Here is a 72089-nt window from a genome sequence, read left to right as displayed (position 1 = left end):
AGTTTACTGTAACGGAAGTCCTAGTTAGGAATAAAATGTGCCTAGAACCCAGTTACTTAGCTCAGGAAATTACACAACTCAGGGAAGTAGATGGTGTGTAAGTCCAGGGGGAACAAAAGGACACTAACATGGCTTTGGTGGAGCTGTGTTAGCCATGGGTGGCATTATGTTTTAGATATGAAATATGCCCTTCTATCATAAAAAAAGGTTCATGTGTTGAAGACTTGGTCCCCAGATGCAGACTGAAGAGTGGATCACAAGGGCACTAAGTTCACCAGTGTAGTCCAGTGATGGATGGACCGTTAGACGGTAGGGTCTAGTTTCAGGAAATATCACTGGGGTGAGGTGTGAAGTTTATCTTTTCCCAGGACCCTTCTCGCATTGTCCGCTTTTTGGCCACCATAAAATAAGCCATCTTCTTTCACCATTCCCCACCATCACGATTATTTTGCCTAGCCACAGGTCTTGTCAGGTGACCATGCCTTTTTCTTCCTTTTAGCTGTTTTCTTGGGAATTTTGGTCACTGTGATGAAAAGCGGTTAACTCACAGCCATCAGGTGAAACTTGAGCCATTGAATTTTTAAAAGATGACCATAGAACTCCTGTGTTCATTACAGTTTGAAAAAGTATGTCTAGAGAGCCCTCCGGATACTGTCAAGGATGCTGTAAAGTAGACTTACAGCCAGACCAGAGCTATGTTTGCTATCTTTCAAGACTTTCTGATAACAGAGAGAACCCAGCCTTGTTTTCTGTAAGTATCTACTGTTCATGGATTCTTTTTTCTAGGTAGTTCTTGACTATTCTTTTTAAACAGTCTGATTGGAATATAACTCATCTTATCTACTATAAAAACATATAGTTCAATGATCTTTAGTATAGTCACAGATGTGTGTAGTGACTGACCATCAGTCAGTTTTAGAATACTTGTATCATTTTAAGAAGGTATCATTTAGCTATCAGTCCTTAACTGTCCATTTCCCATAGCCCTACCCTTAAGAAGGTCTTTATTTCCGTGGATACTCAATCCTAGACTTTCATATGAATAAAACCACATGGCACGTGATTCTGAGACACTGGGGTGGGGTATGGACATCTGTTGCGACTGATGGAACCTGGGACTAGATATGTTTTCTTTTTTCACCCAGATGTTTGTAAAGTTTCATGTGTTCTCTGAAACCTTGTTCTGGGAGCTGATGTTAATAACCATGCTCTGTGGTTAGTCAAAATGGACGTTTACTGCTTTCTCATAGGCATCCCTGTGGTCGTTTGAATGAGAATGGCCCTATAGACCATGTTTGAAAGCTTGGTTGATAGTTTGTGGAATTGTTTTGGGGAAAGCTAGGAGGTGTGGCCTTATTGGAGGAAGTGTGTCACTGGGGATGAACTCTGTGGTTTCAAAAGCTCCCTCCAGATCCAGTTTTTCTCTCTGTCTCCAACTTACAGATAAGATGTAAGTTCTCAGCTGCTGCTCCGGTACCATGCTGATCCGCCTGCTGCCATGCTCCCTGCCATGATGGTCACGGACTCACCCCCTAAAACTGTAATCAAGTCCCCAACTGAATACTTTTTTAAATAATTTGCCTAGGTTATGGTGTCTCTTCACAGCAATAGAAAAGCAACTAAGACAAACCCCAAGAGGAAGAGACTGTAGAGGGACAGGTCACTCAAGCTCTTGACTCCCCTAAGATGGCAAGTAGTAACAGCAACAAGTAAAGGGCAGGTACCAGGTGTTTACAAAGCCAAAGAAACTGTTTATAACACACAGTTTGCCAAGGAGGGGGCGATGGGAACAGAGGTGTCATTTGCAATTATTCTTAAAGATGTTAATTATGCAAATGAATTCCTGATTAGGGCGCTAAAAAAAGAACCCTATATATTATGGGGAGTTGGATGTGTACAATCAGGCATGCGTCTGACTGTTCCTCCAGGTAATCACCGTGGTGCCAGACTGCTCACCTGTAGCTCTTGTTTTCTCCGTGTGCCACTTGGAGGGTAGAAGGAGTTCTATGGGACATCTGTGAAGCTGGAAGCGGTGTTTGAGACCACGGAGTAATGGACTTGTCCTCGAACGGGGCAGGAAAAGGAGACTGCATGAAACGACGTGATTTGTCGCTTACAGAGCAAGGAGCCCAGGTCGTCTATATTACCGGTTCACTTTCCCTTGTCTTATAGAACCAAACAGGATGCGTACGTCATCTATCAACTCTCCAGTCAGGATCTACCTTACATTCACGTGCAGTGAGGTCCAAGCAGATGATGGAACTAAACATATGGTTGACATAGTCAGAGGTTACACATGAGTACATATGTGCAGCTGGGTGGACATGAGCACAGCAAACTGGAACAGTGGTTCTCAACCCGTGGGTCACGATCCCTTTGGGGATAACATATCAGTCATCCTGCATATCAGATATGTACATTACGATTCATAACAGCAGCAAAATTACCATTATGAAGTGACTGGGGGTCAGCACAACACGGGGAACTTCGTGAAGGGGGCGCAGCATTAGGAAGGCTGAGAAAAGAGAACTAGACGAATACAGGGGTTGCATTTCAGATAGTTCTGTTTAGCAGAGTAGCTTCTTGTCATCTGTGGCTTTAAATTAAAAGTAGAAAAAAGTAAAATTTTGGTTCCTTGTTTGCAACAGTCGTATTTCAGATGCTCAGCAGCCTCTTGTAGCTGATAACTGCCATATTGGACAAGCAGAACAGTTCATCAGTGTAGAAAGTCCTTCTGGTCAGGGATTCTTCCTGAGTCTGAATCCCAGTCCCACTGCTTCCACCGGAGCTTACCGGAGTTACGTAAGGATCTCAGACCTCCTCCCTCATTGGTGAAATGGACAGAAATCACACTATCTCATTCACTGGCTGCTTGGAGATTGCAGATGCAAGAGAGGAACCCTGCAGCAAGTGTGTAGAAGAGGAAATACTAAGCACTAAATAAATGCCTCCCTCAGTAGCCGGCATCCCAGCATCCTGCTTTAGAAGGCAATCTCTTTTAAGTGGAATAGCGCAACTCGTTCCTCAGAAGAGCAAGGCGTTATCAAGGACCTGGGACTCCGAGAACCTGACATCTTGATTGGGTTGTAACAGAAGGAAATAGGGAATGTGGAGATAGAGTTTGGGGGACTTGGGGAGAAGTCCTGGGGGACAAAACTGTGTGAGGAGGTGTGAGATGAGGTAGAAGGCCCTGAAGATGCCAGTTCACACGTTTGTCAAGAACTGACTCAATATCCACTCTACGTGCTGAAGACATCTGGTATCAGTCTGTGGGCTATGGAGGTCTAATCCCCTCCTCATGCCCACTGTCAAAACTGCTTGCCTGCTTGTCCACAAGAGGGAGGCAGGGGAAAGGCGAGAGAAAGGGAATCTTCAAAGTCTATCTGGTTTTTTGCAGGCGACTCCGGCCAAAGGCTGGTTATGAAGCGAGGTGACATTCTGCACAGCCCCAGGCCTCAGGTGTGCTTTTCTTGAACCCATTACCTCAGGATCCTTCCCCAAAGCTGTGTCTGTCAGGAAATTACAGTTTATAGCCTTTGGGGGGGGGTGATGATAATTTTTACAGCTGCAACAACAGCAACAACCCAAACAAACAACAAAAAGCCACACCAGGCTCTCAGGCCCAGAGCACAGAAGGTGTGAGCAGAGATTGGTGGCTGGTGTCCAGGTAATTTAGCCACATGGCCAGTCCCTCTCTCTACATCGATTGCATTGCCAGGGCCCGTAAAGCATTGGAAAAAGATATTAAAAAATAATTCTTTTGCCTTTGGGGGAATCTTGAGTAATTTGGGAGCTAGTGAGCCAAGGGACAAAAAGGACTTTAAGGTGACAGTGTGGGGGGCTGGGGAGGGGGAAATCACTGCAAGAGGACTCTGGAGATGTATTTTATTCCACTGTCTTCTGTTAACCAGCAACGTGACTTTGGGCCCGTTCTTGCAATTCTTTGGATCTCCTCACTCTTCTCATAGATTAATCTAATTTGACGGACTGAATGATTTGAGAGTTCTTCTCCATGTCTCGAATTCTGAGTTCCTCAGTCAGATGTGAGTTCATGCCTCGTAGAATGAGGGTTGTCAGAAAGTACAAAGTGTCCAGTTTTATTTAGTTTGGGACCAAGAGCTCCGCTATTCTAAGAGTACCCCGTGCAATGTTGGGGATGTACCGCTATTCTAAGAGTACCCCGTGCAATGTTGGGGATGTACCGCTATTCTAAGAGTACCCCGTGCAATGTTGGGGATGTACCGCTATTCTAAGAGTATCCCGTGCAATGTTGGGGATGTACCGCTATTCTAAGAGTACCCCGTGCAATGTTGGGGATGTACCGCTATTCTAAGAGTACCCCGTGCAATGTTGGGGATGTACCGCTATTCTAAGAGTACCCCGTGCAATGTTGGGGATGTACCTGTACAGCAAGAGTGTTGGCTGTCTATCTAAAATCTAAGTTTTTCTGGATAAGACCCATTTTATTTGACATTTTACATCTTCTACTTAGCTATCTCTGATCTCTTGTTCAGTGAAGGCAGGTGTTTGAAGGGACAGGGGAGGGTATGTCTGCCTTTCCCTCATCCTGACACATGACAGGAAAAAACTAATGGCTATGACTCTTCAGAATTGATGAGATTCCATGGTCACATTTGACCGGCAGGGACAACAGTGTCTAAGTCAAGGCCTTCAGCTTCTTTGACCTTTATTGCATAAAAATGGAAACCATTGGTTCTTCTCTCTTTCATCTCTCATGGGAGACTCCCCCCAACCACGGCTGAGAAGAGCTACTCATGGGAGGGAGAGGGGAGAGTTTCTCCCTGTTCCACTCTCCCTGCAGGAAAGAGTTGACCAGTTCAGCCTTGGAAACATCTCTTTGGTGCCTCCTGCCTGTTCTTTCTGTATATGGTTCCTGGAATTCAATAAGTGACTGTATTACAAAGGAGGACCAACACACTCTGGCCCAGATGTCTAATGGCTAAGTTGTTTTGTTTACATGGTATGTGCGGGTTGTCAGACAAAATAAATCTTCAGGACAGAAATGATTAAATTGAAATATGAGTGTGGAACATACTGCCGCCTATAAAAACTGAATAGATACTGTAATTTGTGAGTGATATGAAATCTGTATCTCAAGGCACAAATCAGAATAGAGGCACAGCATGCCACGCTGGTAATAGGCTAACATAAGCACTGGCATTAGCATCTGCTAATCCTTTCTTCTTTGGGGTAGAGAATGACTATTTTGGTATCAAACAACATGTCATCTACATATACATTACAATTTAAGAATGGGACTTTTGTCTTGGTCGTATAAGAGTCAACAAATAGCCAGCAAGTACTTCACAAGAGCATCAAACTGATCCCCAGGATGAACGGTATTATCTGATACTTTGCCTAAATAAAATCTAGAGTGGCACTTCCCACATTTTATTTTCTTTGATATTTATTGGACATAAATTTAGCTCTCAAAGTCGTAGGCTCTTGGGGAAAGCACAGGGTTAGAAGCGTTCTGGAAAAGGTATTTGAGAGAACCTACTCTCAGCTCCCAAGGAAGCTATTGGCTGTTGTCTCCCAAGGAAGTCACACAACCTCAGCTTCCCCAGCTTTGCAAGAGAAAGGCCGTACGACATGGTCTCCGAAGGTTATTTCTTCGTTCTGTCATTTTGATTCAATGAACTCTTTTGTGAGGACTGACTGAACAATTAGTGAAGATTATACTTCAAAGTTCCTCACATACGAAGAGCCCTGACGAGGTCTTATGGATGACTTGGGCATGGGTGGGAGCTGTAGTTCAATTGATAGAATGCTTACCTAGCACACACAAATCCTTGAGGTGGATCCCTGACACTGCATAAACCAGATTACAGGCTCAGGCCTGAAATCCCAGCACTTGGTAGGCTGAGGCAGGAAGTTCAGGAGTTCAAGGTCATCTTCGGCTTTGGAATGAGCTTGAGGCCATCTGGGACTCCATGAGGCTATGTCATAAAGAAAAGTAAACAGAAAACAAAAGACAAATCCCAGAAAAAAACCCATTTCTTGCTCCTCTCCTTCTTCATCATCACAATCCTCCAGGGATAGAGTGGCCCAGAAAAGACTTCAGCATTTTGGGGATCTGTATTTAATGATGCTGAGTTGGAGATATCATGATTTGGGGTTTCTTGTGATATCTTTATGTAACTCATGCCACTTCATGTATAATGACATTATTGCTAGCCATTCTAGTATGGCTGTGTCTTCCTGGAATGTATATTACCCTTCCAGCCCTGTGCTGACTTACCTAGTATTATGGCATGAAGACACTTGGTGTTGTAATGTAAACTGACAATGCTTGGCACTAGAAACCTACAGAGAGTGGAAGAGAAACAAAATTTGAAATGTTAGCTAGTCTCCGAGAAACTTCCAATCATGAGACATATAAAATTATAAATGGATAATTTAGCTCACAATGATGTTCAAACAATATGGCAATGTTCTGTTAGGAATATGCTCATGGTATAGCTTGCACAATTATGCACACACTATCACAGTTTTGATGGTAATTGCTCAACACAGAATCGACCGGAGTTCCTGTGTTTGCAGAGATTAAGACACCTTTAATAGCTGCATGAACACTAAATCTTCCTGCAATTTTGCTGGTTTTGTGCATTTCCAACTAAATCTCAATATACCTGATTCATCTTGTCTTGATGAATTCTGGCCGTTGCAGATGAAATAGCATGCAGTATTGACATAATTCATTAGAAAGTTCTGCAGAAGAAATAGTTCTGGTTACAGAATGCCTATATTCATCAGTAAGGAAAAGTTATAGCATAAGAATAATTTAAATGTATCATTATGTAGCTCAATATATTATGGTCACAAATTTAAAATGTATTTGACTTGTTCTTGGATATGCTTAGATTTCAGAATAATTTTGATCATACTGAAATTCAAATGCAAGAAAAATATTTATTACTGGAAACTGAAAACCTAAGCTAAAAGGAAAATGACTAGTAGAAACATCAAAATGTTAAAAAAAAAAAAACCTTTTTTATCACAGCAGAAATAAAGAAATGTTGCAGCTAGAGACACAAGGACAAAGGTCAGGGGGTATAACTTAGTGTTAGAGTGCTTTTATAACAAACATGGCACCCCGGGTTTTATCCCCAGTAACATGCACAACACACACAAACACACACACACACACATACACACACACACACAGAGAAAGAGAGACAGACAGCAGCAGACACACCAACAGCAGACACATAGAGACAGAGACAGACATCCACCCCCACAAATCCGTATTTTATTACCTTATTGTAAATAAACTTTCAATTGTGTTCACTGTGGCTTGGGATTCAGTATCTTTTCCCCTTTTGGTCAAAGGGACTTCCTTCTGCATCCCAGAAGGCTCTGTGCTCCTCTGTTGTATCATCTGATGCAGAGCAGCATTTCTCACACTTGAGTGTGGGTCTGAATCCTTTGAGGATGCTGTTACAATGTATCTTCTGAAGATGCTGTGGCAATGTACCCTCCGGACTGTGGCTTTGGGTGCAACTTTGGTTGTTTTGAGATGTGATCTCATGTACCAGGACTGACCTTGGAATCTGGATCCTTCTGCCTCCATTTCGCACGAGATAGGATTACTGGACATGCACCAATATGCTTGGTTTTTAAATTTTGTATTATTTTTTTTAAACAACCCCCTGGGTAATGCTAACATTGTCAATCTAGGGTGTACACTTTTGAGAATAAAAGATATGAAAGAAGGATTCTTACTTGGCATGCTTCATTCAAATTATTGGTGGTGGGTCCAGGCCTTAGGAATTTGGACCCTTTCTCACGATGTCTTAATGGGTCTTGTTAGCTATGTTTTTCTCTTTTCTTGACACAGTTAGGGAAAGAATTCTCGTGTTACTGTTGGTGGGAGTGCAAAATTATTTTGCCATTTGGGAGCTTGATTTGGTGATATCATCCCAGAAACAGAGAGAAAAAAAGTCAATTGACTTGCCAGTATGGCAAATGCAGGTCCAGGGACACAGAGCAAGGTATAGGGGAGTGGGCTTGGGCTGGGAGATGCTAGGTAGATGATTGGCACAAGATACATTCTCTGTGGTCCAGTGGCCCCACTCCTGGGACCAACTTTTTTCTCTCTCTCCTTCTCTTCTTCTCTCTCTCCCTCCCTTCCTTCCATCCCTTTTTCTTTTTTGTGTATATGATGTGTGTGTGCGGTAGTGGGGTGTCTGTGTGTGTGGTAGTGGGGTGTCTGTGTGTGTGGTAGTGGGATATCTGTGTTTGTGCAGTAGTGGGGTGTCTGTGCATGTGGTAGTGGGGTATCTGTGTGTGTGGTAGTGGGGTGTCTGTGTGTGTGCGGTAGTGGGGTGTCTGTGTGTGTGGTAGTGGGGTGTCTGTGTGTGTGCGGTAGTGGGGTGTCTGTGTGTGCGATAGTGGGGTGTCTGTGTGTGCGGTAGTGGGGTGTCTGTGTGTGCGGTAGTAGGGTGTCTGTGTGTGCGGTAGTGGGGTGTCTGTGTGTGCGGTAGTGGGGTGTCTGTGTGTGTGGTAGTGGGGTGTCTGTGTGTGCGGTAGTGGGGTGTCTGTGTGTGCGGTAGTGGGGTGTCTGTGTGTGTGGCATGTCAGTTCAAGTGTTTTTTTGCTGTGACGCACCTAGGAGGGTAACCTTGGCCGTTAGTCCTCTTCTGCCTTGTTTGAAGCAGGGTCTCGTGTTCACTGCTGCATGTAGCTGACTAGCTACCCATGAGCTTCCTGGGGCTCTCCTGTCTCTTGCCGTAGTATTTGGGATTCCAGGTGTGTGCTACCATGGTTAGCTTTACACGGATCCTCAGGATCCAGATGCAAGTCTTCACATCTGTGTGGTAAGCCCTTTACCCACTATGCCAACTTCCCAGTCTCACTCCAGTGAATTTGTCCTAGAAACATGACATGAATCAAGAGTATATGTAAGGTGGCTTCATTTTCTTATTATTTATAGTAGGGAAACTGAAGCAGCCTACACGTCTAGGAATTGATTATACAGATTATGAAACATTTTCCCAAAGGAATAACAATAGCTAATCTAAATTAAGTAATTACTATATGCTAAGCATTGTCCTGTATTATTTATAAAGGTTGCATAATTCAGTCTTTACACTAACATTTCCCTCTTATAGATAGTATAACTTATATATCAACATGGGGAAATATCCAAGGATATGATAAGCTTAAGTCAAGTAGCATTATACTACATGTGATATGGTAAGCACTGCCGTGCAATGTATTAGCCGAGGAGCAGAGAATTTTATTCCAAGGTGCACTTCTGTTAGACGACAGTGGATCCAGATCCGAAGAGACGCGACATCCAGAAAAGCTCTTCTCACACAACTTGGTCAACTGCTAACAGTTCAGAAGAAGACAGAAAAACGCTGGGGTCGATCGGTGTCTTGGAGTATACTATCCATCAACCGGCAAGGAGAGTCATCATTCTGAGTGATCTCTCACACTGAAGATGATGTGCAGAGCTGACCCATAAATCTTCATTGTCACATGTTTCCTAGGACACCCATTGGGGAAAATGCCCTGGAGCAATTTTTTCCAGGTTTCTTGGTTCATCAGGTACTGTTTGCTGTTTTTATCTCAGTGGCTCCAAACTGCAGGTCGGCAGCAAGAGATTTTGATTTTAATATACACATACATTTCCCAACACTTTATTATGGGGATTATCAGGTATACAGAAAGATTACCAAAAAATTACACAGAACTCCCAACAGCTGTCATCTGTATTCTATGCTTAAAATTTCTCCAGCCACCCATTGATCCGCCTCAAGGTAAAATGCATTTTAGAACAAATTGCTGACACAGCAAGTCCCCTCTGAATAGGTCAATATGCACATAAATAGCCTATTGTCTAATGTTTCTCATTTTTTCCCTCTTTTTTTGTGGTAATTTTTTTTCTTTTGCTCACATAGAAATATGCAAATCTTCAGCATGAGATTTGATAAGATTTAATTAGTGCCTGTACCTGTGTGACTCGAACTTCTGTCAAGAGAGACTGTTACTATGCCTGGGAGGCCCCTCTTGTCTCTGACCCCGTAGTCTCTCATGTGCATATCACTCTTTTGTTGTCCCTACTACCTAACCCAACCATAGCTACCCAATGGTGAATGTCACATCTGTGGAATGAGTCATAGTGTCCACTGCACAGTGCTTTCTTCACGCAGCGTGTTCTTGCAATTCCCTCTTTGCTACTGTTTATAAAGTCTTTGCTCTTATCTGGTGGCATTGCATTGTGTAACTCTTGTTTAGTTTATTTCTGATGGAAGGCCTGTTTCTGATCTTTGGCTTCTGTTGGTAAAGTGTCTCTGATAACACTTCTATTTGTGAATATACAATTTAAATTTTCTTGGGAAAATAACGTTGGAGTGGAATTCCTGAGTCATAGGGTCATGTTTAGCTTTATGACACTGCCAGCTCTGTCCCCCATGAACAGGCTCTCTCCTTCCACATCCCTTTGCGTGTTAACTTTAGCTGTGTTTGTGGATATCTTAGAGAATCGCCTATAGTTTTAATTTGCATCTCCCTGGATGTGTGTCAGAATATATGCATAGATGAATATATATTTTATGTAATAGATCTCCTTTAATTCATCTTGAAATCATTTAGAAGCTTCTGGAATGTAAGCACTTCCTCATCTCTCCACCAGATTCATCAATCACTAATATTTTGTGTGTCTTCTGTTGCCTGCCCATTGTCTCCCTATTTATGGCTGCAAATGGCGTTCTTTTCTGATCTGTTTGGGTGGGAACGGGAAGCATGACGGCACCTCCCCCTACCACATTCTATGCTGCTTTCCTCAGACGAGTGCTCTTTCCTTCAGCACCAACATGTGGCTCTCCAAACCTGATATCCTGATGTGGTGTGGGCAGCCCTGCTCAGTTCACTGGCTGAATTGGTTTCTCACCAAGAGTCGTCCAAATTCCTTTCTCCTTGTGTCAGGCCTCAGTCCAAGAACATACAGTGCTTTGATTGTTGTTTTTCCTCAAATTTCATCTCGTGGCCATAGCTACTCTATCTATCCCTCTTTGGCCTGTGCTTGACAGTTAGTTGCATATTTTGTACAGTGACCTCTGATCCAGGCTTATTTTCCTTTCCTTTTCTTTCTTCCTTTTATCTTTTTTGAGGCAGGATTTCTCTGTGGTAGTCCTGGCTGTCCTGGAACTTGCTCTGTAGACCAGACTGGCCTGGAACTCAGAGATCTGCCTGCCTCTGCCTCCCAACGGCTGGAATAAAAGGTGTGTACCACCACCGCCCCAGCTTATTTTTTTTATGATCAGACTAAGACTTTGCATTCTTGGTTGTAAGTCTACAGACATGCTCTCTCCATAGAGTCTCACATCTGGAGGCTCAGGCTGATGCTTTTAGGAATTCTCTGCCTAAAATGCCACATTCTCTGCTGCGGTTGACCCGTGTTTTGTGGGGGCATAGTCTGAGAGAAATCCCCTGTGTCTTATCAAATTTCCAAGTATTTGCTTCAGCCTCCACTCTCAGATTCATCCACTATGGTGGTTTGAAAGAAAATGGCTCCCAAAGGAAGCGGCACTATTAGAAGGTGTGGCTTTGTTAAAGTGGGTGTGGCCTTGATGCAGGAAGTGTGTCACTGTGGGGGAGGGCTTTGAGATTTCTTTTGTTCAAGCTTTGCTCAGTATGACTTTCAGTCGACTTCCTGTTGCCTGCAAGATGTACAATTCTCAGCTGCTCCTACAGCACCATGTCTGCCTGCACACTGCCGTGTCCCACCATGATGATACCAGGCTGAACCTCTGAACTATAAGCCAGTCCCAATTTAATGTTTTCCTTTATAAGAGTTTCTATGGCCATGGTGTTTCTTCACAGCATTAGGAACCCTAACTGAAGCATCCACATTTATGCTGTTTGCTAAATGAGGTGTGTCTATTCCCACTGTGTCTTCTGTTTTTATTAGTTGGTATTGAACCATAAATGAGAGCTTTTTTTTTCATTCACTTATTTGTATTAATGTAAATAGACATATGGAGTCTGACTTTAGTCAAAGGTTGTGACCCATCACTACCATTATTTTTGATGCCTTTTGCTGCACCCGTGAGTGCTTCCTTCCTAGCAATCATAACATATTCCCAGGTTCAATTTGTACATTTCCTGTTTCAGCTCCAGAGTAAGTCATTTGCCCCAAGGGTTTCTGCTTCCTTTTAATAAAGGCTAACATCTGCAAATCAAAATCTGGATTCTCATTATGCTGTTATTAGGTCCAAGTAGTTTTATCTCATTTATATATACATACAGATGCATGAACACCCACCTATAACTAGTAATCTACAATATATATACACATATATATAATAAATATAGGAGTCCATGCCTACCTTAATTCCAATTCAATTCCTCAGTGGTTCTTTCTTTTTCTTTTCTTAGATTTTCCTCCAGTGTTTCTAAACGCCTCCCCTGAGAATGAGGATTTTGGTTCCTTTTTTTATTTCCGTATATTTACTTATTTTCTCCATTTCAGCCACACCCCTCTCTTTGTCCCTCCTACCACTTCTCATCCCATCAGTTTCCTGTTGTTTCACCTGCTTTTGGCCCAGCACTCCTGGTCTCTGAGGTGCCTTGGTGGCCTGGCCCCAGACCCTCAGCAGCTTGAGATTTCTATTGTCATCCTGCCTTCTCATGGTTGGGAAGGGGAGTGAAGGGATAATGTGGCAGGTTTTAGAAGAAAAACAAAAACCAAACAAAGTTAGCCCTCCAAACTAATCTGCAGACCATCTATTTCCTAGCTCCCAGTTTTGAATGTCTACACAAAACCATAAACAAGCAAAAAAAAAAAAAAAAAACCCAAACAAAAAAAGACAAAACAAAACAAAAAACCCCCCAAAGCCCCCAACAACAAAAATCCATTTGCTAGGTCTTTAAAAGATAAGGAATATCTTATCAGTGGTGGCACACGCCCTTAATCCCAGCATGATGGAGGCAGAGGCAGGTGGATCTCTGTGAGTTTGAGGCCAACCTGGTCTACAGAGTGAATTCTAGGACAGCCAGGGCTACACAGAGAAAACCCGTCTTTAAAATCCAAATCCAGGCTCGAAAGCTACAGAGAAACCCTGTCTCAAAAAACCAACAGACCAAACAAACCAAAACCAAAACCAAATCCAACCAACCAAATAAAAAACAAACAAACAAAGAAACCAGCAAACAAACCAAAACCAAAACCAAATCCAACCAACCAAATAAAAAACAAACAAAGAAATAAAAAGAAATAAAGCCGACATAGAGTACCAGGACTGACGCCATGCTGCTTTCTGCCATCTCTTGCCAAGAGCAAGTCAAATAGTATTCTGGTGAGACTGGTGAGCCTGGTGAGCCAAGCTGGGGCAGGTTTCTCCTTCAACACGAGAGAAGCTGACTCCGAGAAAAGCTGACTTTTCTGCATTGTGATCCAATTGTGAACAAAAAAAGTTCTCTTCATAGAACAGAAAAAAAATGCGCTCCCACTAAGCAGTGGATTGAAAATGAATTTGATTCATCAAGGAGAAGACTGAGGGCGAGGGACTGGCTCAGAAACCTGCAGTGTTTGCTGAAGAAGAGGAGACACATAGCATGGTCACCGGTGTGGTGAAGGCTGCTGGGAAGGAACCATGCCAGGAAAGAGTTCTTCACAGAGACCAAACGTTTATCTCGCTGTATTTTTTAATAGGCATTACTAAAAAAGATGTTGAAAAAAAAGAAAGAAAGAAAGAAAGAAAGAAAGAAAGAAAGAAAGAAAGAAAGATGAGTATGATGTTACAGTTTTCAGGATCCAGATAAAAAAATCTTTTCACCTTAGGGCCTCCAGCAGGATATCCCACTCCTGATGTTAGCGGCTCAGCATTACCAGGGCTTGGCCAGCAGAGGCGCTACTCTGTAAAGAGTGAGCATGCTTGCGGCCCTTCAAGGGTGTGATCAATAATAAGGAGTTAGAGCAGATGCCTCTACCAGTAGAAGTACTTGATGCGGCCAGCACAGTAAGTGAAGGCCCCAGGCATCTTTGGCGTTCATGAGGTCTCAGCTGTGACAAACACACAGGCACTGATGTCAGTTTGCAGTCACCGGCTGGCTTGAGCTTCGTGGGGCTTGCTCATTGGATCCTGCCCATCACCTTAGATGCGTAAAGCCGGGGCAGTCAGCACTATGTTTCTGAAGTCAGAGAAATAATCTCGTCCTTTCTGGAAACCATGGGTGGTAGCCCTGGCGCTTTCAGTTCAGCCCTGGCGTTTACTCACCCTTAGCTGTCCTTCCACTCATTAGAAAGCACAAATTCTTCTCTGAGGACAGATCAGATTTCACAGAACTGTGGCACTCTCGGGGTCTGCTTTCATCTTTGGTTAATCACTCTCCGTCTACTCTGAATTTAGCCTCATTTGCAGCCTTGAGGTTGCCCTTGATCTATGATAAGGATGGGTAATTTTTTAAATGTATGCCATGGATGATTATTAGTGGAGTCTGCGGAGTAAAGGACTTTTGAGTCATCATATAAGATCAATAGGAAAGAGTGTTGTATTTGATTAGTGATGTCTGCCCTGAGCATGGGAAGGAGGAATTGGGTACCTATATAACAAAATTTCCCCCCTTATTCTAGGATTTAAGCCTATGTTATAGCTGAAAATAAGGTGAAACAGTTTTGGAGGTGATAGTTAGTAATACTTTAATTTCAAAGATGACAGACATGGTACCTTTTATCCATCATCCTTACTTATATTGTCAATATTTTAGCACATGTGTGTTTGACTAATGATAAGAAAAGAAATGAGCGGAGTGCAGGAAGTGAATATTTGTTGAGCAGTTACTAGTTGTCAGCTATTATTTTAGGAGCCTTGCAAACATATCTTAGCAAATATTCTAAACAATCTATTAAACCAGAATATTGTTCCTCTTTATAGTAATAAATCAAGACCCAGAGAAGTAAGCTATTTGCCTAAACTGTAATATAAAACTCAAGTCCAAAGATGATACTTATCTTGATGTATTTGGGCAGCAGCTATTAATCTGGGTCAGATTGAAAATAAAGCAACAAAATATTTAGATTAGGATGACTGAGTCTCATCCTAGATGATTACATCCCAGTCTCCAGGAAAGGGAAGTTAGCTCTGTTGAGAAGGCATAATAAATGCCCTGGGTGATTCTAATCTGTAACTGGGCAAGAGAAGCAAGGAATCCTCCATGGAGGGAGCCAGATAACTCACAGTTACACTGAACACTCTTTTGCTTTCCTCTCCATATCTTGTCCAGTGTAATTCTCATGTAACTATTCACAGGACAGTCAAGGCTCAGAAAGCAGAAGGCTTTACATTGGGACAGCTCTTGTAGCCCACCTGGGGTTTGAATGCAAATCTCCGCATCCAAAGGGCACCCTGTTTGCACACCACGAGGCTCTTCCTTTAGGATTCTGTCTTTGTGCTTGGCATGAAACAGTCCTAGAATCTCAGTCCCCAACTCTGGCCCTAGCCTGTTAACCTCTAACTGGTGGGGAGTTTCACACTTACACTGCTTTCATGGGAACCTACTGCAAGAGATGCTTCCAGAAGCTCGTATTTGCTATTCTGGGACTTCATGCGGCTCAGAGAAAGGCTGTTTCTGAGGCTGGGATCCCAGAGCAGAGGGTTCTTGCCTCTGAATGTTGTCTGTGTCTAGGCCAGGTAACTCTTGAGTCTCCTCCTTGGTGTCCTGATGCTATAAAGATGTGAAAAGCGTGCGACCAGTCTCCAAGACATATTGAGGGCAACTGAGTGTTGGTTTTTGTGCTTCCGCACTGACTTCAGCTCCTGTGGCCAGAATTGTGAATGTTCATGAGATGAATTTGAAGTTTATTAAGGATGAAATCTTGTAGGCTTTGACACAAAGGAAGGTACTAAACATGGATATTAGTCATGAGGCAGTTTGGGGGAGGATGGAGAGTGAGGGAATGCTTTCTCGGGGCCTCCGACACCCCCGGGGTGGGGACAAGGAATACATCAACTGAGCCTTGTCCATTCCCTCAGCTGTAGGGTCCTGCTGGGTCTGAGCTTCTTCCATACTGGCAGAACTCCATTTGTCTTTCAGGAACATGTAGGAGGATGGGAGATGGGAGACTTGACCTGTTTGGGGTTCAGTGAAACAAGCCAGGTATGGAAAATAATACATATTCTCACTTAGTGAGACCTGAGAGTTGATTCCACAGAAGAAAAGAGCTGAGTAGTGGCCACTAGACAAGAGAGAGTTAATGATAGGCTCCCAAACACAGTGGAGTGACTATCATTCACAATAATGTTTTGTTGTTGCTGTTTTAAGAGCTGGAAGTGTTTGAAGCTGCCCGACACAAAGGACTGGTACCTAAAGAAGGTGCGGGAAGGCTGACAACTATTCTGGTTTGATCATCATATATTTTTACATTGTCAAACAGAACTTCCTCAATATATCCAGTAGAAAATACCAGTGGAAAGAAGAAAGTGATCCAGCTCCTAAAATTGAAACCCTGGAGGATTTCCAAGGCCACCCTCGGGTTTGAGCGATGGTCTGCTTTAATTTCCCTCTCAATGATGGCAGCTCCAACAGAGACTTCCTCATGGAGTGGTTCCCACTGCCACGCCAAGAGGGAGCATCATTCATCTGGAGCAAAGTTTTCCTTAGAACAGAAGGCTGTGTGTCTTGATACACGGCATAGACATTTCTTGAAAGGCTTTTTGTTCAAAGCAGACAAGGTCCCAGCCTTACTTTCCTTTAAGAAAGATGAAAACATCACAGCCTGCGGTAGTGGAGGGCACCGGGCAAACTAAACTGACTTGCCCTGAGGTGCAAGCATGAATGTGTGTGTTTTATTTATTATTCAGAGCACAACCTGTCCAGACACTGTGCGTTAGGAGCTGGAAGACAGCACTGACGGAAGCCCGAGCACTGGGGTCGAGCAAGGCCCTTTGAAACTCCAGCAGATTTTCATCAGGGCCTTCCCGGCCCCCATGGGTGAAGCTGTTTGCTCAAACTCCCTCTGCTCACTTCCTCACAAATCAACTCCTCAACTTGATTTAGGCTCCGGGAAGTTGAGAGATTGGCGATTTCCAATGAGCCTTTCAGTCCAGATGTGTCCATAATAGAAACCGCTGGGCAGTGGAGCATAATTAACCACCTCTCCTTCGCTGAGATGGCAGAATGGCATTAATTCTGCCAACTGGGCTCGACGTGAATTGGCTGGAATGTTCTGAGTCGATTTCCAGCTGCTGCTTATGCTGCTTTGGCTTCCAACAGGATTTGCATTCCAAATAAAATGAAGCCCGAAATAGATGCCCAATACACGTTCAATGCTATTTTTAATCAGTGATCACTTGGTTAGCTGTTAGCCGGTCTCAATGCATTTCAGATTTCCCAGGGTCGTGCACACCAGATCTAAGCACACACTGACTTAGTTTCTCCTGGAGCCTTTTCCCTTCTCAGACTCTTTACACAGAGGGTAGGATGAGAGTGGAGTGGGTCGTGGCAGCACAGATGTGACACAGTTACAAGCTCCAGAGCTGGAGGACCATTTATTTTGGCTAAGGATGTGTTTAAGTAGGCTCGGGTTCCACTAGAGAATCTTCGTGAAAGTCAGAAGTCTGAGGCTTCTACCCTACAAAAAAATTACCCTGACACTCACTTGGAACTCTCAAGCCAATCTCTGATTTTTTAAAAGTTGCTTTTTATTTTTAAATGTGTGTATGCTTCTGTGTCTGGGGTGTATGTGAGTGTGAGTGCAGTTGCCCATGGAGGCCAGAAGAGGGCGTATGATTCCCCGGAGCTGGAATTACAGGTGGTCATGAGCCATCTGACACAGATACTAGGACCTGAACTCTGGTCCTCTGTAAGAACAGTGTGAACTCCTGTGAGCCAACTCTCCAGCATCATCAATCCCTTTAAATTCACAGAAGAGTATGGGGAGAAAGGTTGATTTTACTTTTATTGCTCACTCCCACCTGTGGGAACCCACTAGGCACTGCATATTTCTTAATAGACCATAGTTTCCTAGAAACTTGAGATGTCTGTGGAAATTGCTGACAACGTGATGCTCTAGTTATTTTTTAAAAAGTACTATGTCATGTTTGTTTAGCATGCTTACCATGTTACCATTTGCAAGCAAATCTATACTCTCATTTGCAAAGGACATTTAATAGCATGAATACTCAAATGCAATTATTAACTGTTTTACAGGATATGTTACTATTACCCCTCCTTTCTCTTTCTCTATAATGTGTGGTTTTTTTTTTTTTTTCTTGTCAGTTCAGTTCTCTGGTCATTTTCACCCCCATATCAATTGACAACTGTATTTCAGCTACTCTGCAGTTCTAATCCCCAAGGCCACTACAGATACTATTATATACTTGATTCTTCAAAAAATATCACACAACTTGCCTGTCCTTTCTGCCCATTTATTGATTTGATTCATTATTTCCCATCATTCTCAAATATTAATTTTAATTTAGGATTTTCCACAGCTTCTTGCTCTGGCTTATTTAGGATTTAAATGTGGTACAGTTTTTTTTTTCTCAAAAAAGTTTTCTGCTCTCTAATTTTACAGGCTTGATCTACCCATTTCAGCAGGAATACTTGACCATCAATACCTGGAGGAAGGAAGTAGGAGTCTAGCGATAACCTGGTCCTCAACAGAGCTGGCTAACTCAGTTTCTCAGATGCCCGGGTCTATCCAAATTGCAGTACCAAAAGTCCTGTGTCCTAGGAAATGAAGCACTGGACACCTGGTAATCAAGTACCCCAGCCGGAGAGCGACCTTTCTAAGGAAGGGAGAAAATCTGATAACTGAGGAGGTGGACTCCTTGTTGGTTATGTCCCAAGGGTACCCACGGCCTCCCTGTGTGTAGAGATTTATAACCATCGCTTCTCTTGCTTTTCTTGACTTCGCTCTTCTTCTGCCTTCGTGCCTTCTCCCTATCTTTCAGAAATCTTGCCCTGGTATTTTGGCCATGGCAGCCATGACAGACTCCAGGCTATAAGCCAAGAGGAATCAAGAGAAACATTTGAATTCGGGTTACAGGCTGAGCCACTGGGGCCGGGGAGGTGGGATGCACTGTTGACTACGTGGGCCCATAACTCTGCTGATTTTAGTTAATAACTTGTTAAATAACCCTTTCCATATTTTACAGACTTCTAAAGTACTTGATACTTTATAATACTAGCCTTTGGAAATGGAGACAAAGTCTGCTCAATTATTTCTTTGTGTGTAGTTTTGCTGAGTTTCTCTTTTGAGATAACCAGTATGCCTTTCCCATGATATCCTACAAATACCATCTCTGCTTTAAAGCAGAGGGTTGAGGTATACTTCAGTTGATAAAGTGCTTGTGCTTGTCTTGCAAGCATGAGGACCTGAGTTCAAACCCTAGAACACATTTTTTTGGGGGAGGTAGCATATGCTGTAACCCCAGGGCTGGGGAGCCGGAGGTAGGTGGGTCTCTTGGGTTTTATTTCTAGCCAGTATAGTCTATGCAGCTCCTGGTCAATGAGAAAAGAAAAAGAATCTATGTTAAAAGAAAAAGGATCAATGGTGCCCTAGGAATGACACCTGTGCTGGCCTCTGGCCTCCTGTGTGTGCGCGTTTGCTTGCGCACACCCCCACCCACCCACGCACACATAGGCATTCTTATTCATTCATTCCCTCTCTCTTAAACAAAGCTTGCATTTCTTACCAATGTTTTAATTTTGCAGCTATAATTCTGTAGTTTTCTTCATTACTGCTATCTTATGCCTTATCAACACGCAAACTGAGAATTAAACCCACACACCTACATCTCTAGCTCCTGAAGTCATCCTCCATTTTTCTTGCCTCATTCACTTCTCTTTCCTTCACTTGAATTAACGGTACCAAAGGTTTATCCTCAGGTGTGCCTGTGTCTATGAGACAGCAAGCTCCCTGGACCCGCACACAGCCCCTGCTCCTGGTATCGGGCCTTTGTGCACCCTTCCCCGCTTTAAGTAGGGCTGATGCAGTCATCGAGCTGTTGCAGAAAGAATGGTGAGTGACTTCTGAGACTAGGTCCGGTTTCGCTCGGTCCTCCCTGAGGAAAGCCACTTATCATGTCTGGAAGAACTGAAACAGTCCGTGCGGAGGCCACATGTGAGGCCTGGAGGCCAATAGTCAGTAGCAGTTGAGCACCGTGGAAGCAGAAGGCAGACCCTCAGCCCGACAACTGCAGATACTGCAGCCCTGGCTGGCACCTGGACCACAGCCAAGCTGTGCCTATGTTTTTGACCCACAGAAGCTGTGTGAGAAATAGTAAATATTTATCACTATTCCAAGCCACTAACCTACTTTGCAATAGACAATAAGTGCAGTCCTAAGGCCTTCAGGGAACTTCCTTTTTGACACAAGGATTTCACCCCATCCTTGTTGGAAAATAGACTGCACACCAGACATATCAGTCAACCTCACCAGCTTTCTGTTTTGGGTCAGTGGTGGTGCACTGAACCTTACTGATGGTTTCCTTAAGTCCCTTGTGTACTTCTGGAGGTCTGGGACAGGAACTGAGAAGGGAGATGTTCAGTGTTAGGGACTGACCTGGAACTGGGACTCCTCAGCAGCTGAGGGTCTCCTTCTTCCTGCCATTCTTGTAGTGGTCACAGTGGCCCAGGGAATTTTACTCCTCGGAAGCCATGTGGTCCATGAGACATATCATTCTGTGGTAGCCAAATTTGTTGTCAATGAACTTGACAAGGTGGTCATTGAGAACAATGCCAGTCCTGGTATCAAAGATAGAAGAGTGGGTGCCATTGTTTAAAGTTACAGGATGCAGCCTGGTCCTCAATGTAGCCCAGGATGTCATTTAGTAAATCCCTCCCCAACAAATGCCTGTTTCACCACTTTCTTGATATTGCCATTCTTGGCAGCTTTCTCCACGATGGACACATTAGGGATAGGAACATAGAAGGCCAGGCCAATGAGCTTCTTGTTCAGATTTGGTGTAATCTTGTCCGCAGCCTTGGTAGCTCTGGTAGATGGACACAGAGATGATATTCTGGACAGCCTCATGGCCATCACACCACTGTTGTCCAGAGAGGCTGTTCACAGCCTTCTGGGTGTCAGTGGTAGCATAGACTGTGGTCGTAAGTCCCTTGATGATGATGAAATTGTCATGGATGACCTTGGCAGGGGGCTAAGCAGCTGGTAGTACAGAAGGCAGTGCTGACAATCTTGACTGAGCTGTCATGTTTTTGGTGGTCCATAGCCATTAAAAACACCAACAGAAGGGGAGAGATAAAGGCCCTTTTGGCTCTACCCTTCCGAGAGGGCCTTGACATTCTCTATGGTGGTGAAGATACCAGCACATTCCACAACATATTTAGCACCAGCATCACCCCATTTTATGTTGGGGGGAACTTCACTACTAGAAGATGGAGATGACTTTTATGTTGATGACAAGTTTCCTATTCTTAGCTGTGACTGTACTGTGGGTCTTGCTGGAACCTGTAGACTACATAGTTGAGGTCAGTGGAGGGTCACTGATGGGAACACCATCCACTTTGCCAGAGTTGAAAGCAGCCCTGGTAACCAGGCACACAACATGGGCAAATCTGTTCACTCTGACTTTCACCATCACGTCTCAGTGGCGAGGTTGGCACTACATGAGAAGAACCAGCTGTCTCTGGAATGGGGAGTATCAAAAGACACTTTAACTATTTTCTAATGAAAACATACAAAATTTATTTTCTTTCTGTTTACTTTTTCTGACTTTTATCCCCTCCATAGCATCCCAAATACATTTTTATCCTCACTCATACTCTAACGTATTTAATATCATTATATTTTACTTTCCCTTTCAGTTTAAACCTGAACAAGTCTCTGGATTTGAAACTCATTTGTTCCTTCTACTGTTGCAGCAACATATGCCTGCTGTTGACATTTAGATGATATTAAAAAAAAAGTAGAAGAAAACTAATCTTCTGTACTCCCTTACCTGTCACTTATGAGACAATGGCTGAGCATCTGTACTGCTCTGGATGCTGTGCATCCAGGTTCCTACACATCTGCACATGTATACACACATACATATATACACATATGCATGCACACACATACACACATATATAAACATCACAATATACACACCTACACATGCACACATATATGCACACATACACATATACACACATACATATGTACACACATACACATACATGTATACACATAAACACATACACCTATAAACACATACATATACACATACATGTCTATATACACACATATTCATACATATATGTGTAAACATGTACTTATTCACATATACACACATATACACGTGCACCTATACACACATATACATGAACTAAAACATATACACATATATACATATGTATATACATAAACACACATACATATGTGCACTATAAACATACACATATACATACACATGCAGATACACTAAAAACACTGTATACACATATGCATATGCATACACACACTCATACACATGTATATGCAATCATATGCAAGGTAAACACCTAATCTCAAACAGCTTCTAGTCTAGAAAGGGGTATGGAAAAGTAAGCAGCAAACTAAACAACATAATTTATAGAAGAACAAAGGGAGGGTAGGTTTGCTTTGGCGTGTACAGACCCTATACAGTGTGTAGGGTCCCTTTAGAGCCCTTAGTGGGAGGGTCTCTGGACCCCCCTTCACTGAGAAACTGTAGCATCATTCTGGACACTTTCATCGTTGTAGCACAAAGCTATAGATATATCAGCCATGTCCCTTCCTTCTGTTCCAACGCTATGGCATGATTTCATACCCCAGTATGGAAACAGGGGACTTGATTTCCTTGATGATTCCACTTTGTTTTGTCTCGTTGTATTTTGTTTTTGAGAGAGAGTCTCTTTGCACATATTGTTCTGGCTGGCCTCTAGGAATTCTAATTCATTTTGTAGACCAAGCTGGCCTCGAACTAGCAGAGATCCATCTGCCTCTGCCTCCCCAGGGCTTTGAAAGCATGTACCACCACACCTGTCTGATGATCCCTTCCAATATGTTGTTCTGAACAGCATACCAACATTCTCTAGAATATTCTCTTGATGTCTCTCTGTCCCTGCCCCCCGTCTGTCTGTCTGTCTCATCTCATGTAGGTTGGTCTGGCCTGGACCTTGCTATGTAGCTGAGAATGACTTTGAACTTTTCATTGTCCAGTTTCCACCTTCCAAATGCTGAGATTATAAGTGTGCACCACCATGCCTGATTTATGTGGTGCTGGGGATTGAACCCAACACTCTGTGCGTGTTGGATAGGTGCTCTACCAACTGAACCATACCCCCAGCCCTAAGACAGCTCAGCTCAAAAGCACCATTCTTGACTCTACCTGCTTCTTGCTAAGGCTTCATTTTTTTCTGCCTTGCTTTGCACTGAACTGCATGGGAAGCCATCTTTATTGCTTTGTAATTTCTGACCTTTAATGTCCCTTCAGTTAATTCTGACACTTCACTAAGGCTTTTGCTATCCAGGGCACTGATGACATAGGGGTGGTTTTCCCAGTACTGAGCCCATGCAAGCTGATTTTCCAGGAAAGGACTTGGTCTCCTGCAGAGTTCTGTCAAAACCCAGCAAGGCCAATTGCTTAAGTTGTTAACCACAAAAGTTAGGCTGCTGCCTCCTTCTTGTGCTGGGGGAGAGCTGCTTTTCCCTAAAATAACAAACACAGAACTGGAAGCTGGAGCCAAGGCCCCCAAGGCGTGCCACTTTTGCCTCCTTGATTGTGCCGGCTCAAAGCCCTCCAGGCCGAGGATTGGGGTCCCCGAATCTGTAGTTTTTGCTGTCTGTCCACTACGCCAGCAAATCCTCCCCCATCCTCACTGCCCTTACCATCTTCTTCCTCCCCGTGATCTGCTCCTCCAGCAAGCCTGGAAACAAACTGCCTTTAATCCCTGTTTGCATGGCAACCAAGAAACCACACGTCATCATGCAGAATGACCATTTCTTTGTCCTGATACTATTCAGCCCCTTAGCAGCACTTAACAGAGTGGCCTTTCTGTTTTGCAGAAATGTCGTGTCTTCTGATGGCTTCTGTCTGAGGGTTTCCTCCTGTCTTCTTAGTCTCCATTGCAATCTTCCCTTTCTTAGACCCCATTCAGAGTCCCGCTCCCTTCCCTACTTACTCAAGATCCTTCCAATTGCTCTTCATGCGTGAAATAGGATGTTCTTGTCTTGTTTCTCAACCTAAACAACAGAGACATTCAGCAACAACAATCATTAAATGAATTTTAAAAACAAATTGATACTCTAAAGTATGTGTCAGGCTTCTGTCTTTGCTCTGAAGCTGCCACTGAGCCCCTCCCTGTTGGTCTGCCTGTTGTGACATTGCCCCTGGGCTGTTAGTGAACTTAGGAGAAACACGGGTGAAACCTATTGACCCCTTATTCCTGAAACTCCGTCTGTCATTGGTCAGTATTTCTTTCAGAAACTTCTCTTCAATATTCTCTCATCCAATGTCTCATGAATTCCTATAGTTCTTCCCTATGAAACTATTTAGGTGTGCACCCAGACTCTCTGCTCGTCTCATCCTCTCCTGCCAGCCTGGTCGGAGTCATCAGCATCTTTTCCTCGCATGACTGTAAGTAGTCTTTCAATTAGGTTCCCCTCTCTGCTTCCCTATCCCAATTTTTTCTCTACCCATCCTCCATAGCAATCTTTTGAACATGCGTATCTCATCCCAACCCCTCTCCAGTTGTGTTCATTCTAGGGCTCTTGTCCATCTTTTCAGAAATTTCACACCACTTTCTGTCTTGTGCTTTGGTCTCCAGCTGTAGAAGGTGGGTCCTTGGCCTACCAGGCTTGCCTTAAGATACCAGGATCCATTGCCTTGGGATCTCTGGATTCATTGCCTTGGGATCTCTGGCTCCATTGCGTGGAATCTCTATGTCCATTTCCATCAGCCTAGCGTTGCTCTTTTCACAGTAGCCCCCTCTCCTCACCAAACATCAGCTTAAAAGCCAGTTCCTTAGAAAGACTTCCTATTCTCAACCTGTGAGTCGAGCAACCCTTTCACAGGGGTTATCAAAGACCACCAGGAAACACAGACATTTACATTATGATTCATAACCATAGTAATATTACAGTTATGAAGTATCAATGAAAATAATTTTCTGGTTGGGGTCAGCACAGCATGAGGAACTGTATTAAAGGGTCACAGCATCAGGAAGGTTGAGGACCACTGGTCTAGATCATACTGCGAATGGAGTACTCTGTCTTTATTCTTGCTTCCTGAAGCCTCAGCACTCCCTGTTCCCTTAGGTGACCTAAACTGTTTTCTTCTTTGCCAGTCTATAACATAATTGAAAAATGTCTTGTCTCAAGAGTGTTCTGGCATACCAGGGAGAAGCCTTTGCTAGACGTTCAACCTGTGCATCTGCTCAGCTCTGCATGCACACAAGGTGTCTCTTCCCTCTTCCTGCATGGTGTCATCACCTGTTTAACAAGGGCTATTACCTGTAAAGTGCTAGACCACGTTAAACCTGTAGTTAAGGCTCTTTGATTATTAGCTACCATGATGTTTTGCCTTGGCCCATGAGAACGCATGTTTTACTAGACAAAGTTAGCTCCAAGTACCTTCTAATCCTCCCTCCCACCCTCATCCCCAGACCCATGCCCCACCCTTCTCTACTCCGCTCACTGTCCTGGCCCATCATCCAGAGGGACATCAGCAGCCCTTGCCTCCAGCCTCAGACTGGCCTCGCTACTATAAAACACCAACAAGAATGGAGTGGGCAGAGGTTGGGGGCTCTGCTGCTCTGGTTCCTCCCTGTGGGGACCTGAGGGAATATAGCCTTGAACACAATTCAAAATCAAATGCCCCAACAGGTAACCTCTTCGCAGACTTTACTAGTAGCTCCTCTTTCAGTTCCAGCCTTGGGGCCTCTCTCTAGCCCAGGGCTTATCAAACTACCCCTTTGTTACCCTCTCCCCCCTGAAAATTGCCAGTCCAAATGTGCCATCTTGTGACTGAAAGGACCTCGAGGGTCCTGGGATGTTGATGGAGAGAGGGCCTGCTTTTCATCCCGGCCGCCTGGTTAGCTTGCACCTGAAATAACCACACAGAAACTGTATTCATTTAAACACTGCCTGGCCCATTAGTTCTAGCCTTTTATTGGCTAACTCTCACATCTTGATTCAACCCATTTTTAATAATCTGTATGTCACCACGAGGTCGTGGTTTACCTGGAAAGATTCTGACCTGACATCTCCATGGCAGCTCTCTCTCTGTCCTTCTTCCCAGCATTCAGTTCTGTCTACTCCACCTACCTAAGTGCTGCCCTATTAAAAGACAAAGGCAGTGTCTTTATTCAACCAATGAAAGTAACTCATAGGCAGAAGAACCTCCTACACCACTGGGATCTAGTCTGTCTTGTTCATTGTTCATTCCAAATGACCTGGCATAAGAGAGAAGCTTAACAAAGTTCTGTAAGAATGGAATTTGTGAGGCACAGACAGCATTTAATGGATGAAAATTGCTAGCCTTGACAGTAAGGGGGAGAAACGTGTTCCAGGTGAGAAAAAGAGTAGAAAGTTCAATAGAGACAGAAAGTTACATTTTGAGTAAGTTTTAAAAAAAACTGTTATGGCCGATTGTGAAAAGTGAGTCCGATGAAGAAAGATGTGGTGTTTGTTCCCACAGTCTCTGTCAGGTTTGTTAGAAGAGTTAGGGTCAATGAAATTTGTCTGAATGGGCTATGTTCAGGCTGCTATAACAAAAACACCCTAAACTGGATGTTTTTTAAGTAACAGAAGTTTGAGTTCAGGAGGCTGAGAAATACAAGAGCAAGGTGCTAATAGTTCTCTGTCTGGTTGGACCTACTCTCTGGTTGAAAAATGGTGCCATCTCTCTGTCCCCACTCAGTAGGAGGGACAAGGCATTCTTCTGGGGGTCCTTTTATAAGGACACTAAGAATTCTTTACCCATCACCTCCCAAAGACCTCACATACTACTATCCCATTAGGGATATGTACTCTGGGGTAGGGTGGGGAGCAAAAACATGGTAGTCATAGGAGACAATGAAGGAGGAACGTTGCATGGATGTGTGTGTACACATATACACACATAAGTATAAACATATCTACAAACATGTGTACATTTACAAAAATCACAAATGGATGATATTGCTTTGTTTTAGAAGTACATTGCTTTTTGTGTGTGTGTGTGTTTATGATTGGATATGTTTGTGTGTGTGAGTATGAGGGTGTGTGAATTTGCATGTATGTGCATATGAATATGGAGGTTAGGGGACAGTTGTGGGTGTTATTCAGGTAATGCTCACCTTTTCACTAATGTTCTTTCTTAAGACAGGGTGTCATGTTGTCCCAGCTACTCTGGAACTTACTGTGTAGCTTAAATTGTCTTGAACTTGCAATCCACTACCCTAGTGCTAGGATTATCACCATGAGCCACTGCTCCTGGTTTCTGTGGTACTAAGGACTGAAATGAGGAACTCATGCATGCTGGGTAAGCATTCTATCAACTGAGTCGCAGCCTCAGCCTGGGATTAAGTTTTAAATATTGTTACATATGTTTTTATTTTTGTTTTGTTGTGATTATCACTTCCAAGTGGGAAAAAACCCAGACCGATTAGTTATGATGATCTGTCTGAAATGACTTATCAAAAATATGGGTATACAAATAGTGCCATCAAAGCCCTTGAATGCAAGTCCATGTATGGAATATGAACCATGGGGATGTAGGGTTGGGCTACTAGTGGACAGGAAAGAGATGCAGAGAAACTGAAAGTATAGTCAGATAACTGGTGTGGTGGTTTGAATGAGAATGGGCCCACAGGCTCATATATTTGAATGCTTGATCCTTAGTTGATTTCCAGTTGGTGGAACTGTTTGAGAAGGATTAGGATATAAGGCCTTGTTGGAGCAGATGTGTCACTGGGGTGGGCTTTGAGGTTTCAAAATTCCACACCATTTCCAATTGACTATCTTCTGTTTTGTGTTTGTGGATCAGATATAAGCTCCCATCTGCTGCTCCAGTGCTTGCCTGCCTCTGTGCTCCCTGCTCTGAGGGTCACGAACTCACCCAAGCTGCCTCTGTCATGTTGTTTCTTCATAGCAACTGAACAATAACTAAGACAGCTGGATGTAGGAAGAGAGAATGAGAAAAGAAGGAACAATAGTTAATTATTTGGGATCCTTGATCCAGCTATGCCTAAAGTCCTACTCTTGACTTCCCTGGTCACAAAACTCATTAAAATTCCCATCTAGATAGTTGGTTTTCTGTCTTTTACAACTAGGAAACCATATAGATTTGGTACCAGAAATATGCCATTGCTTAAGACTGATACTCCCACCTTGAGCTGCCTGGGTGTAAGCTGGGTATATGAAGTCTTTCCTACCAGGGGCACAAGAGTTGACAATCCTTGTCTTGCTTTCTGAAACATGTGATTTTAATGGTCACCCCTTGTTTCTCTCCACTTAGATCAGATGCCTGCTGAGATTAGAGCTTTAGAGGAGTCATTAAAATTTCAGGATGTTGTCTGTGTCTTGCCTGCCTTTCAAGGAAAGAAAAAGCTTCAGTATAAATTGGTCCCTCTGAAAGCAGAGAGGAAGTCGTATGTGACTTCATTAAGAGATACCTTTTTCCCATTCACATGTGAGAGTAATCTATGGCTGTTGAGAGTAAGATAATCAGCCACTGCATGAAACTGTGAAGCTGATAACCCAACTAGGTTGAGGTTAGTTTTGGCAGAGCCTGGGAGGTGGAAGAGAGAGGTAGCAGATATGACCGTGACCCGATCATTTAGGCCTATCCCCCAAAATACCCTACCATGAACCTGCTGGTGGTGAAGGTGAAGAGCCAACCAATTTCATCCAGGCACAAGGCTCGACTGAGTCTGCCTCAACAACTCAGCCAGAACTGTTAAGGAGTTGTTCAGTTGAGACCTGCTGCTAAGGGACAAACAGGCAAAAAGAACTCAATGAATAGTCAAAAACAGGACAAGATTTGTGGTGTTTACTTCTAGAAATATGCTCACACACCAGATATCCAGGGTTTTAAAAGAATCCTAATCTGACTTGACCACAGACATGCCAACCCTGGGGAACATGGAATATTCTGGAGTCTGAAAGCAACAAGGCCGAAGATAAAAAAGGATGCCAAAGGGAGGGACTCCCTTCTAGCATTTATATCAGGGATCACCTTGGAAAATAATGAATTTAAGGGTAACTATCCACAGGGCAAAGCCTGGGGCAGTCAAAATACAAATTCTTCTTGTGCAGTCATCTTTTGTAAATGGTGTTTTGATAGGGTTACCCTGTTGTTCCATTGCGTAATGGGGGTTCTAGTTTGCTTTCTATGATGACAAACACCATGACCCAAAGCAAAATTTGTTCCTTAAAATTCTATGCAGCCTGTTTAAGTTTTCTCCAAAACACAAGCCAAGGAAAAGTCTGAAAAATCTTGACTTTCTCATTTGATATGAAATTAAATTATTTTATTACTTATTTATTTGTGTGTGTGTTGTGTATGTGTGAGTGTGTGTGTGAAAGACACACACACACACACACACACACAGAGAGAGAGAGAGAGAGAGAGAGAGAGAGAGAGAGAGAGAGAGAACATGTGTGCTGATGCCCTTGGATGCCAGAAGAGGGATGTTGTATCCCCAGGAGCTGGCATCTCAGGTAGTTGTGACTTGTTGCGTTTGAGTGCTTGGAATTAAACTCTTGGTTCTCTGCAAGAGCAGCAAGTACTTTTAACCACTGAGTCATTGCCCCAGCCCCATATGCAATTATTTTTAAAAGTTGTCTAGATCGCTTGTAGAGTTTTTCTTTATATTTGTATTAAAATTTCCTTCAAGAATACACTTAGGTATATATACTTTGTGTGTGTGTTCTTGGAAAGTTTGTGGGCTTCTTAAATGCTTATACATGATGCGTAATTTTATAATTCATAACTTTTAAATTTATGTCTTTTATTATGGTTTTCATTTCATTTGCTTCAGTTTCTTATACTCAAAATTTATGAATCGACAAACACTCTAGAAGCCTTGGAGAAGACAAGTAGTAGTATTCTGGCAACCTGGAAATCAGTGGCTAGACAAGAAGGGCAGCTGTCCAGTGTCAGGGTGGTGACGGATCCTGGATCCATCCTCCAGGCTTCCATACAGTTTTTAGGGAAACGGAATGGTCTTTGTTCTTCTTTTCAAATGAGCTTCCGATCAAGGAGACTAACGCAAGGCTTTCGTCAGCTGTGCTCTTTGGCATGGTTCCATTAGCCAAGTGGTGAATGAAAGTAAGTTTTTAAGATTTTTCTTTTAATTCATCTCCTCCAAATTTGTAGATATTTTAAGAGAAATTTTAGAAAACCAATGTCAGATGCCATTTGACACTGGAAGCTTTCGTTGATCTAAACGGCAACTAGACAAAAGCATTGAGGACTCTGTGCTTTCAACATTACTTAACTAATACCAAACTAGCAGCATCGAACTTCTTTGGTGAGCCTGAGTTTGCTAGACTGTAAAGCTGAATAAAATGCTGTGCCAACTTTCAAGGATCTGGCAATCTATGGGCAAGGGTAGACATGTAAAATAACCAACCAAAAGTGGCAGATAAGTGTAAGATACATACAAGACTCTGAGAACAACATGGAAAAGCCTTCACAGGGATGGGGAGGATAGACGTTTGTGTTTTATAAAGCTGGAAGCAGCTTGCCAGGAAAGCAGAGAGATGTGACTATGCCCTACTTAATGGAGTGGGAGAGGGCTGAGCCTGCAGAATGGAATTTCTTTCTGCGTTTTTACTCCATTGCTGTGGCATTCCACCTTGTTTTCTTATGGCTGACAGTTCTGCCTGGATGGGATCTCACGGTAGCTCTGTTTTTCTCCTTAGTTTGATTTCTCTCCACTTTCTGGGTATGGGGGTCCTGGGTTCTGGTACATTTCAACTCCTTATGTATGATTGCATGTGTTTATGTCATTTCAAAGAGAAAGCACTGATTTATGTAAGCCAAGATGTGACTATTTGAAATGATAATCTAGTCTAACCTCCCCATTTTACCTGCCACTTCTAGCTGGAAGAGCGCTGTGGTGGTTGAATGAAAATGGCCCCCATAGGCTCATAGAGAGTGGCACTTTGGGAGATGTGGCCTTGTTGGAGGAGGTGTGTCCTTGTTGGAGGAGGTGTGTCCTTGTTGGAGGAGGTGTGGTCTTGTTGGAGGAGGTGTGGTCTTGTTGGAGGAGGTGTGGTCTTGGAGGAGGTGTGGTCTTGTTGGAGGAGGTGTAGCCTTGTAGGAGGAGGTGTGGCCTTGTTGGAGGAGGTGTGACCTTGTTGGAGGCCTTGTGTCACTGGGGTGGGCTTGGTTTTAGAAGCCCAAGCCCGACTCTCTCTGCCTGTTGCCTGTCAATCTGGATGTAGAACTCTAGCTACCTCTCCAGCACCATGTCAGCCTGCATATTGTCATACTTCCCACCATGATGATAATGGACTAAACCTCTGAGCTATATAAGCCAGCTTCAATGAAATGTCTTCCTTTGTAAGAGTTGCCGTGGTTAGCAGGGCGGTGGTGGCGCACGCCTTTAATCCCAGCACTCGGAAGGCAGAGGCAGGCGGATCTCTGTGAGTTCGAGGCCAGCCTGGTCTACAAAGGGAGTTCCAGGACAGGCTCCAGTTGTCTGTCCACAGTAATAGAACCCAGCTAAGACAGGCTACATAGGAAGAAGTGAACAGGAGTTCTGAAGACTAGTACCTGTCAGGAGCCGTGTCCCCCCAAAATTTACAGGAAGCACCACCGTGAGGAGTTTTTGCAGAGGGCTTCACTTTCCAATTGTATTGAGAATAGTCTTATTGACCAAGCCTATCCCACACCCAAATTAACTGTTAATTGAGAGCTATCTGTTAGCAGAACCTGCCTCACATTCCAGACTATCTAGAGAACTAGGTGGGTCAACTTGTGACTTCCTGACCAAGGAATCGTGACCTGACCCATCGTAACCTCTTGGACGTGACGGGCGTGGACCACGTGGCAAGACCCATGCCCCAGCCCCCAAAGCTCCTCATCCAGGGGCTATATAAGTTGTAACCATGACTCTAATAAACAGAGGCTTCGACAAATCTGCCTAGCCTCCTTCCTGCTTATCAGCCTATGTCTTTCAGGTGGTGCCTCTCCGTGACCCTGGAATAACTGACCAGCCAGGCGGGTTACAAACCCTAGACAGAGTAACCCGTCGAGGCGGTCTACAAGTACCGGACACTTTGAAGATGTTTTCATAACTGTGACATTTCATGCTCACAACCCTCCCCCCGGGTCTGATATTATTATTATGTTGTTTGAACTAGTAAGAAAACTGGATATTAGCCAAGTCAAATTATTTTCTTTAAAATAGTATATTAAGTCTCTGGACTGTCAATTTAGCATTTTCCCTATTACTCAGGGACATTTTTTTTTGGTTTTTTTTCGAAACAGGGTTTCTCTGTGGTTTTGGAGCCTGTCCTGGAACTAGCTCTTATAGACCAGGCTGGTCTCGAACTCACAGAGATCCGCCTGCCTCTGCCTCCCGAGTGCTGGGATTAAAGGTGTGTGCCACCACCGCCCGGCAGGGACATTCTTTTTTAAATTTATTTATTTTGTTTCTTTAATTGAATCCTGCTTTAAAAAAGACACTTCCTCGACTGGCAGCATCTTTAAATATTTTATGAAATAGCATACAAATGATACTTAGTACCCAAACTCATTTTCCTGTGTTTCTTGCAGCCCCTAACACACCCGACACCTCCTACTATAGCACAACTTTATGTTGTGGTCTGGTTTTCCTGTATATGATTTGTTTTGTCTGAGCCAACCCTGCTTAAAACCCAGTGAATTTCTCTTGCTCGCCCTCCTCTGCGACTTCCTTAAGTTTACCAAAAGCGTCGTCTCTTCCCTGCCTCTCTATGGCAGACTGCCAGGCTTCATTTATCATGCCTCTGGCTGCTCTCCTCAGCTGCTGCTGCAGAATTTTGTAAAAATCTTATCAACAGCGCATTGCAATGGTGGCAACCTCTGCTAGGAATGCCTCCTTCTTCTCTCCTGCTTAAAACACAAAATGAAAACTAGAACAACAAAATCCCCACCAACAATCACCAAGACCCTGGCGTAGGCTGCTTCTTGCTGCTGTAACAGAATGATTGAGTTTGGATAATTTATAAAGGGGTCGGTCGATTCTGGAGACAGGAAGTCTGAGATGACATGGCCGACCACATCTGGCAAGTGCCCTGTGCTGTGTAAAATGTGGAAGGAAAACTGAAGGACAGGGGAGGCCTACAAGACAGGGAGACTTTGGAGTAGCCTGCTTAGGAAGGACAGACGTACAGCCACTGACCTATACCCTCTGAGAGTGTATTGAGTCACATAAGAAAGCTGCCATCCCATTCGTGAGGGCTATCACTCAGGGGTCCAAACACCTTCCTCTCTCGGCCACCAACTGAGGGATTAAAGCCTCCACACTGGCATTGGCTGTATTCAAATCTTAGCAGATACTTTAAGCAATGGACCATTTCTCTTTCTTCTGGGTCCAGTCAGGATTTCCTCGTGGATTTAGTGGAAGCAGACTCTAAACTTTCCACAGTGGGAGAGTTTGTCTCTTCAGTAACTCCATCCTGTTGCTGTCCGAATTCTAGGAGGAAGAATATGTGACACCTATCACAGGCCTCCCAGACAGAGGTGGGCCAGGCTGCTCTCTGGTTGGGTCATCTTGGGCAAACCTTTGGGGGCTTTATCTGTAAATCAGGATTGTGTTGTACACAAATACCTGGCAGAACTGTGTGGGATGAGAAAATTGAAAATTGCCTAAAATATCATTAGATACATAAAGGGCACTAAAAGCTGGGTGGTGGTGGCACATGCCTTTAATCCCAGCACTCGGGAGGCAGAGACAGGCGGATCTCTGTGAGTTCAAGGCCAGCCTGGTCTACAAGAGCTAGATCCAGGACAGGCACCAAAAGCTACAGAGAAACCCTCTCTCGAAAAAAGAAAGAAAGAAACCCCAAAAAACCAACCAAACAAAAAACAAAAAGGGCACTAAAAAATATGCTAGTGTGTTTAATATTCTTTTAAAAAAATAACTCAGGCTGAAGTTTTTTTTCGTCACCATTTTGTTGAATGCTATATATTCAAAAACATTTTCTTATCTTGAAACAGTATGTAAGCTTTTTGATAGTTCTGTAATTGTCTTGACCACATTAATCTACCTCCCTCATCTTCTCCTCTTTGAGGTGAGCCCAGAGCTCACTATGTAATCAAAAATTAACTTGAATTTCCAATCCTCTTGGCTACACCTCCTTAGTGTTGGGGATCAGGCCTCGGATTTTTGCATGCTAGGCAAGCACTCTGCTGACTGAGTTGCATCTCTAGATCCAATCATCTCCCTCTTTCTGTACCTCAGGAGTTCTGCCTGCTACTCTTTCTGGCATCTTTAGGCTAAGAAGATAATCCCTCTTGGTAATTCCCCTTATAGGTTGTCCCTTCTTGGTCTCAGAGTCGTGTGCTAACTTCACAAGTAACCATGATACACCAGCTCCTAAGACATGAGTTTCCGCTCATGGTACAGAAAACCAGTTGTCTGTAATTTCTCAGTGACAGGTTCTGGTTGTTCTTTGGCTCATTTTCCAATATTTCTAAATTCTCAGAAAAGGATTTAGATAAATATTTGTTGCGTACTCTCCACACTGGCTCACAGCCTGTGGTTTCCGTACTCTCCACGCTGGCTCACAGCCTGTGGTTTCTGACTTTCGTTGTCATCATTGGTCAAAGGGAGGTCAAGTTCCCCTTCCAATGTGCAAAGTTTTTAATTCAAGAAACTCACTATTTGGAAACTATTGATTGACAACAATAACCATAAACAAATTCAACATGAAATTGTTTATCTTTAAGAAACTCACAGGATTAGGAAACTGATCCTTATTTCTTTAAAAATGTATTTATCATTGTCATCATTACTCATGTGTGTGTGTTTACACCGTGTGACTATATGTTTACCATGTTATATGTATCGAGGTTAGAGGATGACTTTTGTGGAGTTGATTTCTCTCCTTTCACTTTATGGAGCCTCTGGGGATCGAACTCACATTTTCAGGTTTCCATGGCAAGTACCTCTACTTACTGAGCTATCTCTCCACCCCTTCCCTGCCTCCTTATTTAAAAATAAAACAAAAACATTATTCTTCTGCTTTTATTTTTACTATGTGGAACATGGTCTCTTTTACAAATGAGTATAAGTCTCCTATTCATGAAGTAATTTTTACCACAGGATTATCATAAACCTTACTTTGAGATGAAAAAAATTAGGGCCCCAGCTGGACAGTGGTGGCTCAACCCTTTAATCCTAACACTAGGGAGACAGAGGCAGTCAGATCTCTCTCTCTCTCTTTTTTTTTTATGGTGAAAAAGTGTATATTTAGAATTAGCCGGCTGGGCTCAGTTTAGATGATTCCAATTTTGTTGGCAACATCCAGAGCATCATAATCAGGAGCCAACTGAACATACACCTTCTTCTCTCCATCAGGCCTTATGAGGGTGTTGACTTTGGCCACATCGATGTCATAGAGTTTCTTTACAGCCTGTTTGATCTGGTGCTTGTTTGTCTTGACGTCCACAATGAACACAAGTGTGTTGTTGTCTTCTATCTTCTTCCTGGCTGACTTGGTGGTCAGGGGGAATTTGATGATGGCATACTGGTCAAGCTTGTTCCTCCTGGGCGCGCTCTTCCGGGGGTATTTAGGCTGCCTTCGTAGCCGCAGGGTCTTGGGCCTCCGAAAGGTGGGCGATGTGCGGATCTTCTTCTTTTTGTGGCTGTGGATGCCTTTCAGCACTGCCTTCTTGGCTTTCAAGGCCTTTGCTTTAGCTTTGACTTTGGAGGGGCAGGACTTCCTTCTTCGCTTTCTGCACCATCTTGACTGGCAGTCAGATCTCTTGAAGTTCAAGGCCAGCCTTGTCTACAGAGCGAGTTCCAGGGCAGCCAAGGTTACACAGAGAAACTCTGTCTTGAAAAACAACAATGACAAAAAATTAGGACCCCCAAGACGTAATATTTATATGTCCCTGTTTTGAAAAGGTGTCTTGTTGAGACTGGAACACATGGTTATGAATGATAGAGAACTATGCTTTTCTCTATTTGGCTACTATAATTGTTATAAATTATTAGTTTAGAAACATGCGGTAAGAAGTTATTTGACAGTTAAATGGAACCTAGAAGGAGAGAAAGACATAGGAAGGGCAAAAGGTAACTTAAGAAACCTTCTGAGACAGTAATAGCTCCCATCTGGAATGTTCTTTTCCTCTGCAGGAACTTCTGCAGTCAGAGTGCAGTGGACCAGAGGGGGCTGGTGTTGTCTACAATGGGAGCTGATGATCTCCAGAGGGGGCTGGCGTTGTCTACAATGGGAGCTGACCATCTCCAGAGGGGGCTGGCGTTGTCTACAATGGGAGCTGACCATCTCCAGAGGGGGCTGGCGTTGTCTACAATGCGAGCTGATGATCTCTCCTGGTCAGCAGCACAGACCATTGTTTTCCTTCCACATCTTTGAGCTGGACCATGGGAGGGCTTCTGGTTGAAATAGAAACATTGATTCACAGGATTGTATTGCTAAGGAATTTTACAGATCATTAGACCACAGGGTTCCCAATTCTTTCAACATAAGAATCCCGTTTCTGTATCAACGTGCCTTGGGCTTCTACAGAGTGCCATCGAAACAAACAGCACAAATGGCTTGTAAAGGTGAAGTGTGACAATATGCCACCGTGGATTCAGTAACCATTTCACATGATTTTCAGTGTTTTTTATCACAATAGAATTGCTTCAGACAGTTTTGCCTACATGAATGACACATGCCGTTGATTTCATCTGTGACCTGCTTGGTGTACAAATCCCACGGACTTGGAGGTTCTTAGAGATTTGTGCCGAGGAAAACACCCGTCTGAGATTCCTGTTTTAACAGACAAGCTAGCGTGACTCAGGGTGCAAAGTGACTGTTTAAGGTCACAACTCACTGGGGCAGAGTCCACGTCATTAACCTCTTGTCTGCTGTGTCCCAGAGTCTCCAGTGTTCTTCTGAAATAATCATAGCAGATCAAACCAGACCCAAGGAATCTCCAAACCCAAGAGCACCTACTCTTGTCTAACGACAATGCCCTTTCAAAGAGTTAGGTTGTGAGTAGGCACCATTCGTCCTACTTGACAAAGAGTCCTTGAGAAGTGTTTGATACTTTTGCATTTTTGTTTGGTTTTGAAAGAGGGTCTCACTCTGTAGCCCACTTTCTGACTAGTGGCAATTATCCAGCCCCAATTTTCCAAGTGTTAGTCCACACCTGGCTTTGTTTGTGTTTGGCACTTTTTAACCCACAGAGTAGACTTGGAAAACATTAAATTTTGACTGCAGATAACCCCCCTCTTCCTGAGAAAACAAAAAACAACTAAAAATGTTGAAACCTTAAATATCATGGAGTTTTGGCAGCGTAAGGCACAAAAGTCAGCAAGAATGGACATTCTCAACCTCTGCCAAGTTGGGAGTAGCAGTTCTGGCTGCTGTGTTGAGAAAACAAATGAGAAAAAAAATCACCAGCCAAATAATACATTATCACATTGGCAGACAGGAGGAGGAGTGTGTGAACCTCATTAAAAAGCCAGTCAGTGTTAGAATGACCCAACTCGGTTGGAGAAAGATGAGAAGAACAATCGCTATTCCTTGGACAATGTTTAATGTTTATGTACCAGTAGACATCTCTGGAGCTCGTGAATCAGGTCTTCAGCCAGGGTGTCCATGAGTGGTTCATACAAGGTTAAAGATGTTGAACTAAACACCGATCGAGTCCATGTTCTCCCTGGATGACCCGTTTTTTCATTTACAGAACTTCAGGGAGCCAGCAGATTGCCTCGCTGCCTCTGTGGATCTGCATGACTGAGGAGCATCTGGGCTGCCTCTGATTTTCATAAAGCTGTGGTTCATTTGGGGGTAGATGCTGAGCAATGCGGTCATATCTTTGATGTGGAGATAGTAATGACGTGGGTTTATCCAGTCAGATCCAACCGTGTCTTAAGACAAGGCTGACTACTACTGTGTCCGCCTCCCAAAGATAAAGGACGGATATCACAACTAAGGGTTGTGATCTCCATCCTGACCAAATGATCTGAAACTGTGAGTTTCATAAGGATTTTAAAGAAGGACAGAGGCAAACATGAGTAAATCCACTCCCCTCACATGAAGATGTGCTTCCACCGGCGTGGTCTTTGGGGGGCAGCACACGTGGGTCGTAGACAAGCAAGAAGTAGTTATAATTGGTGTTGACAGAAGAGCTGTGCAAACAGACCACAATGAATTTCCCAGCCATTCAGCTAAGTATAATAAAACTGGGATTGAGGGAGTGTTGCTCGGCATCTGGGCCTCACACCCTCCCATTCCCAAGGTGCTCCGGATTCTAGTGATAGAATGGTGTTTACCTTAGGCAGAGATTTTTTTCTCTCCCCGGTGCTGCTAGCTGGCGCATGTCCTGAGAGGGGCCCTGTTGAGGGAGCTGCGGGCTGTGTTCCTGCCACCCCAGCTCCTGGTTGCCTGGCTAGCTTATGCCCCAAAATAACAACACACAAACTATTTTTTTAGACACTGCTTGGCCCATTATATCTAGCCTCTTCTCGGCTAACTCTCGCACCTGGACTAGCCCATTTCTAATAATGTGTGTAGCACCCCAAGATGCGCTTACCGGGAAGATCCTAGCCTACGTCCATCCTGGGTCAGAGCTTCGTCACATCTGCCCCAGAGAGGAGAGCTATCGAGTCTGAGGTCACTTCCTCTTCCTCCCAGCATTCTGTTCTGTTTACTCCACCCACCTATGTTCTAACCTATGAGGGCCAAGCAGTTTCTTTATTTTTTAACCAATGACCTTCCTCCATCAGGGCCCTGATAAGCAAGCTGGTTAACAGGGACATTTTCACAGCAGGCAGTTCTGGTTGCTTGGTGAAGAACATGCATATCTGAAGAGGGACTCATCTGTCCCTGGCTGAGGACCACTTGTGATCACTCTGGCGTGGCCCCCATTAAAAGGCCCATGTGAGCTCGGGCCAGCTGAACTATAAACTATATTTACTAAGAAGTGAGTAAGACAATTTTATTATTCCAGTTATAGAAAGGCTCTTTCTTAGGAGGGAAGCAGCCATAGAAGAGTTAAAGCATCAGGGACTGGGGCCAGTGGCAAGTGAGAAGGAGGGGTGAGAACAGGACAGAGTCACTGACGCCAGGAAGAGGGTGAGAGATTCCGATCAGTTGCTCTAGTTGAGGAACTTGGGGAGAAATGTCTAAGACAGAATGTTGGGAAGTAGCTGTTATGGTCTGCTGATTTTCAAAATCTCCCGGCCTGCATGAAGAAATCATAGTTGCCTTCTGTTTGGGTCAGTAGTGGGACCCGGTACCTATGTGTCATTGTTGATCCTTACATTGGGACTGGTCCTAACTGAGATGTGTGGTAAAGAGTGTCACATCCGTATTCGATTTGAAGACGTAGTATGAAAAAATGCAAAAAGAAAAAAAAAAGCAAAAAGAAAAAAACTAAGTCACTGGTGTCTTTTACACTGAAGATACATTGAAACCATATAAAGTTAAAGAAAGTATATTGTTGACATTTATTTGACCTTGTTTCTACATTTTTTGTTTTGTTTTGTTTTGTTTTGTTTTTCGAGACAGGGTTTCTCTGTGGTTTTGGAGCCTGTCTTGGAACTAGCTCTTGTAGACCAGGCTGGTCTCGAACTCACAGAGATCCGCCTGCCTCTGCCTCCCGAGTGCTGGGATTAAAGGTGTGCGCCACCACTGCCCGGCTTGTTTCTCCATTTTAAGACGTGTCTCAACCATACTATTTGAGGCTGTCAATATCACTTGTTGTTTTCCTCCTGGACACCACTGATCTCCATTGCTCTCTGAGGTTTCATGAATTTGGCTTATTTTTATCTTTTGTTGGGATTGGTGCTACTGCAGGGTTATACAGGCAAACATTCACATCTTAACCTTCTTGGTGGCCAAAGAGGAAGTGGGTCAGACTCAATCTATCTCGAGGGAATAGTGTGGCCTCCACCGTATGTGCCCGCCTCAGTCTGTGCAGTCAAGCTGGACTGGGTATTTCCTTCTGTGTGTTTGCCAATCTCTTTAGTGCCGTGACGAACGACTACCATCATCCTTTGTGTCAAGTCTTAATTATTGCTCAGGATGAGTTCTTAAAAGACAACTGCTGAGTTAAGAAATTGTAATACTTTTTAAGATTTAGTTTTTAACTACCTGTCTATATGTGTCTCTCTGTATATGTGCAGATGACTCCAGGTGGCCCTGGAAGCTAGGGCAGGGGTCAGATGCTCTGGAACTGGAGTTATCGGCAGTTGCAAGCTGCCCATTAAGTGCAGGGAACAGAACTTGGATCTTCAGCAAGATTGTTATGTGCCTTAAACTGCTGAGTCATCTCTCTGACCCAACGTGAATATTCTTAAAGCACCAGAAATTCAGATCTAAATTGCCTTCAGTAACTGCCTGTGTCATCCTTAAGTTCGTACAAAGACCAAGTCCCCTTATGGCAGTGATTCTTAACCTTCCTAAAGCTGCATGCCCTTAATACAGGTCCTCAGGTTGTGGTGACCCCCTCAACCATAAAATTAGTTTTGTTGCTACTTCATACATGTAATCTTGCCTCTGTTATAATTGTAATGTTAATATTTTTGGAGATAGAAGTTTGTGAAATTTAGTTGTGGCCCACAGGTTGAGAACCACTGCCTGACAGGCCCAGAACTTAACTGAAAAACAAATAGGGGCTGGTGTGGGAAACATAGGGAGCTGTCTGAGTGAGAGACAGGGAAGGGCTGGGGGCTCTGAGAGCATCACGGTCTCCCTCATAAGGATGTCTGAGACAGTGGGAAAGAAGAAAAGGTTGGAGGACAAAGAGAAGAGAACCAGAGAGAACAGACTAGACATGATTCGCATGATTTCTAATAGTTTACAGGGGCTCAGAAGAGCTTGAGAATAACGACTCCATAAAGCAGAAATCTTCTGTAAAACCACTGCAAGCTAGAGTCAAACAGAGTGTGGCCGCCCCGTGGCAGCAGCCTTGAGCTGATTTATTTGGGAAGTGGCCTTGAAGCAGCCTTAGTTCTTGGTCCAGACAGAGTGGGGGGTGGGGGAGGATGGTGGCGTGTGAGTGCGTGTGCGTGGAGGACCATTTGGAAAAGACACAAAGTAAAAATAACTCTTAAGTCATCAAAGTCTGGGGGTTCTCTATGCCTGGTGGAGGGGTGTGGGAGGCGGGAGCAGCCAGTCACAGGGGTCTGCAGTGATATCCCTGGCGAGGATATCATTGTCCGGCATCACGAGTAACTATCCAGAGCACAGTTGGGCCCTTCAATTCATCAGAATGGTATTCTTTAGTTCCCATCGAGGCGAGACAAGATACTCGTTCTGAAGACTTAGTAGAAACATAAAAACCCTTCAACAGAGCTCAGCCTACGGTTTGGATCGGAACGAATTCAGTGCAATTTCTTATGCTATAACTCCTGCGTCTTTGGGACAGGACAATGAAAATGAATGTCCTGAATAATGACCTGAGGCGCTGCAAGGGTGTGAAGTGCCTCACAAATCATCAAAGAAAGATTAAATTATGTCTTATACTTACTGAAGCCAAAAAGTGAACTAATAATATATTTTAGAAACCGTTTCTCCAGGAGCTGAAGCTGGTTTAACCCCAGCCTGACCAGAGTTCACCAGAAGTTCGCATAATTAAAAGCTATGGATAATTCTCTTTTGTAGATTGGCAATAGGTATGTGTTAGGGATTTTTTTTTTTGTATGTGTATGGTATATATGAATGTGTGTTGGGGGATACAAGTGCCTATTTGGGGGTTGATGTTGGATGTCTTCCTGATCTACTGTATTTCTTTAACTTTTACATTTGTTTACTGATTTCCTCTCTCTCTTTCCGACTGTACCTCCCACCCCCGCACACACATGGGCTTTGTCTATGCGCGTGTATACGTGCCGTAAGCATTTGAAGAGTGATTAGAGACAACTTGTAGCAGTCGGTTCTCACCGCCATTAAGTCTTCGCCGGGGTTTCTATTGCTATGATAGAACACCATAACCAAGAGCAACAAGGGGAGGAAAGTATGTAGTTTGGGTCACAACTCTCGGGTCATTCTCAACTGAGGGATGTCAGGGCAGGAACCCAGGGGCAGGAACTGAAGTAGAGGCCAAGGAGGAGTGCTGCTTACTGGCTTGCTCAGTCGGCTTTCTTATTTGATTCCGGAGCATCAGTCCAGAGATAAGACCACCCACAATGGGCTAGCCCCTGCCACATCAATCAGAGTTCCCCACAGTCCAGCCTCCCTCATTTCCTCCTTTCCTTCCTTCCTTCCACCCTCACTTCCTTTCATTCTTTCTTGTTTTTTCAAGACTGGTTTCTCTGTGTAGTCCTGGCTGTCCTGGAACTAGTTCTGTAGACCAGGTTGAACTCAAACTCATAAAGATCCACCTACCTCTGCCTCCCACGTGCTGGAATTAAAGGTGTGTGTGCCACCAGGCCAATTTATGAAAACATTTTCTCATGTGGTTCCCTCTTAGATAACTTGAGCATGTGTCAAGCTGACAAAAACAACCACATAAATAAACAGAACACTAAGCTGGAATTGACAAATAAAAGCAGTCTGTCTGAGGTATAGAACATGCTAATCTGATACACATACATACGGCAAAACGATTACCACTATTGAACTAACCAACGCGTGTATCACCACACGAGTCACCTTTTCATGTATGTTTGACTGTGTGTCTTCTGAGAATACTTAATAACTATTCTTAGCAGATTCCTAGTGTACCATAGATATGCTTTTTAATTATGGTAACCAGACTGTACATTCAATAGTCAGAATTATATCTGGAGATTTACTCTCTGGCATGCAAGGCGGCCTGAGTCAGGGAGACTTGTTTGACTGTAGAGAGACGTGGAGACTCCTGAAAGCTTCACCCCACCTCTTCCTTTGCTGTGACCCTGTCCTTTTTGCTGACAAGTGTCCTCCGCTTAGTGCTGTGCTCACAAGTGGATGAAAATGGCCACTCTAGGCCTGATTTGACAATGTCTTTCAGTGCATGTGTCAGTAACTCCATGACCCTGGTCTCTGTCTCTTTCCACGAAAGAGAATACCAGGCTATTTGTCAGTCAGTTCTTTTCAACAACTCAGCAAAGTCAAGGTTTTATGAAAAGAAAGAGCCATGAAGCTCCCCTTTTTAAGAGCTGTGGGTTAGAAAAGAATAGAAGGAGGAGAGAAAGAGGAAGAAGAAAAGTACAAGTCTTTAATTCCAGCACTGGGGAGGAAGAAGTAGGGAGATCTCTGTGAGTTCGAGGCCAGCTTTGACTATATAGGGAGTTCCATGACAGTCACGGCTATGTAGAGAAGCCTTGCATCAAAAAAAAAAAAAAAGTTGTGGGTCAGAAGTGATGTCAAATATAGCTCTTCCCTGTCTCTGTGGGTTGGTTCCTCCTTCTACTCACATACACCACAAACTGTGGATATTAAATTCTTTATATAAAGTGGCCTGATGTTTGCATACAACCCACCCACACCCCACTTGTACTACATGGAACCCTGTCTCAAAAAACAAACCAAGCTGAACCCTAAAGCTTCCTATAAGTCCACGGACACAGAGGCACAGTTACAAAGGGCCAATTGTGAGAGCAAGGCTGGCACGTTGACATGTGGCTACTGTAATTTATTCAGTATAAAAAATATCATGCTTTCTGTAGCAATTTTTCATAGAATACTTTGCTATCATACTTAAGTTTTTATTGCATTTATTCATTTGTTTTTATTTACTTATTTCTTTGTTTATGTATGTATTTAGTATGGGTGTGTGTGTGTGTGTGTGTGTGTGTGTGTGTGTGTGTACTAGAGTACACGTATGGAGGCTGTCAGGAGCTACTGAGTACCGGTCTCAACATTCCATCAGGGTTCAGCGTAGGATCTCTATGACAAGTGAAAGACTAGCTTGGAATGGGTTCTGAGGGGTAGAACAAACTGACTGACTTAGGCACGCATTTCTTTATTCCTTGGGGGAAGACAAAAGAAGGGAGAAAAGGAAGACACATAAGGGCTTCAGGCATCAGACATAAGGGGTAAAAATGGATCTCCACAAAGCTTTCAGTTTATATAGGCATACAGACAAGTTAGCAATCCCATAGGCGATAACAATCATATCAAGCATACACGTTCACAGAGTCACAAGAAACCGGTGGATCTGGCAAGGAGATACCTTATGTCTCAGAGGGGGCGTGGCCGTGAAGGCCGAGAGCACAGCCTTGGTAGCTATGCTAACCTGTGGGTTTGATCTGCCTCAGCATCTAGCTGGTTGAGTTAAAAGGAATCTCTTTTGGGGACCTTGCTTTTGACTCCAGCAGGGTACCCAGGTGAGAATTTTTCTCTCTGAAGCTAGTTTTAGTGACTTAGGTCTTTTTTCCTGTATAAACAGCTAATTTCCTGGGCTATGATCTTCTGTTAGTTGAAACCAAGGTGAAGGGTTAATACAGAATATCTGTATCCTGTTTAGAGCAGACCAGTAGATTACACCTTCCAGAGTCTGCTGTTAGAACAGACATATTGCCTCCTGTATGAGGCTCCTCTTTTATCGGTGATTGTCAATAAAGGAAGTTTGTGGGGAACTATTTTATGTAGATTTTGGCTGTGAGAACAAGGACTTGGCTTCATGGCGTGGGAGGAGGTATCCCTTTGCCCTTCAGGAAAAGTCAGGTTTATACACTGCTGGGATACTACAGAAGGGAGAAATGCCAGGATTTCACAAGATTCTACAGAATTGACAGTGACTTCTCCAAAGGACAGTTGTCCCCGTAGGTCTGCAAAAACGGGTTCTCTAGGTGGAGTGTACGTACACACTTCCTGGGGATAGTCCAATACATCTGTCAGCTGTACATTTACTGTTTAATACTTGTGGGCTCACCGCAGTAGGACAGAGGTCAGCTTGAAGGAATTCATTCCTTCCTTTCACCATGTGGTCCCCAGGGGGGTGATCTCAGGTGGCAAGGTCCTTTTTCCGTAGAGCCATCTCACTAGCCCCTCCCCCATCATTTTAATAACAGTGTAGTCTGTATTCCAGCACCTATTTTCCTTTGTTCAATCACTTGCTGATGCTGAACATTCTTCCTTCCAAGCAGTTGTCAATATATTTAGTGTTGCTGTGAGCAACCAACCCTAAAATTTTTATGCCAAATCTTCAATATTTTAGGTTAATATTTTTGGAATAAGTTATTGGTAACAAAATCGCTTCATTTTATGAACAAAAGCTGGCTGTCAAAAATGTTTCAATCAGTTCAGTGGTTGCCACATGGGCATGAGGACCTTGAGCTCAGAACCCAGCAGTCATGGAAAAATCTGTGCACTGTGACACACACCTATAATCCCAGAGCTGGGGGAATGGGTTCCAGAAGATCCCAGTGGCTTGCTAGTCAGTTGGCTATGCAAATCTGTGAGCCTCAAGTTCAGTGACAGACTTTGTGTCAAAAACTAAGGCAAAAATCTAAGGAAGAAGATGCCCTGAAACTGACTTCCAGCCTTTAAAAAAACACAGGAATACAACACACACGTGTGTGTGCTCACTCACATGAACAGGTGTGTGCAGTCAAACACAGAGGTGCATACCTACCTATACAAACATGGACATATTCATATGCCACATATACATGCATGTATATACACACATACATGCACAAATATTTTTTAAGGCTCGGTTTGCCAATTTGATAACAAAAATCATCTGATTGGGGTTTTTTGTGTGTGTGTTCTTACTGGAGTAGAGCAATCTCTTATATGTGCATTGGACTTTTCTATTTATTTTGCAGCATGCTTATTTTTAAAATTTAACTATATCTTTTTTTATTTTATTGATTTTTATTGAGCTCTATATTTTTCTCTGCTCCCCTCCCTGCCTCTCTCCTCCCCTTCAACTCTCTCCCAAGGTCCCCATGCTCCAAATTTCCTCAGGAGATCTTGTCTTTTTCTACTTTCCATGTAGATTAGAGTCTTCATTGTTGTCTAGGTTCTCTGAGATCATGATTTATAGGCTGGTTTTCTTTGCTTTATGTTTAAAACCCACTTATGAGTGAGCACATGTGATAATTGTTTTTCTGGGTCTGGGTTACCTCACTCAAAATGATATTTCCTACCTCCATCCATTTGCCTGAAAAATTCAAGGTGTCATTTTTTTCTGCTGTGTAGTACTCCATTGTGTAAATGTACCACATTTTCCTTATCCATTCTTCAGCTGAGGGGCATTTAGCTTGTTTCCAGGTTCTGGCTACGGCAAACAAAGCTTCAAAGAACATAGTTGAGCACATGTCCTTATGGCACGATTGAGCACCCTTTGGGTATATACCCAAAAGTGGTATTACTGGGTCTTGAGAAGGTTGTTTCCTAACTTTCTGAGAAATTGCCACACTGACATTCAAAGGGGTTGTACCAGCTTGCATTCCCACCAGCAATGCAGAAGTGTTCCCTTTACCCCACAACCTCTCCAGCATAAGTTGTCATCAGTGTTTTTGATCTTGGACATTCTTATAGGTGTAAGATGGAATCTCAGAGTTGTTTTGATTTGCATTTCTCTGATGATTAAGGATGTTGAGCATTTCCTTAAGTCTCTTTCAGCCATTTTAGATTCCTCTGTTGAGAGCTCTCTGTTTAGGTCTGTACTCCAATTTTTTTTAATTGGATTATTTGTTCTTTTGATGACCAATTTCTTGAGTTCTTTGTATATTTTGGAGATGAGACCTCTGTCTGATGTGGGGTTGGTAAAGATCTTTTCCCATTTTGTAGGCTGTCATTTTATCTTGCTGACCGTGTCCTTTGCTTTACTGAAGCTTTTCAGTTTCAGGATAGCCAAAACAATTCTATACAATAGAACTTCTGGAGGCATCACAATTTCTGACTTCAAACTCTACTACAGAGCTACAGTACTGAAAACTGCCTGGTATTGTCATAAAAACAGACAGGAGGACCAAAGGAACTGAATCGAAGACCCAGATATTAATCCACACACCTTCGAACACCTTTTGTTTTTTTGGCAAATCAAATGGAAAAAAGAAAGCACATTTAACAAATGGTGCTGGCATAACTGAATATCAACATGTAGAAGAATGAAAATTGATCCATATCTATCACCATGCACAAAACTCAAGTCCAAATGGATCAAAGACCTCAACATAAAGCCAGCCACAATGAACCTCATAGAAGAGAAAGTGGGAAGTACATTTGAACATATTGGCACAGGAGACCACTTTCTAAATATAACCCCAGCAGCACAGACACTGAGAGAAACAATTAACTCTACCTTACACAAGGAGGGATGGCTTCAGAAGCTGTCATTAGTCAGCTATTTGATCTCAACCCTAATTGCATCTGTGGCTTCCTTCAGTTATGTCTCCATGTAAAAATAAACCTGTATCGCGTGCCTTCCCCGGGGATACTGCAGTCATAGGACAGTCTGTAAAACCAAGCCTTTGATGCATTTTACATCGCTGTCCCACTGAGCCTTTCTGGGGATATTCTAGGAAATGTGAGCTAATCTCCGAGCTGATAAACTCAGATGTGCGAGACTGGGGTACCCAGGGGATTTAGAATGAGGAGGTGGGGACAAAGGGGCGATAGACGTGAGAGATAATGAATTCATCTGCTCTCATGGTGGTTGAATTTAGAAGACTAGAGTTGCTCTTGACATCTTGATGGCCAGGAAAGAAGAGAGAAATGTGTGTGGGATGCTGCCTGCTTCTTTGCATCCCTCTTTTTACACCCTGCGCTGAACGGGCAGAGCACCATTCCCACCGAAGCGTGAGCAGCTTTCAGTTTTCTCAGAATTGCTTCCCAAGACCTGAAAATTCCTCAGGATAGAAAACTCCCAGGTTGTCGTTAGTCTGAGAGGCAGCTCGCGGAAGATTGAAGTCAAAGATGTCCGGAAGCAAAGGTGCATCAAGGTGGGTCTTGAGTGCGTTACTCAGAAATGTCCTTCTTTGTAGCCAGTGGCCCTTGTGGTTTGATTAAACGAGGTGACCCGCGACCTTTGTGATGAGAACACCTGGTGCTCTTACTTAAAACAGACATTCCCTGGCTCCATCGCCAACTCAGATGAGCGACTGATGGACCTACCGGCATGTTTAGAAAGCACAAACTGAAGGAGTCTGAGGGATGATTGGCCTGTCTCAGGATGTCCACCAACCCTAGAAAATATTCTCCAGCCACACTTCCAGCTCACAGGCAGACCTATAGCATTGCTATTTAAGTTATGTCATCTCTATGTCCCTGGCCACAAGGGAACCCTGTTGTGTGAATCAGAGTCTCTCTAGAGCAATTAAAAACCAAATCCAGTGACAGTCATTCTACTTCCACACTCAGCAACATGGGACAATCTTATTCTGCCACACGGATAAAGAAACAGTTCAAACGACCTCTGGGGGAAATGGAATGAGCCACAACTCCCCTTATATCTTGAAGTAGTTTGATTTTATTTCAATAACTCCTTTGCAGCCAGTCCACTCTGGAAGTGTCTGATCTCGTCGGGTTTCAATAACTTGTTATCTAAAACCATGATGCTTTTAAAGAAGTCCCTTATCCATTACTCCCAGCTTCAAGTTCAAGTTGAACTGAGGCCAGCAAATCCTCTGTTTTAACATTCAAATTCTTCTGGAAAGGTTATCATACATTCATAATTTAGTTTACTTTACTTTCTATGGGGGAACAGAGTGATACTTGTAGGAGAAAAGTTAGGGATGGGTGACAAAAGTGACATGGGGAAGGCAAGACTGGGTGGAGAGTCACAATAGGGACGGTCAGATACTACACGGCACAGCTAAGACGGGTTGTGCTAAGTACATAAATTGTAGTAGGAAGTGTTTAAGGATTTTCTCAATCTGTTCATCATCTGAAATGTAGCATGGATGTCAGATGGTGTTTTGCATATAAAACAATATCTGATTGGGTTGTAGGATAAAGCTTAAAAACACGAATGGGTTGTTTCAATATAATTCAATGTGTTCAGCAGTTGAGTTGGGGTTTGTTCAGCTAGTCAACCCATTGCCTCACTACCTGTGCTTAGTCTTTGCTCCTCACACCAGGGTGAGGCAGGTGCCTTCTCAACAGAGATCTGGCGATGGTTGCCTAACTCTTGGGGCTGAGTGTATATTTGTTCTGAGTATCTTGAGCAATTGGCGTGCATGTCTTGCTCTGTTTGTTTGGGTACCAGGAGTGGTTTTTTTCCTTTTGCTCACATTTCAAGGGTTTTCAGTGTATATCGGTGCTTCATTAATGACCACAGTTTCTAGATTCTTACTTGAAATTACTGAGTTCTTGAAAACTCATCGGGAAGAACCTGAAGCATCTTTTATTTCTGAGCACAAAATGAGAAGCACGGCCCCCTCAGTCCACTTTGATCCCACCATCGCCAAGCCTTTCCTACTTACGCTTCACTGTTCATTAACATGTGAGTCAAGTAGAGGGGTAGGGGTGGGACTTTCATGTCCTAAGAAGCCTTGTGCTGAAGAAAGGACTGTTTCATGGCTCTTTAAGGATCTTATATGGATCCTCCTTAAAGGAAGCCCACCCCTGAGAAGGGGGTGAAACCAGAGAAATTTGAAGAGGTAGACAAGCTTTTTAGGATCCTCTATTCATCAACCTTCGATCCTTTACTAATGGGAAATAACTTCAGATTTCACTGTAAGGTTCTTATAAAGCTGAAGCTATGGGATTAGTGTAGGCTATTGGATATAATTTTTATTTTAATGATACATTTTGAAAAGGAGCTCCTGAGGCCAGGTCCTGGAAGTCCAATCCTAGAAACTGACTGAATTCACAGGAGGACAGAGTACAAGAATATATCTGAGCGCTTGAGTCCAGTGGACCCTAAAGTTACACTTGACCTGAGAGTGGTGCACCATGGCCTCTTGGTACAGCTTTTTCAGCTGTGGACTGAGAGGGCTTGGGATAATAGCATTTATGAAGTCTGCACTTTCTTTGACTTTATATTTATTTATTTTATGTGTATGAAGGTTTTGACTCTCTTCATGTATGTGTGTCATGTGTGTGCCTTGTGTCTATGGAGGTCAGAAGAGGGTGGTGGATTCCCGGGAACTGAATTAAGGAGAGTTGTAAACTACTACGTGGGTGCCGGGAATGGACCCCATGTCCTCTGCAAGAGCAATAAGTATTCTTCACCATTGGCCATCTCTACAGATCAAATCTGTGCTTCCTTAATAATGAGTACAATGTCATGTATTTATTGTTTGTATGTCGAAACACTCCTTTTAATTATTTTTTAAGAAGATTTTCAGGTTTTTTTTCAAAGTGTGAACTCTCCTGTCTTGCTAGGTCTGTACATAATTTATGGCTGTTCATAAGTGTGTGGAGGCCTGGGAATATGCTTCTGTTGGTGAGGTACTGCCTGCACAAGCATGAGGACCTGAGTTCAGATCACCAGCAGCCATGAAAAAAAAAACTGGGAGTGACAGCGTGTACCTTTAATCCTAGAGTGGTGGAGAAAGAGACGGGAGGAAGCTGCACTTGTCAGGGAGTGTAGAGGAATTAGCAGGCTCCCGGTTCCGTGAGAGACACCGACAGCAGACGATGTCAGATGTCAGCTCACGATCTCCACACATGCACGCGTGTATGTGCCCAGCGTATGTATACATGCTAGCTTATATACATGCATACCTTCCCCAACACACAAATAAGAGAAGTGTGTGGAGATGGCTTGCCTGAGATCACGAAGTAAGAGAAACAGCCTGATTGTCCCTGATGCTCCCTGCTCAGTCGTCTACCTATCACACATGATCCTCCAAGACAGCTGCTGCCCATGGCCTATTGGCGGAAAAGGAGAAAGTCAAGTGTAAATGAAGGAAAAAGAAGCTGTTTTAGTCCAACATTGTGTTAGCATGTCATTTAATCCTTTGCCATTTGATTTAATATAATCATGATTAAACTCCCTATAAAGGAAGTATAATATAAAGAAAGCATACCGACACTCATGTACATTTGGGGAGAAAGCTACAAACTCAAAGAAAATCTATACTTATTTCAACCACATGAGAAACCAAGATAGTTCTTTGTTTCTTCTTGTCCACTGAGGTGTTAGACTGAGACCAGGAAACCTGGGATAGCAGCATGATGCCTCCTCCAAGCCAGGTGCTAGGTGAACTGGGTTTAAAGCTCTGGGCTCTGCTTAGATTCTCCTACAGGCTGACTTAGGTCTGAGTTCCTGTGATGTCAGAAAAAAACAGTGTGATGTAGTGATACAGGCATGAACTTTGGAGACGAAGGAGCTTAGGTTCAGATTCTTCCACTTAGTCATGCTGTGATTGGGAACGCTCCAATTATCTCTCTCAGATGATGATCCAACAGTATATTGTAGGTGGAGAGTAATAGTGATCCTATTACTAGTAGGTATTAGGTAGCAATTTTTTGAGAAACAAAATGAATGCATATACATACATATGTGCATACACACATAGAGAGAGAACTACAGATTCAGAAAAAAAAAATCTACATTTATTTCAACCACACAAGCAACCATGACTGTTTCTTATTTCTTTCTGTCCGCTCAGGGATTAAATTGAGATTAAAATGCCTGGAATAAATGAATACATAACTACTAAAATGTTATTTTGCTTAGACTGGCTTACGTCGTTGGAGGCTGATTACAGACAAGTGCTGTCTGTAAGCTATAGCAGCAGAGGACCTGGTAACTGTTCCTCTCAGTTACTGGCATTCTGATAACGAGAAGTCCAAAGAGGCATACCCATCTAAGGCTGACGGCCCAGGAGCTCCACGGAGATATTGGTGTGTGTTCACATTGGAGGACTGAAGAAGCTGGAGCCTGAGGACCGTAAGCAGGGGCTGCAGGAGTACTGCATATTCAGGGAGAATGGAGCTTATGCGTACTTCCACTCCCACTTTGTCCAGGACTACCTGGTGGTACTGCTCAACCCAGGCAGGCCCTACCCTGTCAGCTGTTCTCGCACAGGCGAGCCTTTTCCAGGACTGCCCTCACAGACACTTCCAGAGTGTGCTTTACTGATCCCCATAGCAGTTTTTCTCCTTGCTATGACAAAATAGCCAACAGGAAGAACCCGTGGGAGGAAGGATTTATTTTGTTTTGCTGTTTCGTAGGTTTTAGCTCACAGTCCTTGGTTCCGTTGATCCTGGGCTATGGAGGACACCACAGTGGCAGGAGCACTTGGAAGACAAGGTCTCCTTCATCTCATGCTGGGTAAAAAGCAGGGAGCAAGACATGGGGTCATGGATCACATTTCAAGACCTGCTCTCCAGTGATCTAGTTCCTCTAACGAGATACTACCTTCGAAAATCTCTGCAACCTTTCCTAATACTGCTTCGAACTGGTTACTACCAGGCTCACCAGGAAGCCTGTGGAGGGACATTTCGTATTATGTCATAATATTCTACCCTTGCCCCCTGAAATCTCCTGGCTTTATTTTAAAATATGCAAAATGTATTTAGTCTATTTTTGAGTCCCCATAATCTTAACATTTCCAACCTTGCTTAGAAATGAAACTCTGGACTCTCTACTGACACTCATTGCATTTGTTTAGCTGTGAACCCCTGTAAAATTAAAAAAGAAAGCCACCCGCTTCAAATACACAGTGTCAGAGAGTACACGTTCTTTTTCCAAAGAAATGGGGCATAGAGAAAGGGCTGGAACCAAAACAAGAATCCAGCCCAACAGAGCCAACAATAAACGCTGTGGCTCTGTGTCTGAATCCAGAGCCATAGCAGCATCAGCTCAGCTCAAAAGGGTTCGGGTGGCCCCGTTCCCATGACCTTGCCTTTGTAGACCATATGGCCCCTTCTCTTGTGCTAGTTCCATCATCACCTGTGGTTTGCCTTGGCATACGCCCTACAATCTTGACATATCCAGTGTCCCAGAATCTCCTCTGGCAGCTTAGGATTCACTGCCAGTCTTCAGGCATTGCCTGCTCCGGCAGTCTCTACAGTGACTCCAAACCCACCACACATTGATGAGCCTTCCTGGCTCTCTTCTGAAATCTGTCTGGAAGCCTATACGACACTGCAGTCTTTGCATCCTTCATGACTACAAAAGCAAAGTCAACTTGAACAGTAAATGGGCTCCTTGCACCATGGTAGTGGCAATCTCTGGGTGGTTGAGCCAGGAAAGCACTTCTCTAGTCAGCTCTGTGTGGACATGGTACCCAAAGACTCTCATCTAAAACAAAATATTGCAAACGAGTTATAACCTTTACACTTGACCCCATCATAGGTGGAGTCAAGTTAGTTCTGGAGATGCCCTCAAAGCATCATACCCGCTGCTTCAAGACAAAGCACATGGCTTCCTTCCCTTGGGCATAACATCTTTAACAACCAAGCCCTCCTTGCCTGCAAGTTTAAATATGCCCCATTTAGGGGGCTGGTTTGGGGGACGCCTCTCATGGCTGCAGTAAAAAGTGTAGAAAAATAGTTTCCCCCTCTAAACTACAAACAAGCTGCGTTGTCGTAGCAATCTGATTTGCATTCTGTATCACGTGACTTTGTAGGGAAGATACTGGACCTCATCAGGGAACTTAGCCACCCACGTTTGTTAGTTGACAGCTATCTCGTGAATAAATGGCAGGTATGTTTTAGCTCTCTCTCTCTCTCTCTCTCTCTCTCTCTCTCTCTCTCTCTCTCTCTCTCTCTCTCTCCTCATCTCTTTCCCTCATCAGCCCCATTCCCTGGAAAGGGGTCTGTATCAGGAAGTATGACCGAACTGGAAATTACAAACACGGGAAGATTAAAAGAAAAGAAAAGAAAAAAAAAAACACCTCAACCACGGATGTTTTGATTGCTAGCCTGTAGGATTTAATCTGTGTTAACATTTTTTTGGATTACAAGACAATTGATTGAGCCCGTGCACCAAGAGTAAGTCACTTCTGCAAAGGAGGTCATTTTTAGTGTTCTGTTGGGAGGGTCTCATTTACCAAAGTTAGACAACTGTTGCTTTTGGTAAGAGGACGCAGTCAGGTTCAGGAGAAATGGTCTTGGGTTAGTTAGACATGAGTTCTGAGTTCAAGTCCCAGGACTTTCTTTGATGAAGCATTTGGACAAGCCCTTCATACCTCTGCGTTCCCGAGGGGGGTGGTGGTTTTTGTTTGACACAGGGTTTCTCTATGTAGCCCTGGCTGTTATGAAACCAACTCTGTAGACCAGGCTGGCCTTGAACTCAGAAATCTGACTGCCTCTGTCTCCACAGTGTTGGGATTAGAGATGTGTGTCATCATGCCACACCGGACTTATATTTTGACTTTCTTAACCATGAAGTAGGCAAGATTCCCTCATTGGTTATTTTGTGAACCCTTTTCTACATTTGCAATTGTCTGCTGTAGGCATGGGAATGCACCAGTGTGTGAGTGTGCACGCGGCACCCAGAGGTCAGCATCAGGTCTCTTCCTCTATTGCTCTCCACCCTGTTTTGAGACAAGATCTCCTGCTGAGTCTGGCCATTGCCAATTTGACTTGCCTGGTTGGCCTTCTTGCTCCTGGCATGCTCCTGTTTCTAACTCCCGGTCCACATCACCACATCTGTCTTTTGCATAGGTGATGGGAATATAAACTCAGGTACTTAAGCTTGAACGGCAAACACAGCAAACACCTTACTCACTGAGCCACCTCCCCAGCCTCTAGAGAAAACAGTGTTTACTGCAATACAGTTGTTAAAAGTGGTGCTTTCCGAGTTATATGAGTCTTGGCCCCGGGCTGACATCCTCAGGTCAGAAGCGATGTGATTTTAGAAAAATTCGATTCTTCCATTTTCCATTATTTTATCGCTCTTAAAACTGGCACGCGGGTAATAACTCTAGCCTGGACTGTCCTACAGGTTAAATACACTTATACGGCAGATAAGCAGGAGCTATTGCAGCTACGCGTTCTGTGCCACATTCTTCCAAAATCATCAGAAATCCAAGAAGAAAATCAACTGTCCCCAACAGTGTTACGGAGGAAAAAAAAATAAGTAAAGTATTTGCATTCAGCTGTCTCGGTCTCATGAGTGCTTTGCATTATCAGCTCTTGTCAAGCCAAGGCTCAGAGTCTATCCCATCGTTTAAACAGTGAACCAGCATCACCGCTTGCCTCCTAGCCTCCTGATGGTCCATGGCCTCTGGGGATGTTTCTTAGTGTTATAGGGCTTACAGTAGAAATGGCAGGATTAGGCATAAGCAGTATGTTGTTCGCCAGCTCTCCTTTTATCCTGGTGTTCTCTGGGAGTCTATCAGCTTTGGAGCTCTGAAGCCCACGGCAGTTTAAGTGTGCCCTAATGTCCACTTTCACACAGCTCATACTTGATTCAAGATAGATCATTGCTAATATGGGCTCACTCGACCTCATAGTGCCCTTGTTGAATTCACAAATTGAGAAAATTCTTCTTCTCTAAAAAAAGTCTGGGCACAGTTATTTGACACCAGCCAGCAAAGAAAAAAAAAACTAAACAGACAAGAAAACAACACGAGTGGACCAGTTCCACCTTTAAAAGATATTAAGTCTAACTCATTTAGGCTGAGCCCAGCAGGCCCAGCAGTGGCCCAAGCTCTTTATGTTCAGTCAGTGAATCATCCCAACAGGCACCTTAAGTAGATTCTCTTTTGCTCCCTATTTAGCTGGGGAAAAAACCAGAAGGACAGATAGATTGAATGATTTGTTACCCACCTGGTTAATGGTGAAATTGGGATTTAATCTGTTGCAGTGCGGCACTAGAACAAGACAGGTCAGCTGTACTTGCTCAATGGCACAAGATACATGTAATAGATTTTTATAGTTTTATTAAATATTGAACTCAAGAAAATTAAATCATAGCTGGCTGTAAATATAATTCAAACTTTTATTAAATGTCAGGATATTGGATCTTTGGATGCATTTTACTTCTGGGCAATTGTCCAGGCTTGAAGCATATATTTAAGTATTTGCTGTCGTGATTTTGCATTGATTTACAATAGCAAACCAGATTACATGGCTGGGAGGATTAAATTATAGACACACTTTTGGGAGGAGACATTTTGATCTTGGTGAATGAGTTCAAATGTTACCATGTAATCAGCAGGCCTCTTTGGCCTGGGCGTTTCTGTTGAAACGTTTGAGGCCCTATTTGGACCTTCCAAAAAAGGGAGTTTTTCTTTATCTTTACCCACGTATATTCCCATGGTAGATAAATGATCTCAGTTTGTCAGGAGATATATAGATGTATATAGTTTAGAAAACCTAAAATTTCTAACTATGCCAACAAATTTTACTTCCACAAAGTTCTCTAAAACATTATGAGAGTGGAAAGAAAGCAAGCAACTTTTCTTCATCATACAAAAGAAATTCACTGGCTGGGCCCTCCAGGAAGTGTCCACATCACCATGACTCCTGTCTCCCTTTCTTTTGATTGCACCCTCCACCTCTCGTGAAAGCTAGTTCCAAACTGTTCCAACTCCATGCCCACCACAGTTAAGTGATCAGCCCTGGTATGAAGAATAGCAGCCCCTCCTTTGGAGTTAGTTTGCATCAATGCCTAGTGACACGGACACAGAGGTTAGGCCTGCTATGGTTCCTGAGCACTTCCTGGTTGCCAGGCCTTCAGTACCCACTGACAACCAATAACCTTCTGCCTGACACCACAATTGCACCTTCCCTGTGTGTCTTCTGCTCCTGTGTTCCTCCCACTGGGCCAAGGCTCTATATTTTCACAAACTGGGTTATGTCTGATTGCACTATATTATTTGAGGACTGTAACCCGAAAGTGAGTCTGACTCCCCTATATCCAAGTACCAAAGGAGAGTGCCTGGGTTCCCTAATGGACGCAGTCACAAGAGTGGGTTTCCAAGACAGTCTAGAGGAACCTCTGCACTCATTATTTTAAGAGAAGCTATTTAAGCGTTACGAAGTAAAGGACCAATGTCACAACCCAGATGTGAAGTGGTAGGTTGTCGTTCAAAAGAAAAAGGAGACAGGGATGGCAGGTTGAAGCAGGCTGACATGAAGGAGCAGGGAGTTCAGAGTTCAGGTGGAACAGAGCCTACACAGGGCAGGTCAGGGAGTGAGTCCTGCAGGTCCTGTGATCCTTTCACAAGCAGTGAGCGGCACCTGTCAGCCTGGACACAGGACCTTCGGGTTTGCAGCTGGCCTGGCTTGTACTCCAGCTCCTGTGGCTGTTTCTGTCTGTCCTTTGCTGCCAAGACCCCAGCAAGCCTCCCGCCTGCTGGACTCTGCACTCTGTTCCATTTTCGGTTTAATAAAATTGATGTTGCTTGCTGCTCCCAGGACACATGGCATTGCTCTGCTTGGCTCTGGCAGCACTTTCAACAGAAGGGGGACAGAAGAGAGGACTGCCAAGAAGCTATTTCCTTCAGCTCCGGTCCCACTGTGCCTCCTGCTTCTTGTGAGCGACAAGCCTGAAGGATTCGGGGAAGGATTTTTAAATTAAAATGTTTGATGTTTTCTATCATGGAACATAGGAGATCATCTCTAATTAAAGTCAGCAAGCGTTTATTGAACACAGTGTTTACCAGCATCGCTTACCTCCCTAACCTTGTTATAAAAGTCAGAGAAGCAAAACAATAATACAGTGAGGTTCCAGACTTCAAGGACATACTCTCAAGTCATTGCCATCTTCCCCCCGCCCCTGCCAGTTCTGTAGATTGAACCCAAGGCCCGGTGCATGCTAGGCAATCACTCTACCACTGAGTACAATCCTAGTTACATTATGGCCTGAAATCATCTAATGCATATGGTAATGTAGGTAACATTACAAAACATTTCAGAGCTTTCGCTCTATCGTGACTCAGATGACGCCGACTAAAAACAAACCCACGAAGAACATTTATTTCAGTCTCACTCTCCAGCGCCGGGATCTGCAGAGATTCTAATTTCCAGCTTTGCTGAGGGGATGACAAATCGGAACTGTGCCTATTTCAGACATTCAGGTGTACTGCTTGAAGTTTTGGTATATGTAGACATCATGACATGATCACCTCGGTCAAACTGTTAACATCGCTGTCACCTCCCAGAGTTTCCACTTCCTATTCTCTCTACTTGTAGTGAGGCATTTAAGAAATTGTCAAGGCTGTGACATAATATTGTCAACTGTAGTTACCACGGCAGACGCATGGCAACAAGTGGCAGGCTTGGTCACGGGAACAGAAAGCTGAGAACTCACCTCTTGAACCCCACGCTGAAGCAGAGAGAACAAATTGGAAGGGCATGGAGTTTTTAAAACCCTTAAATCCTGTCACACACTTCCTCCCACAAGGCCACACATCCTCTGCCTCCTCCAAATAGCACCATCAACTGTGGACCAAGTGTTTAAATAGCCAAGCCTAGGGAGAACATTCTCATTCAAACCACCACAGGGCTGGATCTTAGAGTCCACATAAATATGAGATCAAGTCATATTTATCTTTCTGAGCCTGGCTTAGCAACATAATGCTCCCAGGATCATCCACAGAAGACATCTAGACAACAGAACTACACTCGTGAGTGTGATGTGCCAACCTGGACACCCAAGCCAATGCTGGATATGTCAGTAGTATTGGAAGTCTAGGTATATTCAGTTGTTCTACCTCTGTTTAGCTTAGCACATGAACCCTCTCCTCTTGTGTCGCAGTGGGGAGATCTATCCATATTGCTGTCCCTTAAGACACATTTGCATCAGCAAATCCCCAATACATTGCTCTTTGTGCCATCCTGGATCCATGGACCATTCTTAGTCTTTTTTTTTTTTTTTAGTTTCATGGCACCTTCTACTTTCAGTAGCCAGTTCTTATGCCATGACTGGATCTTCCTGAAATAGCATGTTGTCACAGAGAACATGCTTTTTTTCTTTTTAAAAGCTTGGCAACATTTCAGTGCTTTGTGTAGAGTATCCCCCTCCCCACTCTCTCTCTGTATGCGCATATATGTGTGTGTTCTTAAGGATCACCTAAGTACTGTGCATATAGACAGGCCCTCTACCACTGAACTATAACTCTATCTCTATGATACATTTTTAAAACAATCTACTTTAAGTTGGACACAGCAGTATGTAGTGATGAGGTGAGCAGGCCTGCTTTTTGTCCCGCCCGGCTCCTGCATGGCTAGCTTTACACCCGAAATAACAACACACAAATTGTATTCATTTAAACACTGCCTGGCCCATTATATCTAGCCTGTTCTTGGATAACACTCTTATCTTGCTTTAACCTATATCTAGTAATCTGTGTATCACCACAGGGTCGTGGCTTACTGGGAAGATTCTAACCCGCATCCATCTCGGAGAGGAGGGCTATGGTGTCTGCCTCATTGCCTTCTTCCCAGCATTCTGTTCTGTTTACTCCGCCTATCTAAGCTGCTGTCCTATCAAAGGCCAAGGCAGTCTCTTTATTTGACCAATGAAAGTAACACATAGACAGAAGACCCACCTACATCAGCAGTACACACCTGTAAAGTGAGCATTCAGAAGGCTGCAAAGGAGTTCAAGGTCAGCCTGGGCTGTGTGGGACTCTGTCTCAAGAAAATAAAAACAAAGAGTTCTGTGATAGCTTGGCCCCCATAATCTCATAGGCACTATTAGGAGGTGTGGCTTTGTTGGAGTGGGTGTGACCTTGTTGGAGGAAGGGTGTCACTGTGGGGGCGGGCTTTGAGGTTTCCTGTGTTCACCATACCACCCAGTGTCTCAGTTGACTTCGAATGTTCTTTGCAACATAGGACTCTCAGCTACTCCTCCAGCACCACAGCTGCCTGCATGTTGCCGTGCTCCCTGCCATGATGATAATGGACTGAACCTCTGAAACTGTAGGTGAGCCACCCCAATTAAATGTTTTCCTTATAAGGATTGCCATGTTTACTGGGCAGTGGTGGCATGTGCCTTTAATCCCAGCACTCATAAGGTAGAAGCAAGCAGATCTCTGAGTTTGAAGCCAGCTTGGTTTGCAGAGTGAATTCCAGGACAGCCAGGGCTACTCTATCTCGAAATACCCAACCCCCTTAAAAATTGCTGTGGTCAAGGTGTCTCTTCAGGGCAATAGAAACCTTAACTAAGGCAAGTTCTAACTTTAACTTTCCATGGATCCTTGAAATTCTAACTAGTAATAAAATCTCTCTCTCTCTCTCTCTCTCTCTCTCTCTCTCTCACACACACACACACACACACACACACACACACACACACACCACACTTTTGCTCCACCAAATCAGATTCAAGATATACAGCTAGAAAATAAATAGCGAGTGACTGGCAGGCTGATTAACCCATATATCGTTGGGAATGTTGACTCAAACCATAGAAAAATGACCTCAGAGTAGGTGAAAGATTTAACATCATTTATTCTCTCCCACCAAGAGTCTCTATTTAATCTTCACATCCCCATGTCTGGTGTCCTTTGATGAAGTGTGCAGTCTGCTCTTTAAAACTTCCCTGCTGGTAAAAGACATGCATTTATTTTTAAATACATTCATAATTTCTGGTCTATAGGAACGAACTCTGCCTCTGGGAAAGATGAGTATTGCATGGGTGCTCTTCACGAAGGTAAACACAGGAAGGCATTCTGCTCTCTTAATTAATGGTAGTGGTGCCAAGCTTTTATAGGAAACCAATTTTGCTTCTGAACACCAGGGAGATCTTTGAGCCTAAGAAATGTTTCAATTTAGGAAAACCATAGCTCAGCCAAAAGTGCAAACGTGGCAGGTGACTTATGGTTGGCCCAGACATTCGGAGGCGTTAAATGTCGGCCCGTGAGTTCAGTAAGTACAAATGGGCCCTCGAAAGTATGTTCTTGAAACTACAGACCATTCTGGAAGTTGGAATTTGTTCCAGCATTTTCCCAGGAGTTGGAGTTGAGATGCGTGGGCTGGGACTGTGGAAACAGAGAGAGGCTGGAGCTGTGAACAGCACACCAGGGTAGGATCTCGCCTTGGGCATGTGCAGGCCTCGCTTGGTTGGCGAGGGATCAATGCTCTCTGTCTCCAGTGGAGACTAGCCTGATCTTTTGGCAGACTGAAAGTTTAGGTGACCTCTTGTTTTCATTCCTTAGGGGGTTATTTGTGAAACTCAGTCACTGTGGCATGACCTCTTTGGGATATTTAAAGCAACCCTAGGCTGATGCTCTTGGAAGTTATTTATTTTTTTTTTTGTACATGCAGATGCCACTCGTCAGCAAGAATGTGTGTTTTGATGAAGTGAGAGGGGAAAGACATGAACGCTCACTAGCTAACACTCTCCAGTGTATACAGCAGCCGGTTCTAGTGCCACTCTCAGCTCTAACCAGCCGTGGCCTAGGACTGCTCCACTGTGCAGAGACATGGCTGATGACCAAAGAATAGTAGAGGTCAACAAAGTTACTCAAAGTGAAGGCTATATCTACTGAGCAAATACTTGACATCAGTTTTGCATAAATAAGCCCATGTCTATACACGTGCATACACAATGAGGTTAATTACAGCATCACATATAAGAATTACAAATTGGAGGTCTGGAATACAGTTCATTTGGTAGGGTGCTTGCCTGGCATGCAGAACACCCACGATTTGATCCCCAGCACCACCCACATTCGTCTGAGGCTGTGGCACAAGCCTGTGATTCCAGCATTAGGAGGTGAAGGCGGAAGGGCAGATGTTCAATGTCATCCTCAGCTGTATCCAGTTTGAAGCCAACCCTGGAGGCAATAGACTCTGCTTCAAAAATAATTACAAGTTGGAAACGGGCTAAGAGGGCAAGTACAAACAGGGCTGCATTTCTCCAGTGGGGTATTATGTAACTATGGCAAAAGCCAGCAGCTTTGTAAGCGTGAAGACGTCCACCACAAGTATATTCTAATCTGTACACATACATACTGCTTATGTATTTTCAAGCTGTGTGGGGACCAATGCTACCTGTGGGGACAAAACTGGGGAAGGTGCGAGGGCCTTCCCTTGGTCTTGGGTATTCTGCATTAATGCTATGGTTGCAATTAACATGGACTATTCCCGTAGCTACATATTTGAAAAGGAAGTTTAAATAACTTATAAGAGTTTCCAACAAGTTTCTTAGAGTAAGCCTGGGACTGCACAGTAGCCGAAAAGAACAAATCTGTAATGCCAGGGTCATTCTCTGGTGGCTTGACGCTATCAGGGCAGTATTTCATCCGAGTGTATTCCTAGTATGTGGGCTAGCATCTGAGATGGGGTGTGACTGTGAGTCTAAGTCAGTGGTTCTCAACCGTCCAGATACCGCGTGTTTGGCCACCAAAGGGGTTCTAACCCACAGACTGAGAAGTGCTGGCCTAAGTGCCCACTGGCACCAGCCCTGGGTCTATCAGTTTAATGATATCAGTACCAATATATTGTCTCTCCTTTTCAGAGTTTACAAAGAACACTCCATGTTTTTAACAAGATAAGAAACCTGTGAGGAGAACCCATTGTCCCCACTTTCAGGGAAGTAATTGAGGCTTAGGGGAGGTAGTTTATATTCTCCGGTGGCACGCACAGCTAGGGTAGAACTGAGCAAGCACTCAGACAGGGAATCAATTCCCTGTGATGCCATTAATCCCAGGTAAATTACTGGTTTTCTAGGTCTCAGGTTCTTCAGCTGTAAGACAGGCTAGCAGCAATTTCCTAAGCATGAGAATTTAGCACCATTAAAAAAAATAAGTACGCCCTCCTTACCCACCCCATTCCCAACTTTGAACCCTGCTCCCCTGCCCCAGCACTCACATGTTTGTTGTTGCGTGGAAGGAAAAGGCTCTGTGTTTTGAAGCGACTTCAAGAACTGAGTCCATTCTTGCAGAACAGCTGGAAAGAGCCAGAGAGGACACGTGACATCATACCTGTCACCTTTGCCAGCCCTGTCACCCTGAAGTGGTTCTTCTTCTTGGGTGGTACAGGTGGGAAACTCCGGAGGTCTGAGATGGCGAGGGAGAGCCGCTTTCTCCTGACCACAATCATTTAGCCTCTTACATGAGGGCTTGGTTTGATGGTAGAGTAGAAAGAAGGTTCTGTGGCATTCTAGCTGGTAGATGGTGTCTCTAAGTAAACATGCTAAATGATCAGGTTTGCCGTGTCATCGGCAATGGGTCAGAGCAAAACAAGTCATCTGCCTCATGACCCAACCGCCACCGTATTTTTATTGTTTTGCTTATCTTCATATGTGTATATGATGTGTGTGTGTGCCCACGTGTGTGGGTGATGGTATGCGCCAGACAACATTGGTGGTCAGAGGACAACTTTGAGTGTCAGTCCTTGCTTGAGATGGGTCTGCTGTGTGAGCTAAGCTAGTCTGTGAGGTTCTGGGAGTTGTCCTGTCTGCCCACCTCACTGCAGAGGTGCTGTCTAGCTTTCCATGGCTTCTGGGGAATCCAAAGTCGGGTCCTCACACTTGTGCAGCAAGCACTTTATCTACTTAGTCATCCCCCAGCCTCCACAGCCGCCACTTTATTATACCATTGTCTAAGTAACTAAAGCTGAATCCCGGGCTCATCAGCAAGGCCTCGCAAGCCTAGGGCCACAGTGCTTAAATGTAAAGTTTTTGTTAGTATTCTGATAGACTGTGATAATAAACCAGAAGATGACTTCCATTGTAAAGGAGACTTGTACCTCATGGATCCTGAACGGAAGAGGGGAAAACATGGAGAAATACACTCCATTTGGGAAGCTGGAGAAGGAAGCAAGGGGAATATGGGGCAGAGACTTTCCTGTAGGTTCCCTTCAGAAGGAATGGGTAAGTGAGGCAAGCAGGCTAAGTGAGGGGAAGTCAATTTGAACCTTCTAGAAGGTTCTGCTTAGGAGAATGTTACCAGTTCATAGGCATAGTACATCTCAGGGGCATACACTCTCTCTTTTAGAAGGGTCCAAGCCAATCCTCAAAAAAATAGTTAATTGACTAACTAATTCGTTTGTTTATTGCGTTCCTGTGTGTTTTGTGGTGTGGCGACATATGTGCATGGAGGTCAGAGAACAACTTTCAAGTGTCAATCAATCCTTTCTTGAACCATGTGGGTTCGGGGAAGTGAACTTGGGTCATGCACTTGGCAGCACCTTCTCTGGCATCTGCTGAGCCCTCTCACTGTTTAGCTGGGACTAACTCCTTCTTCACGGCTCATTCACTACAGAGGCACTCTCTCACAGATGGTCCATCAGGCCTCTCCAGGTGGTGGGGTTTGGTCAGGAGCACAACTGCCCACATGTGATGCATGGACTTTTGTCTTGTCATAGCATCATTAATGACAGAAGCCCCAGGTCTAGAGCCCAGAGACTGCTGTGGCAGGCACAGTTCAGAGGGAGCTTCTGCCTCCTACTATATTCTTAGCACCTTCCATTCATCCCTGTGATCAGAATACTGACATCTTTGATTTCCCCTCCCTCCCTCCCTCCCTCCCTCCCTCCCTCCCTCCCTCCCTCCCTCCCTCCCTCCCTCCCTCCCTCCCTTTCTCACCCCTCCCTTCCTTCCTTCTTTCCTTTTGTTGATGTTGTTATTTTTTCCCCATGGAGTCTTTCTATCTAGTCTTCCACATTCCTTTGGTTTTATTTACTTACTCCCTTTTATTTCTACCTGTTAACCTCCATGTCCTTCCTTCCCCCTCTACAATACAGTTGCTCACTCAGTGTTGATCTCCTTGCATATATATAACTCTCAAAAGACTTTGAGTCTTTTCGTGGCGTCCATAAGCAAAAGCCAAAGGCAGTGTCTGTGGTCTTGGCAACTTGGGTTCAGGTAACCAAGGCAATTGCTACACACGCTTTGTTCTGTAAATGTCAGGTAAAACTCTATTCTGATAGCATTTCATGAGTTGGAAGGGAAAGGCATCTTTATTGTTGTTTGATACTGTAAAGACGACCCCTAAGAGCTCCCTGCACAGATCACGCCTCTGACTGTTAGAGACATAACAATTTCTCCGGGAAACTCTGCTGCAGTAATCCTCAAGCCTTTCTCATCTTGCACGGTAGACAGAGTGGGCGTCCTGTGCCTGAGGAGAGGGATTTTGGGCAGCATGGGCGATCTCTCCCAGTCACGTTCCTGCTGTGAAATAGAGCGGATGTCCTTTCTGCTCATGATTTTAATTTTTGTATCTCTTGGGTGTCAATACACAGAGGGGTCAGGGAGGAAGGGAGGCCGTGGTGACTTGGGGTGGGTGGTCCTATCTGAAAAAGAAAACAACTTAACAACCATGTCTGTTTCTAAACCTGCTATGGCAAAATACAAGTAACTTAACCACTTAACACAAGTTCTTGTATTATAGCTCTGTAGACAAAAAGTCTACACTTAGTACCCGTGGGGTATCAGATGTGTTCCTTCTGGAGACCTGGGGAAAATGGTGTCCATACTTCTTTTGCCTTCTGGAGGTTAACCTGTGCTCTGTAGCTCATGCCAGCTTCTTCCTTCAAAATCAGTGTCACTGTGCCTCTCTGTCCCTTCTCTGTCATCACACTTTTGCCTTTCCAGACTGTGGCAGAAAAAAATTCTGTGGCTATGAGATTGCATAGGATTAGATCAAACCCATGTATATAATTCAGGATAACCTCTCAACAAAATGGTCAATGTTTAATTTTATCGTTTAGATTGTATGCATGGGTGTATGCGTTCACATATGTGTGAGCACATTTATGTCTTGCATGGCAGGGTGGGGTGAGGGTGGGGGTACACCCAGAGGTCTTCCTTAGCTGTTTCTCTGTCAGCACTCATCTTGTGTTCTGAGACGGGATCTCTCATAGTCTAGGCCTCACTGATTTAACTAGACTGGCTGGATGGCCAGTCCTGGTGCTCCTTTCTCTACTGTCCCAAAGCTGGGACTACAAACGTGTGCCACCACAGCGAGGATTGTCATGTGGCTCTGGGATCGAACTCCGATCCTCATTCTGGTGCAGCAAGCATTTTACTGACCAAACTATCACACCTGTAAGAATCCCTTCTGCCATGTAAGGGACCATGTTCTTGGGTTGTGGAGAAGGCTGACTATTGCTGGATCCCACCACAGTCACAGAGCTGATATTCTCACTGAGACTCCAGGGTTAGGCATAACCCTGGGTTAGGAAGGGAGTTATCTCCCTAGGAGCTAATGGCTCTCCATAGATAGTTTTTAAACTCTGTGATTGGATAGCAAATCAGTTTGTAACAGTTTTATAAGCAAGCAATACTTATAACATACAGTATGATATATAATATTATAATACTAGGAATGACCTAATTTTTATATTTTCAAATTACAAACATAATTTGTCATTCCATAAGCTTGGTGTCATTTTCTTAGGCCTCTCCTTCAAATGATGGTGAGTTTCTCCTACCTTGAGAGAACTTTAGGAGCTTGGGACTTTGCTCAGTGATGGAAACCCAGGAAAGCCTGGGTTTTGTCCCAAACATAGAAGAAAAGCTAAACAAAACAAAGAAACAAGCAAACAAAGCCACAACGACAGAAACATCTACAAACTACTCTTACTTTTCCTATCTTTGTAGCTATAAAATGATTCATCTCCCTTCATTGCTGGGGTTCTCAATAAAGAAGAAAACATACCAACATGTCCTACTTGTAGTTTTTCTTCACGTTTTCTTTTTTCTTCAGTAGCCAAAAGCTTAATTTCTGCTTTAGTTTCTTTTATATTGGCTAATGGACATTCCTGTAGCTTTTTCTGTTCACCTTGAAATTGCACACCCTGGGCTCCCGTGGCCCTCCTGATTCTTCACATCAAACTGCCAGCCTTGGCTCTTCACCACCTCTGCCTCTGGAAGCCACTACCCAGTGGACATTTCTACATAGACATCCTTCTGCCTTCAAAACCTCAATGCCCAGCCGGGCGACGGTGGTGCCCGCCTTTAATCCCAGCACTTGGGAGGCAGAGGCAGGTGGATCTCTGTGAGTTCGAGACCAGCCTGGTCTACAGAGCTAGTTCCAGGACAGGCTCCAAAGCCACAGATAAACCCTGTCTTAAAAATCAAAAAAGAAAAAAACAAAACAAAACAAACACCCTAAATGACCAGAACCTTCTCTAAACTGTTCTCCCACCTGGTTTGTTTGCCTATCCGTTTATATAAATTTATCTTTTAGTGAAGAGTGATCTATCATTGCTTTAGTTGTCTTAGCCTAAGCATTAGACTCCCAATATCCATTTGCCCCTTTGCCCCTTTGATTGACCTTCCCAATGTTGTTCTCTTATTCACAATGTCTGCGACATCTCTTTGTTTGCTTCTGTGCTGTTGTTATGCTTAACACTCACGCCTGGATGCTTCTGGGGATACTCTGTTACTATTTTCTTCATCGCCATGGCTGGATTAATTGCCATCTTTCTTCTGTGATGTTACAGCTCTTTTCTCCATTGATCAATATCTTGATGGTGTTTAAATCCCCTGCAGCCTGAATCAACACTTGCAATTTCATCCAAGATTCTTCATCAGTTGTCCTCCATCCTGTCTGGACCAGGTGCTCACTGACCCAGAAGCGTACCTTCTCATCACTGTCTCTGGATGTGTATGGTTTTCCCTTGCTGAAACACTTCTTTCTCGCCACCCAAGTGCTCCCATGCATCTACGGCCCACCAGCACTGCTATGGACACCTCTGTTTATGGCTTCCCCATCCTTTTAACACATTACCATCCTCTGAGAATAATGATCGGCAAAGAACTTACGTCATGCCGAATTATCACAATTACTCATCTCCCTGCCCATCCTGCTGTGTCCTCAGCTCTTTCCAGGGGTTCTGTAGGTGACAGTGGTATACACACGGACGGCAGCCTCTCCACTTATCACCAGATCCTCTCCCTTCAGTCTCCACATGTGACGTAAGAGAATAGGGAACAGTTTAGCAACCTGGGATCCATTTGGTTTGGGCTACGCACACACCCACATTCTAATAATGCATCAGGTACCACTACTTGCATGTACTAAGCATATACACCCCTGAATATGGATGCCATAGGGGCAGATCTGGCATGAACTGGTTTTGGGGTACAAGGGTACAAGAAAAGTCCTCTGTTAGCATTTTTATGAGTGTGAGTAATAGGGTATACATATTAAAATTAGTTTTTTTTTTCTAGACGGGTTTCTCTGTAGCTTTGGAGCCTGTCCTGGAACTCGCTCTGTAGACCAGGCTGGCCTTGAACTCACAGAGATCCGCGCCTGCCTCTGCTTCCCGAGTGCTGGGATTAAATTTGTGTGCCACCACCGCCCAGCCTCAAAAAGAGACATTGACAGTGAACAAATGTTTATGTAATATAAGTTGACAGTCAAAATAGAGAGCCACTTGATTACACCCCTAGTACCCAAACTCCTCCTTTCTTGTGTACCCCATAAAACAAAGCCCATAACAGTCCTTGGATCATGTGCCCCACTGTTGTCTTGCAGCAGTTTCTACCTGGTTGCTTTTTTTTCTTTTCTTTTCTTTTCTTTTTTTTTTGAATAAAGTCTCCTCATGCTTTGTTATCTCTGTGGAATTTTTTTTTTTTTCAGGTCAAATACCTGAAAACACCTGGCTCAGACCCTGACCCATACCAACATACCTACTTTGCCCAGAAAAAACAAACAAACAAACAGAAAACCTCCCTTTCTTTTCTATATTGTTTTTCTCATTAATCATTTCCGTTAGTGCACACATACATGCCAAGCTTCAACAAAATACACTCTGTGTTATTCCCACTTCACCCCCGCCACTTATTCCTCCTATGTATAAGAACACTCTTTGAAAGGGTGATCTAGACACACCGTTTTTTCTCATTTTATTCTTCCTTGGATCTACTCCAGCCGAGCTCACACCCCCAACATGGTTGAAACTTGCAGCTGAAGCCACCAGTGACTTCTGCATTGCTAAGCCCCATGCTGAAATCCCAGGTCCTGCCTAGTTGGGCTGTCACTGGCTTTGCTGACGATTCCATCCTGTCTGAAACTCTTTCTTCTCTTGGCTCTCAGGACTCTGCACTCTCCTGTCTCTTTGGCTCCTAGTGCTCCCCTAGACTCCACTAGATAGTGCTTTTCCACGTCACAGCCCTTGACCTTCTCTGTCAAGGCTTGCTTTCTGCCTGATGTCATCCAGTCTCATGGCTGAAGCCTCATCTATATTTGGATTCTCTTGCTTCCAAGTTTCTATATTTAGCCTGAACTACTTCCTTTAACTCTGTACTTACATAGCCCATGGCTTGCTTAACTTCATAGCTAAGAGAAATATTTGTGCGCCCCATCTGAGCTCCTAATGTCCACACCTCAACTTCCAACAGCCTTCCCTTTGTCCCTTGATGAGGTTGTCACCCATTCCCTTTCTCTTTTGCTATTACACTGCAAATCCTTTATGGTTTTACCTTCAGTACGTGCTCAGAAACCTCTCGTTTCTCATCACGGTTCCTTCATCATGGGCTAAAAGCTGTCAGCTGTCTATGAGGTAAACAAATGACAGGAACAAATGCAGACCCTGAAGTCACACCATGCACACTGGAATCATGGCTCTGTCAGTAAATAAGGACTTGAGCAAGTTGCTCACCTCTGTGCTTCTCCAGTTCCCTTACTGGGAAGAGCGGGATAACAATAACATTGCTGCTGCTGCTAGTAGTTGTGAAAAGGATTAAAGAAAAAAAACACATATAAAATATATTAACTCCTACCAAATAGCATATGATCAATACATGCTAAGTATTACCTGCAAACCCACAGATACAGCACTGCAATGGTGAACGGTGGTTGGCAAGGTTAGAGAAGCTATGGAAATAGCTGTTCTCCTGAGTAGAAGGCAAGCAGGTCTTTAAATACCCAAACCTAATCCCAGTATGGTGGGGCGTGTCACTAATCGCACTTTGGAGGCAGAGGCAAGAGGATCCAGATTTCAAGGCTATCCTCAGACACACAGTGAGCTCAAGGCCAGCCTGGGCAACAGGAGAGGCTGTCTCAAAAATGTAAAATAAATACATACCCAGTTCCACACTGAATCAGGCTGGAGAATGGCTGCATCAACTGCTCTGTCTTGGGCCTGTTACTTGGTCCATTGAGTCTTGGTGAAGCTTTTGTCTGTCTTACAGGACAGGAAGTCCATTGCTACCGTGCCTTGATCATGTACAACTTGCTGTTAGCATGCTGTTTTCCTCTGCCTTGGGAACAATTTCTTCTCCAAATCTCCTTCCAGATTCCAGGATCCTCAGATGGCCTTAATCCCAATCCTGGCTCTAGTCTAGATTGACTCCTCCTCAAATACCTTTTAAGGACTCCATATCTGGTTCACTGTCACTGCTATCAATTACAACATTTAAAATTGAGTCCTCTAAGTTCAGCCTGTATGGTTCTACACCGGGTCCTCTGCCTGCATGCTATAGCTTCCAGTTCAGTGTTTGTATGGGGTTCTTGAGTGTGCAAATGAGTGGGTCTCTGGGGCCTGTGCTTTCTCTTGGGCTCTTGTCCTTCAGTTGGTCTGTTTTGTCCAACATCTATGTGATAGTTTTTGTTTTTATCTTATGATATTTTATTTTTATGTTAAAAATAATTGAATGAGTGAATGAATGAGTGAGTGAATGAATGAAAATCTAGCCAGTAGGGTAAAAGGTAACAATGGAACTGTCACTTCTACCTGCTGGCAGAAGGAAAATAAGTTTTCTCCAAAGAGTGACATTGTTTTTTGTTTTGTTTTGTTTTTTTTTTTTTTTTCAAGACAGGGTTTCTCTGTAGCTTTGGTGCTTGTCCTGGAATTAGTTCTTGTAGACCAGGCTGGCCTCGAATTCCCAGAGATCCGCCTGCCTCTGCCTCCCGAGTGCTGGGATTAAAGGCAAGCGCCACCACCGCCCGGCTTAGAGTGACATTGGTCATATCAACCACTGCAGGACAGGCCTCATATTCAGGAGTAGTTTGCCAGCACATAATTGGATTCCACTTATTTCGTGTGTGTATGTGTGTGTGTGATTTTATTTGCAGGTTTTTGTTTGTTTGTTTTTTGCTTTCTTTTGGGTGTAGTTTTACTTTGTTTTCTTGGCTTGGGGGGATTTATTATAGTATTGGGTTTTTATTTGTTTATTTTTTTGAGAAAAACTTAAAGTTGGATGGGTAAGGAGAGGGGAAGGATCTGGAAGGCTTGGTGAGGAGAAGATATGATCAAAATATATTTAAATTTTAAAATTGTTTTAAATAATAAAAATATAATTAAAAGTACAGTAAAAATGAGCCCTAAAAATCCACTTAACATTTCCATGAAGACCATTTTAAATTCTCATTTTATTGACGGGAGAAAATAAAAGGCCTAGACTTCTTAGGAAAAGTGGTTGATACAGAAAATTGTAAGCCACCAAATGAGAATAAAAGAACTAATAATTACCCACAAATTTTAGGATGAGGCTAGCCAGGCATCTTTGGGGGAAAAAAAAGAAATTGAGTAATTAAATAATTTCTCTGAACACTTGAAAGTAACCTTTTCTATTTGTGACTGAACCCCAGTTGTGGAAACTTTAGGGATTTCTTCTGGCTCAACGTTAGAATTTCTAGAGGGACGGCTCTTTGTCACGTTGGGATTTCCACAGGATTCCTCGGGCACATGGCGACTTGGCTGGAAAACACTAAGAGACATCTCCCCCGCTGCCAGCCCTCTCTCTGACTTGCCACTCACATAATCTAAGGCTCTCTATCACACGCAGGTTGCCAACACCAAATAAATTAGGCAGATGGAGCTCATACATCAACGCCACCTACTTGGATTCCTTTCTGGCCACCGATGCATTCCCTCTCTCTCTCTTTTAATCAGCCTCATAAATCTGACCCTGACAAGGTCCTGCCCATCTCCATTCCACAGGAGGAGGTGAGATGGTAATTTGTCCCCAAGCTTTCATTGGTGTCTCTCCTTGAGTGACCACCAGTGCCATGTGGAGCCCATTCATTACAGGGGCGCAGGTGTGACCATGAGGACCGTGTGCCAAGGGCTGCCCAACTGGTGACTCCTTCCAGAAGGACAACATGGTTCTCCAAGCACAGTGCACATCAGATCCTCACACTCCGCGGTGCTTGAGTAAATCCTGGCACACTAAGAGCTGTAAAGAACAGAGCGCGTCCTGTGCTATTCTTCCAAGGATCCAGCTGTCTGTTGATGGGGATTCACATCTAAGGTAACGAATAGCTGGGCAATTTTTCAAGGGATTTATCCAAATAAAGAATTG

At 43.8% G+C, this 72089-nt stretch overlaps 1 protein-coding gene across 1 annotated transcript; it reads right to left on the bottom strand.

Annotated features, from left to right (window-relative positions):
- Window positions 1–35413: 35413 nt before the first annotated feature.
- On the bottom strand, window positions 35414–62935 carry LOC130883469 (60S ribosomal protein L23a-like). The gene is made up of 2 exons (XM_057783969.1): window positions 62825–62935; window positions 35414–35926 (listed from the first exon to the last, which is right to left on the bottom strand). Exons 1-2 carry the CDS (start codon window positions 62933–62935, stop codon window positions 35414–35416), a joined length of 624 nt encoding a protein of 207 aa, XP_057639952.1.
- Between the last annotated feature and the right edge of the window lie 9154 nt (window positions 62936–72089).

This window comes from Chionomys nivalis, chromosome 1 (assembly GCF_950005125.1).
Source record: "Chionomys nivalis chromosome 1, mChiNiv1.1, whole genome shotgun sequence".
NCBI classification, from domain to species: domain Eukaryota; kingdom Metazoa; phylum Chordata; class Mammalia; order Rodentia; family Cricetidae; genus Chionomys; species Chionomys nivalis.
Note: the sequence above shows the minus strand (reverse complement) of the source record. Positions and strands in the feature narration are given on the sequence as shown.

What these genes read in the sequence shown, in the direction of transcription:
- LOC130883469 (XM_057783969.1), bottom strand. Translation starts at nt 62,935, where the DNA reads ATGATTGTGGTCAGGAGAAAGCGGCTCTCCCTCGCCATCTCAGACCTC. An exon ending in GGGTGACAGGGCTGGCAAAG is followed by an intron (nt 35,927 to 62,824) that starts GTGACAGGTATG and finishes CTCGCTCTGTAG; the next exon opens with ACAAGGCTGGCCTTGAACTT.